This window comes from Grampus griseus (assembly GCF_964374135.1).
Source record: "Grampus griseus genome assembly, chromosome: 1".
In the NCBI taxonomy this organism is placed as follows: Eukaryota; Metazoa; Chordata; class Mammalia; order Artiodactyla; family Delphinidae; genus Grampus; species Grampus griseus.
In genome coordinates, this window is record NC_139017.1 from 82249584 (window position 1) to 82321672 (window position 72089).

General features: G+C 41.8%; 2 protein-coding genes across 3 annotated transcripts; one reads left to right on the forward strand and one right to left on the reverse strand.

The window, feature by feature from the left end:
• Positions 1-7781: 7781 nt before the first annotated feature.
• TSPAN2 (tetraspanin 2) lies at positions 7782-52069 on the forward strand. 2 transcript variants are annotated; one of them, XM_082666764.1, is made up of 8 exons: positions 7782-7909; positions 23636-23738; positions 32069-32166; positions 33680-33754; positions 35043-35141; positions 36614-36685; positions 38961-39044; positions 48566-52069. In XM_082666764.1, exons 1-8 carry the CDS (start codon positions 7841-7843, stop codon positions 48629-48631), a joined length of 666 nt encoding a protein of 221 aa, XP_082522890.1. In that variant the 5' UTR covers positions 7782-7840; the 3' UTR covers positions 48632-52069. The 2 variants fall into 2 exon arrangements, with proteins under 2 accessions (XP_082522890.1, XP_082522891.1); XM_082666765.1 differs by lacking the exon at positions 36614-36685.
• Positions 52070-59777: 7708 nt separating this feature from the next.
• TSHB (thyroid stimulating hormone subunit beta) lies at positions 59778-64861 on the reverse strand (the record flags this gene model as incomplete). Its single annotated transcript, XM_082661710.1, has 3 exons — positions 59778-60032; positions 60476-60638; positions 64803-64861. 3 exons carry the CDS (start codon positions 64859-64861, stop codon positions 59778-59780), a joined length of 477 nt encoding a protein of 158 aa, XP_082517836.1.
• Between the last annotated feature and the right edge of the window lie 7228 nt (positions 64862-72089).

Sequence of the window (72089 nt, forward strand, 5' to 3'; positions counted from 1 at the left end):
TAAGGAGTCTATTAGGAGACCCCACCCAAACCTCGTGCCCCCTCCCAAGGGCTACACCTTCAAGGTACGAGTAGATAGGAAAAAACCCCATCATGCAAAAGGCTATGTATTTATTTTGATCATGGTGAGTAGGGGGAAATCTCCCCAGGGAACTTGTAAAGCCAGCCTGTAAATACATTTGTTATCTGAATTAATACTCTGTGGTAGTGCCTTAAGATGATTTGCAGAAGTCAAAGTATACCCTCTCTGGGGGAACAAAACCTCAACTGAGGACTCAAAGAATCTCGACAATTTTCCAAGGAAAATGAGCAGCTTACAGTAAGAAAAGAAAGAAGAAAGAAATCACACAATACACAAGGAGGCGAGACACAAAATTCCAAGCAGCATATTCCACAGCCAGCAAAATCAGATGACAGTTCAAATATTGGGATTAGGAGATACAGAAGACAAAATCTTTCTACAGCTCCACGCTTACCTATTTTCTCCTGTCTCCAGATGTAAATCCCCACCAGCGCTCTGGCTCTCAGCCACCTTCTATTTCTTCCGAGACTCTGCCCTTGCTTTACTTCTTGTTCAACCTTTCTTTCTCCGTAGACACCTTCCTCAAGGACTAAGAACATGTCCAGATCTTTCCCATCAAGGAAGGAAGGAAAGAAAAAAGGAAAACTTGCTTCCCCTTCATCTTGCTCCATCCCTTTAGCTAAGCTTCCTGAAAGAGCAATCATAGTGAGCTCCCCACTCTGCTTTCACTCCTAAACTGCAGTCTGGCTCCAGCACAGCCGCCTCCGCTATTCTGAAATAGCTCTTACACCAGTTGTCAAGGCCCTAAATTACCATAATACCAATTCCAGTGAACTATAATCCACCTATTATTGCTGAGGTATTTGTACAGTGGCCATTGCCTCCTCAGAAGCTCTTTTCTCCCTCGGCCTCTGTGACATCACTTTCCTCTGAGTTTTCTCTTACCTCTCTGGTCATTTCTTCCCAGTCTACTTTGAGTCTACATCTCTGCCCACTTCCTAAATTGCTGTTGTTCTTAAGTTTCTGTTCTCAGCACTTTTCACATTCTCCCTGGCCTTATCATCCATCCTCGTGGCCTAAAACAGCCTTCTATCTCCGGGGCATGCATATAACGGCAATGTAAGAAATCTTTCCAGAGGGTACTCCCACGTGAATAGTTCTAAAAGAATCAATTTTCCAGATCCTCAATTTCCACGTGTATTCCTTCCTAGAATCAATCTGCCTGAGAATATGCCTGTGATCAAGGTGTCTTCCCTCACAAGCTACCTCTCACTCATCTGAAATCCTATTACAGTACATTTCTCCTGAGCTTATATAAAAATCTTTTGGCCAGCAACTTGAAAAATTCCTTAGGTACTGAGACCACTAACAATGACATTAATATAGTGAATGACTATAACATGGGTAGCAAATGCTCTTGTAAGTTAGAAGGGTTCCAACTATGCTTTAAATAAAATTGAAGAAACACTAAAGTTGTCAGCTGATTGATCATTAGAAATAGTTTTTGATTTAAATTTATTTATTTATTTATTTTTTGGCTGTGTTGGGTCTTCGTTTCTGTGCGAGGGCTTTCTCTAATTGTGGCAAGCAAGGGTCACTCTTCATCGCGGTGCGCGGGCCTCTCGCTATCGCGGCCTCTCTTGTTGTGGAGCACAGGCTCCAGACGCGCAGGCTCAGTAATTGTGGCTCATGGGCCCAGTTGCTCTGCAGAATATGGTATCTTCCCAGACCAGGGCTCGAACCCGTGTCCCCTGCATTGGCAGGCAGATTCTCAACCACTGCGCCACCAGGGAAGCCCCTAGAAATAGTTTCTGATGATAGATCAGTATGTGAATTGGGGCATACAATTCAGAAGGGGTTTAAAGAATTGATTAGCATTGCTATAACAACTCCTTCCATCCTCATCTACTTATTTGTCTAAACAAAGTTTCTTAGCATTAATATCAAAGCAATAAAAAATATTAAGGGAATTTATGCTGAGCCCTGTGTTGTTCTAGCAATAAGGAATATTCATTCATGGATACATGAACTAGTAGAAAAAAATCCCAACCCCACCAATCTCACTAACAGATGCATTTCCAGTAATATTTTATGTTTAATGATTGATTATTTATATTGTATTTGTTATTTTAATTAATTGTATACTAAGAATAATTTTAATGATAACTCAGCCTAGAAGAAATTAATTAACACTCAGAGCCTTATGGTCTCAGAAGGAAACATTAATTTCTTTTATTAAACATATAATAATATTTGTTTGAACAAGTATAAAAGAACATTCAAGAAAAATCTTTCACACATAAAAATGCATTGCTTTGGGATTACACTTCATGGAAAAAGTGAAATAAAATACAAGTTTAAGGAGAAGAAAGAAAGACATAAAGCTTTCACCATATTAAAGAGGAGCTTTTTCACGTACTTTTTAAAATAGATGATGCATATATACAAATGTTAAATCATTATGTTGTACATCCAAAATTAATATAATGTTGCATGTCAATTATACCTCAATTTAAAAAATTATTTTGGGGCTTCCCTGGTGGCACAGTGGTTGAGAGTCCACCTGACGATGCAGGGGACACGGGTTCGTGCCCCGGTCCGGGAGGATCCCACATGCCGTGGAGCGGCTGGGCCCATGAGCCATGGCTGCTGAGCCTGCACGTCCGGAGCCTGTGCTCCGCAACAGGAGAGGCCACAACAGTGAGAGGCCCGCATACCGCAAAAAAAAAAAATATTTTGAATTAAGTTTCTCATCAATGAGGAATGTTTAAAAATTGAAGATACCATCATCTACAAGTCTTGATCAAAAATTTCATGTTGTCATTTCAAATATCAAATCTGATTAAAAAAAATGGACGATGGTTGGTAGCCGATCACACTGGTATTTAGTTTCTATTGAATGCATTAAAATGAGGGATGTGACCATTTTCTTTTAAAATGTCAAAATTTGAAATACATCAGAAATGACATCTTTTGCATATACTCAAACTTATAATAAATAATTTTATATGTCAACCACGTGTGAGGGTAAATACTGTACAATTCCATTTATATAATATTGTGTAACAGGAAAAACTAATCTATAGTAAAAAAAAAAATCAAAACAGTAGTTTTCTTTAGGAGAGGTGGGGTCATGGATTGACTGGGAAAAGGTACAAGGGAACTTTTCAGTGGTGATAGTAATGTCCTATGCCTTAATACGGTTTGGAGTTAGAAAGGCAAAAGTATTTGTCAAAAATCATCAAAGGTATGCTTAAAATGTGAACATTTCATTCAGATAAATTTTATCTAAAAAAAGAAAGACTATAAGCAAATATTTGAACTCTAGTTACTGTTATTCATTCTGAAGAGTTTAGGGGTAAAATATATTGTCTAAAATTCATCTGGAAATGCATAAAAAATAAGATAGGCTGACAAATGGACAGATGAAGAGGTAAGTAATGTAACTAAAGTAAAAAAAAAATTTTTTAAGTTCAAACGTTTTTATTCAAACTATTTGTTGTAGTTCCAAAAAACTATGATTTTCACCATAAGGGCTACTTGAAGGCGGCTTTCTATATTCTTTGACGTAAACAGACATTTGCTAAACGGAGATGACAGTTGGTGTGAATTTTAAAATTTTAAATGCAGCTTATTTCTTAAATTAGAATAATATCTGCAATGATACAAACTGAAGATTGAATCTGATAAAGTATAATATTAAATCTGATTTGTTATGAGTAAAAATGCTGGTATATTACATTTTTGGGTGTACTATGCTACTAAAATGCCTTAAGGGTAATTTGAGGATGCAGATGGAATTATATGACTTTTAATAAACTGGAAATAAGTTACGTATGGGTGTGCTTGACTGACATATGCCTTACCGACAGTATGTCACAAAAATAGAAATATACAAAAATGTTATACATCACTAGATATTGATTCTTGTAAATCATGATAAAATTTCTGATTGGAATATTTTTTATAACATCTTTATTGGAGTATGATTGCTTTACAATGGTGTGTTAGTTTCTGCTTTATAACAAAGTGAATCAGCTATAGTAGAATCTAGGTGGTGAGTATATGGTGTTCACTGCTCAATTCTTTCAACTTTTTTGTATGCCTGAAAATATTCATAATAAAATATTGGGGGAAATGTGCAAGGGAGAACATATTTTTTCATAAGTCTTTTAGGGAACATGTGAGCAAAAGTTTGGAGACCACTGGTTTCTATTATCAACATTTGCTGATGAATCTTTAAGTTAAACTTACAGTCCAAACCTCTCCCCAGAATCTCAATCATATTTCCATTTGTCTCCTGGACACATTATCTGGATTTCCCATCACATTTAAAACTCAACAGATCTAAACATGAATTTATTGTCTTCACATGTCAGTTAAAATATCATCAGCTAAAAGTAACAGAATTTAAGTGTCAAACAAAATGAGGGTTATTTTTCCTACATAACAAGAAACCTGGAGATAGGTGCCTGCTGGTGTTGGTTCAGCAGTTCAATGATATCCTGGCTGGCAGGTCTGCAATTCTCTTGGTCTTTCCTCATAGTCACAAAATGTTCTACAGCTCTAGGCATCATGCCTGAGTTCAAGACAGGAAAAGAGGGAAGGAAGAAATGCCAGTGACAATTGAATCTTTTTTTTTTTAAATAAATAAATTTATTTATTTATTTATTATTTTTGGCTGCGTTGGGTCTTCATTGCTGCACACAGGCTTTCTCTAGTCGCGGCGAGCAGGGTCCACCCTTCATTGCAGTGTATGGGCTTCTCATTGTGGTGGTTTTTCTTGTTGTGGAGCACGGGCTCTAGGCTCACGGACTTTAGTGGCTGTGGCGCGTGGGCTCAGTAGTTGTAGCTCGCGGGTTCTAGAGCACAGGCTCAGTAGTTGTGGCACACAGGCTTAGTTGCTCTGCAGCATGTGGGATCTTCCTGGACGAGCGCTCAAACCTGTGTCCCCTGCATTGGCAGGCAGATTCTTAACCACTGCACCACCAGGGAAGTCCCACAACTGAACCATTTACGAAGACAATTTCAGGTTTTCCAGAAACCTCCCAACAGACTTCCACATAAATCCCATTAATCAGAACTGTGTCCTACTACCACCCCTACCTGCAAAGGATACCAGGAAGCAAGTACTTAACCTTCCTAGCCTCTAAATTGGACATAGGATTGGGTGACAGGTGAGCCCACCTACAGTATCTGTAACATTCTCCCCAAAACCTGCTCCATCGTCTATAAGCTCTATCTGTGTTAATGGTTCCATGATCTGCCTGGTTACTCACCCAAGTAAGAAACCCAGGAGTCATCATTCCCTCTGTTTCCCCTCCTATCCCTATATCCAATCTGTCTTGATCTTTCATCAAGCTTTTGAATACCTCTGAAATCTGAGCCTCCTTCCTAAACCCATTGCCACTGTCTTGGTTCAGGTTCTCATTTCTTACCTGAACTGCAATAGTAGTCTCTTAATTAGTCTCAAGCCTTAACTTCAAAGCATCCTCCATGCAGCCCCAATTTGACTAAAAATAGAAGTCTAACCATCTTATGCCCTGCTTTAGCTCCTGTCTCTGGCTTTGCATAATGTCTAGTTTAAAGGCTAACTTCCTTATTTAATTTAATGTAGTCTCCTACTTTCATATAATGATGTACTCTTGAACACGTGTTATCAGTTAGGATGTCCTAGTCCTGTCAAGGGTCAGCTCCCCTAAGACACAACTTTGTTGGAGGGTGGGTGGCTGGGGAAGTCTACACTCAAAATCTATATCTGTTACGTTAGGCAGGCAACCCTCTGTCTCTAATGCATGTGTGCTAAAATTGTAGTGTGAAAGAATAATAGATTTATAATAGGGGTTCTGTTCCCAGAGGGTCGAGAATGTATTTTGTCTTAGAGACATAAAATTCAACAATATATTTAAAGTATCATAGCATTGTTGTTCATTTAGTTCAGAGATTTACTGAACGCCTACCATGTACTGGACACTATTCTTTAGTTCTTTTCTTTTTGGATAGATCAGAGAGGACAATAAGTGTTTGACTGAAACTAAAGATGTGCCTCTTTCTGCATTCCTAATGACTTCCATCTCTGCCTCTATTTCACTATTTGGGGCTTATACTTATTACCAGAATCCACACATTCATTTTTCTGTCTTCTCTTCATTTTCATAAGTTAAAATTCATGAGATATTCAAACAAGTGTCCAAAGACACAGATGGTAAAGACGGCAACATGGTGGAAACTGACTGGTAGAGTACAACACAGTGATAGCTAACCCTTATATTGTACTTACTTACTCTGTGCCAGACACTGTTCTAGGTACTTTACAAATATTAACTCATTAACCTGCACAACTCCACGAGGTATGTACTAGTACCTCCATGTTGCAGATGAGGAAACTGAGGCCCCAGGACAGCTTGGCACTTTTGTGAGCTGACTGAAAGCTGTGCCCTAGCACCTTCTCCACTCACCTCCCTCTGCTCCACTTGGGCTGCTCCCCTTCTCACAGGCCCCCCAGGAGCCCCTGGCTTCTCCAGCCCTGTGCTTTGGCACCTGCGGCCCCGTCTGCTCTTCCCTTCTGCTCAGACTCGTTCAGGACTCGCTCAGGCCCACTGTCCTCAGCAAAGCCTTCCCTGCCCAGTGCCAAGAGGGCAGGCGGTGCTTACCAGAACCTTGCCCCACATCCTCACCTTGCTATAATTTGCTCATAGATCTGTCTCTACCACCAGAGCCAGTTGCAGCAGGCCTGGCTGTCTCCTCGTTGTCGAGTCCCTGAGGCTTGCTACTATCCCTGGCCTATAACGGGCACTTAAAGTTTTACTGAATTAATGCATAGGCTCCCTGGATTTTACACTTTCTTGTCGCCCCCGTACTGCCTGGCACCACATGTTGCAGACACTTAGTCATTCGGAGTGGGAGCCTGGTTTCCCCACCAGACCCCTAACTTAATAAAATAAAGCGAAACAAAACCTTCCCCCCTTTGCTCCCATTTCCACATCACAATAATCCCCGAGGATTTGGATTCCTTTCCAAGCTCTCCCATCAGTCGAATACAGCAGGACCCGGAGTGTCTGACTCCCCTCCAATGGCCAGGCCGAGCAGGATGGGTCGCAGTCTTCTGGGCGCAGGGAAGCCGCATCCCACGCCTTCTTCTCCCAGTTCTTGCCTATTAAGGTAAGAGTTGGAGTCGCGCGGAAGGGACCGAGGGAGGGTCCCCTAGAAGCTGCTTCCGCGGCCTGTGCGCTCGCAAGGCGCTGGGGAATCACAACCTGGGACCGGATGCCCCGGGCCGGGTGTCCCGCGACGGGTACTGCCAGCTTCTGGGCGGCTTTGGGTCCTACTTATCTCTTCTACCCGAGGCCATCTTCCTAGTTTCCATAGCCACCAGGGCCGTGTCCTTATTCTCAACCATCACCGCAGGCCTCAAATGAGTCTTTGCACAGAGCTCTGATTAAATGAGTCTCGGGTCTCCAGTGGACGCTCCTTCCTCGCAGATGCTCCGATAACCACCGCGAGAGGGGTGCCTGCGGGGCTCGTCGCCCGGCCTGGGGAGGGAAGGAGGCGGCCTCTCGTTCCGGAGGTGAGCGGGGTACCTGCTCCTTCTGGCCGCTCGACCCCCACCCAGCGGCGCTCCCACCCATCGCCAGCCTCTTGGCTCGGGGTCCTCCCCGGCCCTCTCTCACACTGTGCCGGCTCCAGCCCCGCCCCCCCGCCCCCCCGCCGGCCCCGCCCAAGGCCCCTCGCGCTCCGCCCCCTCCCCGCCGGCTCCCGGCGCTGCCGGAGCTCCGAGTCCGGGCCTGGGGACTCGGGATCCCGCCGCCGGGGCCGCAGCATGGGGCGCTTCGGCGGGGCCCTGCGGTGCATCAAGTACCTGCTGCTCGGCTTCAACCTGCTCTTCTGGGTGAGACCCGGAGCGGAAAGGGCCGGGCAGGGGAGGGGGCTGGGCGGGGACGCAGGGCAGGGGGCCCCGGGGAGCTGACCGCTGCGGCTTCCGAGCCGGGCTCCTGAAGGCAGGGTGTTCAAAAAGACGGAGGGAAGAAAAAGGCAGACAAAGCGGGCGGGGTGGGGAGGGGGGGAGGGAGGGAAAGATGGAGGGGGAGAGAACCGACAGAGAGAGAGATTGAGCAATGAGAAATGGTGAAAAGGGGGGAGACCCCGTGCGGCTCTTCCCTTTGAGGAACCTCTCTGCCTCGGTTTTCATCTGGAGTCTGGTAACACCAGGTGCGGGGCTACCAGCTTCTCTGCGCACACACCCCCTTCTCGCTCTGTCTTTCCGCTGGAGCAGGGGCCCGCCAGGGCGCCGGGACTGCCAGAGGTGGTGCCCCATCCGGAGTGTGCGGAGACATCACCTGGCTGTGGCGGGCTTGTGTAGGAAATTGGGGGTAGCAGTGGAAGTGGTATTGGTGGGGGTTCAGCCTTTTTCTGGGCATTAGGGGAGGGTACCGCTGGATGGAAGGAGGCGGTGGTGCTCTTCTGTGAGGGAATGGGCGGAAGGGAGGGGCTTGCAAGGGGCAGCAGCACCTCCCCACAAACCCCAGCTCAAAGCCTTTGCTAAATCCTACTGCTCCCAGAGATGATCTCATTCAACTTTGCGTTGAATGAACAACATTCCCAGGATTAGTGGTTCACCGGCTGATAGGGCCATGACCCTTGTCTCCTGTATTACTGGGACAAGATTAGGGCTAGACCATCCCTAGATTCCTGGATATTCTGCCTCAGGCCCTGAAGGACTGGGAGACAAGGTCTGAAAATTGTCTTTGCACATTTCCTCTTGGGCTTCCTCAAGGGAATGTCAGTCACTATAACTGCTCAGACAGACCCTGAAGGAAAATACAGATCTTGCATTGGGTGAAGAAGTTCTTAGAGCTGGGAGGGAGCAGCAAGGGGGCTGGGTGCTTGAAAATAACTAGGATAGAGGAGGTTGCTGTTTGTCTTATCTGCTCTGGGGAGTTTGTTTTCCCGTGACTCCAACTAATTAATTATTGAAGGATGGTCTCTGCTTGTGTCTGCCAACCCATTAGCCCAGATGCCTGGGTGACTCCAGCAATTCCAAGCTCTCAGAGGTCAAGTTGCCATCCTCAGCATCCTGCAGCAGGGGAAGGTGTGAAGGAGGTACCCCATAGACAGCCCTGAATTTTAAAAATACACATGGCTTTTGTACGCTTGGGCATTTACATCCAGCATACTATCGGGAAGGGCATTTCTAAAGGCCCTTTATGTTGTGCTTTTGAATAGCCTGGCTTAATTTCAAAAGCTGTTAATTATAAATGTCATGCTTTAGTGACACTCTTCACTCTCACTGCTTACAAATTCAAAAGAGGTTTTATCGAAGTCTGAGAAGGAATTCTTAGGCTGGGTACAGTGCTTATTTAGTGCCTGATGCTGTGCCAGCCTTTCCAAGATAATAGGCAACATTTATTGAGCATTTTCAGTGTGTCAGGGACAGTGCTATGCACACTGCATTCATTATTAACTTAATCCTCACAACAATCCTGAGGTGCATACTGTTATTATCCCCATTCTTACAAATAAGGAAAAACTGAGGCTCAAATAGGTCCACTTGCCCAAGGTCACACAGCTAATGAGTGGCAGAGGTGGGACTCAGACTCAGCCTTCATGCTCCTAAGCACTGTGGTACATGTAGTTAACCAGTGGTTCTCAAAGTGTGAGTCCTGGGCCAGTAGCATCAGCACCTCCTGGGAACTTGCCAGAGACGCACATTCTCAGCCCCATCACAGGCCTGCTGAATCAGAAATTCTGGAGGAGGGACCCAGCAATCTATTTAAACAAGTCCAGGAAATGCTTATGCTTGCTCAAGTTTGAGAACCACTCTGTTAAAGAATCAATGCACAAGAACTGTAAAAATAACTTATATATGTAAATATAAATAAATATACATAATTTATATTGACAAAAGTATATATATATATAATTTATAAATTAAAAATACTGTTCCCTAAGCTGCTAATCTAGTTGAGGAAATGACCAATGAATATAGAACAACAACAAACAAACAACAACAGCATATAATCAAGTGACAAATTTCACACCTCTGACTCTAAACACAGGAAGGAAGGGAAGTAGGAACAAAGCAATGTTAGAGTGCCTATCATGTATTAGCCGCTGGGGTTAGGCATGACCTTTTATATATCCGACCTAATTAAGGAGTTCCCAGCAATAGTGAGGAGTTGGGACAGTTGTCCCGAAGAAGGGGACGTTTAAGCTGAAGATTGAAGGACTGGTAGGATGGAGGAGGACAAGGGTGAGGGGGGTGACACACCACCCACGGGCAGAGGAACAGAGCAAGGGTGAGTGTGACCACCAGCTGACAAAAGGATCAGGCTCAAGTGCAGAGATCGCAAGCAGAGTGTGCTTGAGCAAATTATCTTTACTTCTAGCCCTGTTTTCTCAGCTGAACAATTGAGGTAAAAGAGTTGCTGAGAGGATTCAAAGGAAATATGTAAAGTATCTGACTTCACCTTCCTGTGAGCCCAGTATGTAGTAAGTGCTCAAATTTTTTTAATTATTACTTTTATTATTAAGTGCCTGGCACATAGAAAGCATTTAATAAAAGTTAGCGCTCTTTCCCCAGAGTCCCTTAGTATCGGGGAATAGTGTATATCTTTGCCAAGTAACTTACAGCTTGTCTTTGCTTTAGGATGACTACACACTGGCTTCTCAGTTTGTACTTGTGGATTTTCCCCACTAGGACTTAGAATACTCTGAGAGCAGGAATCTTTTTCTGTCTTGTTCATGGATATATCTCCAGCGCCTAATAGTACCCAGCTTATAGAAGGCACTCCATAAACATCTGTAGAAAGAATTGATGAATCTACAGGTTAGGGAACTGGATACAAATGGCCTTCCCGATTTGCAAAGGTAATCAATTGTCAACTTTATCTGGAGGACTGAGCCTGTCTCTTCCTGCTCATTCCCTGTCGGTTTGTTCTTTGTACAGATTGGGCCCAGGAGGAGAATATGGGGCCTTCCTCACTCTCATTCCATGGGGAATGGGGACCAGGGACCAGCAGCAGTCACAGACAGCTCTCCCATGTCTATAACTGTACAACCAAAGGGAAAGGGGCGACCTGAAACAGGCTCCTAATTATTTAGAGGAAAGCGATTGTTTGGGATAAATTGTCTAGATGTGTACCTTCACTGTAACTGAGGGAACCTGATTCCAGGAAAGCCCCACCCTAGTTTTTGAAGTTGTTTTTTTTCCTGGTTAGAGGGTTTGTGGGAAGTTTGGGGAAGGGGGAGAGGGCAGGGGACAGTTTTCCTGGAAGGACAGGCATTCGCCATGACTTCAGGCGTTCTATTTACACACTCTTAGATGCTTGCGTGCCTGTCCTTCTGAGGTCTGGGGTCCCCCTGGGTGACAACACTTCCTTTCCTGTCAGGAACTCACCAGAAGGCAGACGCAGAGGCTGGGTGGGGTATGTTTTGTGATCTGCAAATCGATTCGCAACCTCCTTCTGGCAGCTGGGTGAAGTTTCCCTAGGCTGTGCTCCTGGTTTTATAAACATTCAGCTAGAGCCTGCCAGAGCCAGCAGAGCACTCCCCGGCCCAGGGCTGCTGACTGTGCTCACCATTGAATTTTAACAAAACAAAAGTAAAGCCTGGCCCCAAGCCCCACTAAATTAATTTCTCTTTTCATGGCTGATGTCTAACATGAAACCCCTCCCAATATCTGTCATGTCTAAATTCGGACATTACAGTCAGATAGCATGGCATGGTCCCATGCCTTTCACTGCGATCACCTTTTTTTTTTTTCCCCTCCGTTGCATAGTGATATAAATAAAACACCACAATCTACCAAGCCACGTGTGTTGGTTTAAAGAAGAAAGAAAAAAACCTGGGCTCTGTTTATTCCTCGGTTTGTTGTTGTGTACTCGGCGTTTTCCCACCGCTGTGCTGTGTGAGCTGCTCAGGGTCGCCGACCAACAGGAAGCAGGACCGTTCATTGTTGAAAGTCAGATGCCATATATGTATGGCTTGTTTGAAGTTGCTCTCCTTTCCTTCTCACTGTTATTAATGCAGCTCTGGAGTTTCACTTGGTGATGCCTAACAGGTGCTTTTAGGAAAGACCGTGTCTCGTGGGCTTACGAGATGTCTGACTTGTCTACTCCTCTTTCCCAAATTCATTTCAAACTGTAGCTCCAGAGCTACCACCTGTCAGAAAGACTTGTTTAAAAAAATACCCGAAGAAAGTATTCTATGGGTCCACCCGAAAGCTAGACCACCCCAGAAGGCAGATAGGAATTTCCTTGGCCCTGTCGTTGGATAGTCTCCATTTCTGATTCCTGTCAAGGTGGGGAGAGAGCGGCAGCCTCCCCTATTTTGGACCAGAGGGGCCCAGTGGTGCTGGGAGGGGCAGGACTCTATGATAGGAGCCAGCCTGCAGAAGCCAGAGCTATGGTTCCAGGAGTCTGGTAGACCTCGGCCAGGTCTAGGCAGCATGGCAATTCACATCCACGAATTCAAAGCCTGGAAGGTGGATACTGGCATCTCACTTCCTGGGTTTATTCCTGGCCATAGTATTTACTAAACAGGGGTGCTTCGTTAGTAAGCTGTTTAACCTCTTTGAGCCTCCATTTTCTCATCTATATAATGGACATAATCAAGTATCAACATCAGTGTATGACTTTGGTGCAGATAAAAGAGTAAATATATGTAAAGTATTAAGTATGGTACATGAGATAGTAAATATTCAGTAACATAGATATATATTACTGGTAGTCATATTTAAACAGTAGAAAACAAGTGGGAAAGTGGAATCTAGAATCCAAGAGATTCATAAAGGTAAGGAGAAGTAGGAAACAGGTGTCCTAAGTCCAACCAACCAAGCAAAGTGGCAAGAGTCTTGTAGCTTATCAAAGGCCTGAAGTCTTTCCTCTGCAATTAGTCACTCAGCAAGTACGTGCTTACCACCAGCTATGTGCCCAGCACCCTACCAAATGCTGGGCATTCAGAAATGGTTAAGACACAGTCCTTGATCTTGAGGCACTCAGAAGACCTTTATTTGGTGCTCCTTTGTGCCTTTGAGTATAGTTTACTGACTCTTTAATGTCTTTGCTCCTCGGGGCAGGGAGTGTGCTGTGCTGGTATCCTTCTTCTTCCATCTCTCAGCACCTAGAATAGCTTCGGCGGTCACTGGCACAGCTCTGGCTAACAGACCCTAGCGCTGGAGCCGTTTGTTTGTTCCCCGCCCTGCTTCTGTGCTACCAAGGGAAGGCCAGGGGGTAGAAATAGGAAAACCTTTGGTGATCAGTGCCTCTCAAACTTGAACATGAATACAAATCTTGTTCAAATATATATTCTGATTTGGTAGGTCTGCATTTCTAAGAAGCCCCCAGATGCTGTTCATGCTGCTGGTCCAGGGAACACACTTTGAGAAGCACCGGTTTAGATGTGGCCTCAAGAGGTCAAAGATCCACTGGTGGCTCTCATTTCTGAATGGGGCAGGGAGTGCCCTTCCTTTAGGCCTGCTCACCTGGCTTCCTTGTGGCAGTTCTCTTAATTCCATTTACCACTTTACCGTTATTCTTCTAAGAATTTTCTTTTACACTGAGACTTGTTGGTTTCTACAATTACCAGGAGGTCACCTGTCCATTGCCCATTATGTTTCACTGTGTTATTCCAGAATATGTAGTATCTTTGGGTCTCCAATCATGTGTGACAAAAGAGAACATAACTTCCATTCCCCACCTTAACACTGACAGTTAATATCACAACAGGGCTGTTCTCCTAAAGCAAGTGACACTCTACTAACCATCATGTCATGCTTGCAAAGGAATTAAGGAGAAGGAATTGAGAAAGAAGCCCATAAGATGGGGCGACCAGATGGGCTGAGAGCACATGATACAGACGAATAGGGGTTACCTTGGCTTGCTTTTTTCATCCTCTTTGGGTTTAATTAGGGACAAAAATAACATTCATATGATGCTTTGGTTTAAAAATGCTCTTACATACATTATCCCATTTGATCATGAATCACAACAATCCCATGAAGTAATGTAATCCCCGTTTTACAGATGTGAAAGCCGAAAGGCAAGCACAGTATGTCTGGGGTCCAAGAGTTCGGGAGGAGCAAAGCCAAGATTCACACCCTGGTCTTCTGATTTTAAACCCTGTGTTCTTTTCACTGTACACATTTATGAGGGCACATGGAATATAAGGTATAATAAATGCTACTGGCTTAGAAAACGTGAAGTTTATGGCTGGGGAGATTATATCCAGTGTTGGATTGTCTTGATGCATTCCAGAAATGCAGGTGCAAAGAGGTGCATAACGCTCTGGCATGTGGGAGAAAGAAGAGAAAGGCTGAGAACACCCCTGATTGGTTTAAGGCAGAGGAAAAGCAAGATGGGAATTGAGAAAGGGTATGTATCAAGAGACAGTGTTTAAAATTAGTTTCAGGAGCGAGAACTTGAAGAAGAATATTAAGCATTATATAAATGGAAGGTACGTGCTGGCTGCTTCCCCATGCACATTTTGTATATTAGTTTCCTTAATCCTTACAATGACCTTCTGAAATAGCAGCTATTGTCACCCCTAGTTTATATATAAGGAAACAGAGGTACAGAGAGTTTAAGAGCCTTGTCCGAGGCCTCAGAGCTGGCCAGTGGCAGAGTTGGGTTCCTGTGCGTGGCCCCAGAAACTGTCCTCTTAACCACTCCAAGTCTACAGACTGACAAGAAGAGAAGATTGAAGCTGTGATGAGCATGTGAATTCCAGACCTGCACTCTCCAATATGGTGGCTGTGCTACTAACCACATGTGGCTTTTCACACTTAAATTAATCTATATTAAAAGGAATTTAATATTCACCTTCTAAGTTGCACTAGCCACATCTCAAGTGCTCAGTGACCATGGGTGGCTAGTGGCTGCAGTATTGGACAGCACAGACAGAGAACATTTATATTTACATCACTGGAGAAAGTTCTTTTGGATAGCTCTAGCCTAAATATAGTTATTCTTTCTCTCATAAGTCATCTTTTCCTGTTTTTCTCTTATTGGGTCTTATAAAAACTAAAACCAAAGAGAGAGGGGGAACATACTTTCTGGAAAGCAGGACCGACATACCTAGTATAGAGGTTTAGAAACTCAAGGGAATCCCAGCTGTCATGGAAAGAGTGTAGTGCTAAAATAAAAATTAGTAGAGGAAGGCAGCCGAGGACTAAATCATTAGAATCATGGCCATGGTGTTTCCTATCTTGAGTAGGATTAAGTTTTCAGTTTGAATATAACATTAGTGAGTCTACCACCATAATAACAATAAGTGCTGGGCAATCACAGTTCTAAATGGTTCTAAGTATGTAAGGTGAACTCATGTAATCTCTTAAGGAGGCACTATTATTACCCCCACGTTGCAGCTGAGGAAGCTGAAGGTTAGTGAGGTTAAGGGACTTGCCTGAGATCACAGGACTACTAAGTGGCAGAGCCTGATTCAAACCCGGGCTGCCTAGAACCCCCTGATTTTATCTGCTACAACTCCTCGACAACACAGCGTATAATGTGGATTGTTTTTGTTACTATCCTGTCCCAGAGCATCATTATTCAGTCTGAATACTCAGAAGAGGTAAAATGTTCTACAAGAGCAGTTGCGGAATGTTCCAAGGTGTGTGCCAAGCCCTGTCCTCCCCATTGTAATGGTGAAAGAGTCAGCTTATAAACTGGGGCAAAGGAATTAGGCAGGGACAACAGAGCCCCCCAGTGGGGCAGGGATGGGGCCTGGAAGCTGCTGCCACGCATCCAGGAAGCCCACATGGTCTCCCTGTGCTCCCTGTACCCGTCTAGTCCCCTGTAAGTGGCCCAGTGCTGCCTGCCTCTCTGACCCCAAATGATTTCTGGTCAAATTGCTGTTAAGAAAAATTCACTCTAGAATACAAGACTTTCAGGATTCCATTCAAGCTAACTTTTGAATAAACAAAGTGTTTTGGCTTGTTCCAATCTAACCTGAGTTTTACCTGAAGCATTTTTTTCTCCCATTGTCTGTCTGTAACAACTAAAACCAGGTGAAGATCATTATTATTGATTGATATTCAAAAATCCTGTTTATCTGCTCAAGAGTAGTTCTCTCAAACTACCTTGAAAAATATTAGGCTGTAAAATAAATATTGTTTAATGTTCCATCTTTGCTTATGTAAAAGTGCAATATAGTTGAGATGTCATAGACGTCAGGGTAGCCCTCAAAGTCCTGTTTACTCAGAGGGCAAGCCTGGGATAAGAGCCAGCTGGATGCTGCCAGGAGGGAGTTCAGAGATCACAGAAAAGACCATTATTGTCCTCCTGGAGCTCGTCCCCCCGGTCAGGTAAGACAGACACTGGCTTTAAATCACTTTGATAACTTGGTGGATTGGATTTTACTTTAGTTGTATTTGATCTTCATTTGATAGAGCCGTCTGCTCAGTGGAATCATTAGCCAGTAGCCTGTGGCATTTGTTTTTACTGTATGAAGAAAACTATACAGCCATCATCTTTCTCCTAATCCTTACTGATCTCTCCTCTCCTTTTCCCTGTATCTCTTTAGAAGAAGGCATTGTGTACAACCACTGAATAAATACATACACTTTCCATATCTATATTTATCTGCTTTATCATTCAGAGCAAGCTTTTCATCCTGGCTCAGTTTCCTTCCCCGACCTTAGTATCCCCCCAGCACTTTTGTACTACCCCCCCCCCACCCCCCAGCAATGTCAATTGATCCACACAAGTTAACTCTAACAACCTAAACAAACAGCAGAAGGTATAATTAGGACAAATATGTAGCCCAATTATCTTTCTGGAGATGCATAGAACACTCCTGCTCTATCGTGGTTTGAATTGCAGAACCCATCCATTAGTGCAGAGAATTAAGCATTGATTTTTAAAATATATCCTTACCTGAAGGAAGTCTTTCAGGAATTTCTTAGCATAAGCTTGTTCTTATGAAATTGTTGTGAGGAAAATAATAGGGGAAATCAGAAACACTGGCAACTAACCAGTGCGTTTCCAGACTGACACCCATGCATTTCCAACCTAGCAGCCGTCTCATCATATGCTGCCGTAGTCCTGCCTCCCAATTCCACCTCACCGGGTCCTGATGTTGAGGCAAGGGTAGCAAGCTTCCTCAGAGGTGGTTTCACCTGGATGTCATATGGCGTTTGGCTCTTGGATTTCTTCTGACAAAATCCTTGATTTTGAGGAAGTGCCATCTCAATCCTTGCCTTGCTTTCACTGCATAATTGGATGAAAATCTTGGGAGCTGGCTTACCTCTTTGAGAAAATTAGTATCATCTTCTAGAGCAAATGTGCTTCCGACTTTTGCCTGCTAAAAGGATGAAACTCCCACTACCCTTATGGTATCATAATGTGATTTGCAATCAGATCAAGAATTGTGAATGTTCATTACCTGATTCCATCTGGGGTGAGAATTGCCACCAAGAGCAAGTATTAGCTTAAAAGCTTTTAATCACATTTCTAGGATTGAAGTGTCATTTCCCTCTGAGTGACGTCATCCCAAAGAATAGAATTGCAAAAGAGTTGGGTATGTATGTACATGGTATTCACCCTGGAGGGGCAGGAATACAGAATTCATTTTGTTTATTTTTTCATTCAAGTGCATTGTGTGTGTGTGTGTGTGTGTGTGTGTGTGTGTGTGTGTGTGTTGCCATGATTACATTAAGTATTCATATGTCCTGCCTATAAAAGGCATGTATAGATTTATTCTTTGTGTCCATGCCTGATGCATGGCACACATCCCTGCAGGCTTGGAAAACACAGAACTGATACTACCTTCTCTTGTTTTGTTTTGTTTTTCTGTGGGAAAATGTTTTGCTGAGTATATTCAACAGTGTATTCACACAGTGCCATCTGAGATGTCTGCACAGTGTTTCCCAGGTGCAGATGAATTTGAAATCAGTACTTTGGGAAGTATTCCCTTGGAGGGCTGTGAAGGAGTTTGTTCACAATTGCTTCTATCAGCCTGTCTTAGGTCAAGTCGCCATAAAAAAAAAAAAAAAAAAAACTATAGATTGGGTGGCTTAAACAACAGGAATTTATTTCTCACAGTCCTGGAGCCTGGAAAGTCAAGATCAAGGTATCAGCTAATTCAGTTCCTGGTGAAAGCTTTCTTCCTGGCTTGCAGACAGCTGCCTTCTCCCCGTGTCCTACGTGGCAGAAAGCACTCTCTGGTGTCTCTTATGAGGGAATCCCATCTTGGGAGCCCCACCCTCATGACCTCATCTAATCCTAATCACCTCCCAAAGGCCCCACCTTGAAATGCCATCACATTGAGGGTTAGGGCTTCAACGCATGAATTGTGGCAGGGAGCACAATTCAGTCAACAGCACAGCCTAAACTGTACCTTTGTGAAGGCCCTCCATGCATTCATTTAACAGATGTCTGTTGGGAGGTGGCTGTGCAAGGCAGAGGGGTAGGTGCTTGGGACACAGCAATATAAACCCTGTCCCTTCCCTCACATAGCTCAGGACTTAATTTTTCTTTTTTAATTACAGAAATATTTAAACAGAAGTGGTTGTATGAGACATGGAGGAAGACACACACCTGGGCTAGGCTAGGCTTCGCAGAGGAAGTGACATGAGAGCTGACAGCTGTGAGTGGGTGTGAGCCAGGTGGAGGGGAGCAGAGGAGAACTTTGTAAGCTAAGGAAATAGCAAGAGCAGGGTCCCCAAGTGGGAGAAGGAACTGAAACTGTGTGGCTAGAGCTTCTGAGGATAATTAACTGGGTCTCCTATCTAGGGAAAAGCACATGAGCTGCCTGAGAACATCCCTAAGTGATACTTTTTACCCAGAAAGGGAGCTTTCTGGTGGGTTTAGTCATCAGACAGCAGAGTAGCATGTATTCGCTCTTTGTGATCAGGGTGGGCTACCTTCTGCTGGAGGCAAGGGGTGGAGGTGGGGGGAGCTGAGAAGAATGAAGGACCCAGGCCTGGGGAGTGATGTTCACATTTTTGTATCTCAGCACTACCCTCCCTCCAATTTGGTGCCTTCCTAAGAACCATGTTTGTGATTCATGAAAAAAAAAATTTTTAAGTAAAAGAATATGTCCTCAAGATAGAACATTTGATCAGCAATCCCAGGAGAGTGGAAATAAATACAGCACAATATAATTGAAATCCAATAACAAGCTTTGCTTCATGTTAAATGACTTGTTTTCTGGCAGATAAACATTAATTAAAGGAAACTTTTTGTTCATCCACTTTGCTTTAAAAGTTTTCCAGTTGGGTCTGTAGTCCTCTTTTCTGCTGCTTTAGTTTTAGAACACATACAGGCTTTTCCATGGACATATGCTTACAATTTGCAACTTTGTCCTGCAGACTCTCTGGAATATGGTTAGCTACTGAAATGACTAGTCCATGAAAATGCATAATGTAATTGTACCAGGTAATCCCTGATCTAATGTCATCGTCTATTCCTTACATTTCTATCTTCTTTTTCTATTTTACTTCTCTCTTCTTTTTAACTAGTGTACACACTTTTGCCCTCAAAATCCTGTTGCATCACATTCTCTGAGTGCTTAATGCACAATTGGTGCATGGAAGACAAATGGTGATGCAAAGAATGATGACATCTGGGGTCTTCTCAGGGGCTGGTTCTCTGACCTGCATTGTTAGAGTCCCTCTTGGGCCACAGAGGTGGGATCAGTTTCTCCACTAGCCCCTGAGATCCTTTGGAGAAGGAACTGGATCTTCCTTATCTATGAATCCTTGCCTCCTGGCTCACGACAGATGCTCAGCAAATGTTTATTAAATGATTAGCATCAAAGCCCTACTCATGCTGTTGTATGAAAAAGTCCATCCCTGGAAAAACAGTATTTCTAATGGTAATTGTTCCAAAGGCATGGGGATTGGTACTAGTCGCGGATGCGGAGTAGCCCTCGGCAAAGTTCTTTGGTTGGTAGAGCGGATCCATCATGGTCCTCGCCGATCACCGCGTCCAGCCCCTAACATCCCCCCTCTGGCCTTCAACCACTCAGGTCGTTACCTTTGGCTTCTCATCGTGTCTGGCATCAGGCAGCACTCGTGCTGCTCATTGCCCCCATCAGAATGAGGGCTCCCGCCTCCCCTCTCCTCAAGGCCCTGCCATGGACTTTCCACAATGGTAGCAAGCTTAGTACAAGCTGTGAGCCGTGTGCCCTAACTCCTGTTTCAAGCCCCAGACTCTGACCTTCCCCAGATTCCTCTCTCTACCCAGCACAGGGTTCCACGAAAGGCAACGCAGCCCTTACCCACACTGTTCCCTCTGCCTGGCATTCACTCCTCCCTCCAGTCCCTCCCTGCTCCGACACTTCTAGCTCATTCTTCAAGCTGTAAGTCAAAATAGAACACCTTCTGCTGCACGCTGGTCATCACGCTTTGCTCTAATCCCTGGGCAATGAAGCAGGTCCGTGGAGCACACTTCCTGTGTCCTGTGGCATTTATTAGTTTACGGGATTATCTTCCATGTCAGACTTTTCATGTCTTTTTCATCGTTGCTTCCCTAATGCTTAACACGGTACCCAGTCAGGACCATAGTTACCTCCTCCGTGAAAGACAGGGAGGAAGGAGAGCAGATGAGGACGGGCAGAGGCACGAGAAGGAAAGCAACGTGAAGGGGCAGCCTCTCCATCCTTATTTGTTCTCATGTTGGCTGCAGTGTTGAGGTGCAACCAGAGGTACAGTGTTGTATCTGAATGCAAAGGAGGGGCTGAGAATGGGGGCATGGGGTGGGGTTGTGGGGTTGGTCTAGTAGGGTTAAAATTTAGCACTAGAGGCTGCTCAGTGAGACTTCTCTTCCCGGGTATGGGACGCACAGAGCAATGGGCCTTACTGACACCAGACTTGCTCACTTTGCCCCTGACTGGACTGGACTTGGTGTGAATTTTTTTTTTTTTTTTTTTTTTTTTTTTTGCGGTACGCGGGCCTCTCACTGTTGTGGCCTCTCCCATTGCGGAGCACAGGCTCCGGACGCGCAGGCTCAGCGGCCATGGCTCACGGGCCCATCCGCTCCGCGGCACGTGGGATCTTCCCGGACCGGCGTACGAACCCGTGTCCCCTGCATCGGCGGGCGGACTCTCAACCACTGCACCACCAGGGAAGCCCGGTGTGAATTTTTTTCAAGCAATTTCAGGTGTGTGATAGAGCAACCAAGGTCCAGTGAACACAGAGTATTTCAAGAGTCTTGGAAGAACAGCGAGTTACAAAGGACCAAAGGGCTTCATTGTCTCTGTTGATGCCACTTTCCAAATCGGGGATGGCTGTCATCAGGCGCAGCCTCGGGCTTGACCTGACCCCGCCCACAGTTTTCCTGATCCGGCGGCATGCTGGGAGGATTCCCTCCGCAGTGACGACATTCAGCCACACCACAGTTTCCTTGACCCAGGAGGAAAGCCTGGGTTTGGGGTTGGGGGGGTGTGGACGAGCAGGCGCCGAGTTTTTCTCATTTTGCCCCTTGGCTTTAAATTGCAGCCTCTCTTTTAATTTTCCATTATGCATCAAACACATCGGTGCCAAAAATGGACAAATGTATTCCGTCTGGGAGGATGATCCCAGACAGCTATAAATTAGAGCTTGTGGTCAGAGGTGCCAAAAATGTGGCCTCGTGATAGGATGTCCCTGGGACCAGTCACCTCCTCCACAGTCTGCTCGGTGATTACAGGCCTTGGCCTGACGCCTCCATCAACAGATTTTCGCTTCGTACTTGGAAACTCTTTCCACCGAGTTGCTGCAGAGGCGGCGTAGGCAGGGCTGCCTGTGAGGCTTTGCTGGGAACATCTGTCCCAGGGAGCCCCTAGCACTCCAAGGATGGGGCTTTCCCAAGGGCATCAGAAAACAGCAGTGACCTCACAATGACCTCTTCCCTGCACCAGAAACAGCAATGACCTCAAAGCCAATTTCCTCCCAAACTAAAGCACAGCCCAAGAAAACTCTCCCCATTTTTTTCTGGACTGATCAGTTAAACTACCATATCACACTTTTAAACTTACAAGAGTAATACCTGCTTCACGCACAAACCTTAGAAAGTATCGTGAAAAGAGAAAAGTCACCTGTAATTTTACCTGTCAAAGAAAAGTATTGTTAATGTTTTGACATGACTTCTCGGAATATTTTTCCACGCCTTGCTACCCTTTTAAAAAATGCAAAAACCTTTGAAAGCTGGTTGCACCCAGTTCCTTTAGCTGTTCCTCACCTTATCTAATTAGTGCTTTCGTCTAAGTACTGAAAACTTTTAGTTGTTCCACATTAGAGAGTCCAGCTGGTAGACCTCTGCCCCTCCAGTTCCTCCTGCAGCAGTCATGCTGCTCTGCTTAAGAAGCTGGCCATGGAGGGAATGGGCCTTGGGAAGATGGAGAGTGAAGAAAGATAAAGTCCTCATATATATTCAGACAGATAGCCCCGGCCCTTTACAAATAGCCCACAGACAGAAGGATCTTGTATAAACAGGGCTCTGGTCTGACCCTGACTTTGACATCATTTTTCCTTATTAAACCTCTACTTCTCTGACTTGTGTGCTTCTCTCCCTTTTGCTGGCATCTGTGTCTACTCTTCCCTGCTGGGGCGGGGGCAGCCTCTAAACTGTTGGTCTGGGGATGGGTTAGGGGAGCCCAACACTAACTGGATGGGTTGGCAGAACCACGGGGCTCTTTCTACATCTCTGCTCACTTGTGGTGCCTTGAGTCCAGAAGGTGCCAGTGGCCATCTGTTGATTGACACAATGAAATTCGAGATGGGTGTTTGTGGAGAGAGAGGAGCCTGCTGGCGGGCCTTTGTGACAGTCCTGGGAAGGAAAGGCTTCCAGCTCAGGTGCGGAGCCTCACAAAAGTCCTCCGAGTGGCGGAGAGGAAGCGGGCCATGACTCTACCAGCCGCCAGCCTGCCCAGCCGCTGCCTGCGCCGGCCACTCAGCCTCTCCCTGAGCCACGCAGCACACAGACCAGGCTTTTTCAGAAAATTACTTTTTCCTTTCTTGCTTTCCATGGAAACCCAAAATAGCAACCAAAACAACAAAAAAAAAGAAACAAAACAACCCCAGCCAGTTTCCCTCACTGCCTGCAAAACCATCCCCAGGCAGTGCGGCACAGTGACAGTGGCAGCCGGGGGGTTAGGACGGCTTCTAGACGCCTCTGAAACGGCTTTCTAACTGGGCACTGCACACTCAGGAGGTGTGGGCAGGTTCTGAGGTTGGCGTGTTTTCTTCCCATTTAAAAAAGTGGGTTTCCCCCAGTCTTGGAGTTCACCTTGTCTCGGTGACCTCTCACTGTGGTGCTGGTGAGGAAATCCCAAGTGCCCAGCAGGGGACAACAGGGCAGGAACCAAATACCTTCCCGGGGGACTGTTGTGGGAATACCCCTTCTGAGACGCCTCCTGGGCTGTGCTGTGTATGCCCCATAACCGCGGGGCAGCCTGGCAGAATGGGAGAAACTCCGGGCTTGCAATCAGGAAACCCCAGTTTTAATATTGCATCAGGGACCTGGGGTGGGCTGGGGGCTTTGAGCACATCATTCCACTCCTATTATAAGAAACGTGAAGGGGAGACGGGCTGGTTTCTTAGGGACCCCCCTCCAACCCTCAGATTCTGGGCCTCAGGCCTCCCAGGTCCTGCACACACTTTCCCCTCCCTTGTAAATGCGGGCTGTTTGCCTTTCAGCTGGCAGGGTCGGCAGTCATTGCTTTTGGACTGTGGTTTCGGTTTGGAGGCACCATGAAGGATTTCTCGTCGGAGGACAGTTCCCCAGAGTACTTCTACATGGGTGAGTGACTTCAGCTCTCCTCCGCCTTAGCTGGGGCTGCCCCGGCTTCGAGTGGAGCCTGCACCTGGACTTCTGGGACGGGGGATGGAGGGAGAGAAAGGAGGCACACCTGAGCCCCAGATGCCCACCTGGCCCTGGGGTAGGGATGTGTGGTCCAAGCGGAGAGGAGAGGGCCCTACCACCCCTACCCTGCCCACCCCACACGTGGTTCATCCCTCTGCTTCTAAAACCAAGGAAGACCAGGTGGGACTGAACTGTTGTGTTTCTTTCAGCCACTTCAAGAAAAGAAGCCCAGCGTGTAACCACAATTCATTTCCAAAGAATTGGAAAAGCCCCTTTGCCCCCCTGAGTGAAGTGGGCACACCACAAAGTCAGTTATTCACTCATCCATCTGGGGTGACGGGGGACCCCTGCCCAGTCAGGGTCTGGTTCTGTGTATTTGTGATCTTGTATTTTGAATTGTCTAGGAGAGACACATAATTCAAAATGAAGAGAGACATCTCAAGATGTGGAGGGGTCAATCTCAGTCCCTCCATGACTAGGGACTGCAGAGGGGAGAGAGAAGGGGGAGAGGAGGGGGGTGGAGAGAGGAGGGAGGGGCGGAGGGAGGGCTGCCACGGAGAGAGGCCTCAGTGTGGGAGGGGTAGTAGCCGTCTCCCTCCAACTGTGGGAAAGGGGTGAGGAGTTGGAGGCTGACGTAGCCTCCAATTCCGAGACCATGTGATAAGTAGGGGATGAGAAACTAGTGTGTAACCAAGTGCTGACTTAGTGGTATTTGCAGTTGGTGCATCAGGGGTCATTCTAAACTGGTGAGGCAAGAAGGATTTGAGTTAGGTTTGAAAGACCAACCGTAATCGATAGAGAAAAGGAAGAATAGGGACTGCAGAGGTTTGGGGCACACAGTGTGTCTACAGGATAGTGATTAGCAAGCCGAGGCTGGGCAGAGGACTCTTACCAGAATGTAAAGGATATGGGCATGGTAGGAATTAAGATTAGAAAAGTTGGGGAGGGACAGAGGACAAGTATAGGGGGCCTTGAATGTCAGGGCTAGTTAATTTAATAAACAATAGAAGGATGATTTAGGGTTTGGGGGAGGGTACGACCTACACTGCATTTTAAAGAGATTATTGTGGAATGAGAGGGGAGGACAGAAAAAGACAGTGCTAGATTATTGATATAGTCAGGCCTGAAGAAATAAGGGCATAACCCATGGTGGTTGCAGTAGGAATTGTGAAGAAAGGGACAGAAAGACAAGAAACTTTATTAAGCATTATTAAATATTATTATTAAACATCGTTAAACTCAGGGACAGAAGGAATCAAAACAAAAAAGATATCAATGATAGACAGAGTCAAGCCTAGAAGTCACAACTCATGGTTTTCAGATGGAAACCTGAGGTAAGGGAACCTGCTCGGTTAGAGAGAGGGGTGGGTATGTGGAAGGAAAGATGGAAGCCAGTCTGGGGGGCAGCCTCTGTCTGTGTTGCTCCAGAGACAAAGCACTGATAGCAATTTCACAGGTGCAGATTTGGGGCCAACATAAGAAAAGCTTTCTAATGCCTTGATAGATCAAAGAAGCTGAGCAGACTTCTACAGGTCAAAGTGATCCCTCTGATACCTTGGTATTGAACCCAAAATCAGAATGGAGCCTTTACCAATACAGGAGATTCCTGCATTAAATAGGAGAACAAACTAGTTCTATACAGACGTTCCTGATCCTATTTCCTAATGTAAACTAAAGCAACATGAACAGCCCAAGATGCAAGAAATGTCATATATTTATGGACATATCGGTCAGGACGCTTTTAATTGCAAATCACAGAAACGACTCAAACTGTCTAGAGCAAAACAGAAATTTCTTGACTCACGTAACTGAAAAGTCAGGATTAGTTCTCATCACAGGGACACAAGTGATGTGATTGGAATGCAGTCTGTAGCCACCTCTTAGCTCCGCTTTCCTGTGTCCCCAGTTTGGGGCAGGTTCCCCCTAGACGTGATAAAACGTCCACCCACAGCTCCAGGCGCCATCTCCCAGGTAACCTCAGCAACAGTACACGCTTCTTTCATTCCAACTGATCCAACCGAAGTCCTGGGTCGCACTGTCACTGGCAATCTTGGGTCCAGTGCCCGTTCCCACACCAGTCATCGCGGCCAGCTGCTCGGGACGGGCTCGTTGGCTGAAGCCTGGGCTTCACACCTGCCTTGGCGCTGAGGCGAGTCAGCCCTCTCAGACCACAAGGACTGAGAGTGGAGGAGGTTCTTTGTCTAATAGAAAAGAAAAGGAAGTGAACTCTGGGTGGGGAAAACAACAGCCCTCACAGCGGGGCCTGAATCCTTCCTGCTTGTTCTTGGCACCTGGGGCGCGGCGTGGGTCTGCCCACCCTTGGTTCTCCCTCCCCTCTCTAAGTCACCCTTGAGTGTCTGGTGGTGAGAATACTCGCGGTCAGTGCTTGAAGTCCAGAGAAGTGGATTCTCATAGAGTCTTAGCGCTAAACCGAATAAGGAAACTGAGGACCAGGGGTTGAAGCAGAGGAGGAGGGGTGCTGACAGTCAGCCGTGGTTTTCCAGCCCTTCAGGGTGGGGCTCAGCCCGCACCCCAGGTCTGCCAATGCCCAGGCCTGTGCTGTCTCTCTGGAGAGTGCCAACAAGAAAAAGTCCTTGTGAGGTCAGGAACCTTTTCTCCACTTGAAATACTTCTTATAATATAAATAGGAAGAGCAATATACATGTTTACAGAAATGGATGTTTCTTTCCTCAATAAATAATTTTCCAAATAGGAAAGACACCAGTTCCCTAGCAATAAAACAAGAAGAAAAGTACACCAGGATTCCATTTTATGGACTTGCATAGCAAGCAGTGTGAGGTAACAGGACTTTAAAGAAGAAGCAGGCCCAGTTTTTGGAAACTCTCACTTCATGTCACAGGGTACTGTGCACTGCTCTGTGTATTTTTCCTTTTCAGAATAGGTTCCAGAGCAATCAGCCCATTACACTCTTATCACCCCATTGTTAAAGAGCCCTGCAGAGTAGGCTTGGCCCATTGAAGCACTCTTAAAGAAATACCACCTCTCCCTGAGAGGGACCTCAGGAAGGCACGTGGTCTAGCTCCCTGCTTCTGGGCACATGACTGCCGCCTCTAGGGGGATGCTTTCCTCTCTGGGACCCTTGGGTCTTTCTCCTTGGTGATGGAGAGAAGGTCCCTTCTTATAATAAAGATCTGGAGGTGACTTCACAGCCAGAGGCCAGTGTGGAGAGGATCCAGCTGTGAGGGGAGCTGGAAATGAGGCCAGGGAGCCAGGGTAGTCAGACTGACTGCACCTGCTGCCTCTTCTCAAGGACTTCTGAGCTCAGGTCGAGACCTGGAGGCTGACCCAGGCTGTCGTGTCCACTGGTTGCTATCGTGGAGAAAGGAGAGCCTGGCAAGAGTGGAGCTGGCAGCAAGAAAGGCTGGGTGACTTGGTGTTTCCCAGACCCTTTCCACATTAGTCTCCTTCAGTGAACTCTTGGGAAAAGGCCCCAGTGTCTTCCAAGTTCCACCAATGTGCCCCTCTGCTTTCCTGTTACAACTTGTCGCTGGGGCTGCCCCTTAGGGGTACAGGCAGCACAGGGGTCTTCTTTCCAGGAGGCAGAGTGAGGAGCGATCCCCTCGGCCCTCAGAAAGCTGGAGCACATGAAGTCATGTCTGTGAGCAGAGGACCGAGGGCGTCATCGGGTTTCTCCATGAAGGGGAAGGGGCTGCCCACACAGACGGCAGCCACTCGCTCTCCGGGATCGCAGGCTGTCTGTGGCTGTCCCTCCCTGTGAATGCAGAGCCGCAGAGCCTGGCTTTGATGGCGGCTGGATGTTCTGTGTAAGGAAAGCATTCCAGCGCTGAGTGCTGAGGGGCTGGCTTGACTCTTTAAAAACTCTGACTCACTCTGCTAATATTTTTTTACTTCTCAATTTTTAGTTGTACCTGAGATTCCTAGTAATTGCAGAACAGACACGTGCCATAGCTTACATTGTTGAGACAATTTCTCCAAAGCATTTTTACAAGAACTTAATAGATAATTATTGCCATATTACACATAACAAAACTGAGGAATAAGAGGACTTACCTAAAGGCGCGGCTGGCAGACCTGGATTTCTAGCTCCCACCAATGTGCTTTGAAGGGAAAACCCAGAAATCATCAATGATAGATCCCTCGGGCACTTTTCTCAAGGAAGAAGGAAAAGAACCCTCCTGCCATTTGTAAATTGCAAAATTCACAGATTTCTAGCTAAGAAAATCACGCTTCTTCTGAGCTCCTTCTGAAAATGCAGCATAAGAGTGAGGGTGTGCACTTTGGAATAGAACCCCGGGTTCAGTTCCAGTTTCCCCCCTCACTAGTCATGCAATCTTCCATAAATTAGTTCTCCGTGTCTCAGATTCCTAATCTGTGAAATATGAATACCATTTCTACATACCTCATAGGGTTGACGTATGAGATGATTTAACCTATGAACGTGGCTTGAGCGCAGTACCTGTTGTGTCATGAGCCCTCAATAAACGTCAGCTGTCAGCCTGCGGGAGGCACAATGATGTGGGAGAGTAAGAGAGGGGAAGATAAAAGAGTCGTTTAGATGCCATATAGTCAGGGCGAGACACCAGCTGGTAGCACTGAGGCTTCCAGGTGGCAGGTTCCTGAGATAATGCCTGCCTAGGGCAAAGGACAGTTGCTGCATAGAGCAGCTGAGGCACTGGGAATGGTGGTGGTTACTCAGTGTTGAATGACTCCATGACTAATGTATGTTCAGCTCCTAGAACAGCACTCAATAACTAACAGCTGCACAGTACCTAGTCCTTACCTTCCCCGTAAACTAAGTCCCATCCAATATTCTAAATACATATATAATTATGTGTGTCCAGGGCAAGCTGGGAGAGAGGGAAAGTTGCACAGAGGCAGAGAAAAATATTTTCAGATGAAAAATGGTCATTAGGAGGGTATGTGAAATCACCTGCAGCTAAAAGCCACCGAAATTGATGAGCGTGTCACTCCCCAGTCCTTAAAAGGGGAGCCATTTAAAAATGAGTTGATGCAGACAACCCTTTAGGATGCCACCGTCTCCTTTCTGCGTTAACTGAAATGATGCTTCTAGCTTCAAAAGAAGGATCGGAAACCAGAGACAAGTGATGGAATTGTCAGGAAATTGGTGGTAGCATGTCACCTGGAGATCACTGGCGTTGCAAGGCCCAGCTACTAATGCTAAAAATGCAATATCAAAGTGTTTTCTCTTTTTCAGCTCAAGGGAAATAGGACTCAGAAAGCATAGGGGATTGAGAAATAGGTCATACACTTGTCACAAAGCTGCCGCGGGAGCGAGAGGGCTCTACAGAAACCATCTTGGAAGTAAAATGTGATTGCCAATTAATGTATTCATTCAACAACTATGTTTTGAGGGCCAGATCAAAAAAAAAAAAACGATAAGGTATGCTTGGAAGCTACAAGTGGCCTTGTGGTGTGCAGAGTATTACAACCAGATTTGGAACTGAAATCAGCAGGCCCAAGAAATTTGCCACGTGTAGAATTTCTTCTGATTTTCCCATCAGCTCCAACCAGCAGTGTTCATTTGGCATTGAACTGAGTCCTGTGGCCACACATGCACACGGAGCTTTGCTGGGGAGAGGCCTCAGGAATCGGAGCCCCTGGGGCAGTTTCAGGGTGTTTGCTGTGAGCTCTGGAATTCTGATAGCCTAAGAATGAAATATTGTACAAATAAGTGAATTTTCTTGGGGAGCTCTTATTTCAGAAGGAAAAGGGGCTGAGTTAGCTTGTTTGCAGTGGGGAGCAGGTCTGTCCTCCTCAGAGCCCGGTGCCGCTGTCCACTGTACCCCAGCCTCCGCAGGATCACCCCTCTCTCCTAGAGTCCACACTCTCAGAAGGCTTTCCCCGCGGTGTACAGCCGCGCCCTCATCTACCTGACTTGGGAGAGCCCAGCCCTCTGGTGGCTTCCTGGATGCTTGTTGGAATGTATCCCCAGCGTGTATCTCTAAGCAAAGAGGGGCAACCGTAGACAGCCAGTCCAGAACTTCAGATTAAGTGTGCTCTCTCTCTATCCTCTCACCCAACAAACACTAACCGAGAATTCTGTCTTGTTCCTAGCATAGTCTATGTAGGGTGAATACGGTTTGTTTAAGGACCTAACATCTATAGAGAGAGACATAGATGAGAACCCACAGAGGTACGACATGGAAAAGAGTAGGCTGGGTCACATCATAGTGAATTCCTATGTGGCTGGAGTGTAGGATGGATAATGTCCCCAGTGGGTCCAGTCTCCAGTGACTCGAAGCAGAATCTGTAGACTGTATCATGTAGCAGTGAAGAGGCAATGAACATTGTAAGTAGGAAATCGGTACAGTAAGGTGGCCCACCCAGGAGACATTCCATGAGGGAACTGCTCCAGTGGGGTGGGAATCGGGGCTCGAGGCTTTGCGTGTCCAGCCTGGAGCCCTCTTGCCACTCTTACCCCCATTAGTAAAATAGAAATGTGTATAATACTTGCCTTACTTAGTGGCACTGTTTTGAGGAGCCAAAGAGATGATGGAAATAAAAGAGCTTTGAAAAATAAAGAAAAATTTTAAAACAATAAGGTATTTCGGCAGTGGGACCAACAATAGTATTATTTTTAATACAGTATCATTTCTCTCATTACCACATCCATTCCCCATGAAATTATTTTTTTTAGAGAAAAGGAAAAGGGAGGAAGTGGCTGAGCCTGCCTATTGGGAAATAAATAAATACCCATCTCAGTACCTCGGAAGAGCAGGGCTTCCCGGACCCTGAAAAGGGCCCTGAGAACAGCCTGGGTGGTGCAGGGAGCAGAGCAGCCCAGCCTGCCGCCTAGTCTGTCGGGGAACAGAGAGGGCTGCCCACAAACAACTGTCAGCACCCAGAGGGGCCCCTGGAGACACCCTGCAGGCCAACCTCAGCATTTCCCCACAGAGGTGGGACGCCAGCTCCCCGCCCTCTCATGGATGGGAGTGGTTCCCAGCTGACTCATATGAATGAAATGCAGAAAATAAAGTTGAGGTGATTGGCATTATTCTAAGCAAGTCGAGTGCCAGGCCCCATATTTTGTTCTAACTTATCTCAGGATCAGAAAAGGAAGTAAAAAACTGGCTTGCTTTTATTTCTCTCAGAACAAGACATTTCTGCCCTTCTCTTTCTCTGTGGAACAGCTGTTCCTGTGGCTTGACTTCAGAACTAAGTGAAACGACCACCCAAGTTAAGGCCGCTGTTATTGTTGGAAAGGCAGGATGGGATAATGGTGTTGAGCTAGCTTTAGGGGCAGATGGGTGTTTTTATCCCAGCTCTATGATCTTGGGCAAGTCACTTAACCTTTGGGGGCCCAGTTCCTCTGTCTAAAAAAATGGAGATAATAATGGTACCTGCTTCATGAAGATTAAATTAATAAATCTGTGCTAGGCGCTTAGAATAGTGCCTGGAGAAAATAAACCCTTAAAATAAATGTAGCTAATATTACATTAATAATAACATTATTTGGTGCATATTACCTTATCACCTCCCCTCACTGGCTATTTTCTTGTAACACTTACCACCTTGCGTGCCTCCAGTGTATATGGTACTGTCTTCTAGAGTTTATCATTCACACAAAACCATATTGTCTCATCGCTGTGCCCTCCGCCCCTCTCCTTGACTAAAAGCTCCCCTCTTCCGTTCCACCGACTCCCTGCTTCTCCATCTGAGCCTGGGCAGATCAACGGCCCCCCTCCCCTTTGTCCCCTTTGTCTGGGACAAAGTGTCCCAGACACTTTGTCCTCAGGGCCTCTCATGAGATGGGGACAGCCACTAATTCCAGAGTGCCACGAGGGCCACGGGCTCCTAGGACGGTCGGGGTTCACGTCCCAGCTCCGGCACGGGCTCCTCATCGCCCCTGGACCCACTGTCGCCAATCTCTGTGCATGGTATTAACGCCCACTTTACAGGGGTGGCGGAGATCTGACAGGTGAAGTGCGTGGCACGTAGGAGGCGCTCGCGGATGACTAAGCGTAAGCTGTGGGACAAAGGCGATTTCCGAGCCTCGCTGGTTGTGTGAGCCTGGGCGGCTCCCTTCACCTCTGTAAGCATGGGCTTTCTTTGTTCCCTGGGGATTACAGCAGCCCCCTACCCCTCATGAAGCTCTCAGCAGGAAGCCTTCCACAAGGGTTCCCTTTATCATATGAACAACTGAAGGCCCTGCGGGGCCAGATAGATGCCTGGGGCAGTGGTGGCAGAGGCTGGGCTGGCAGCACTGGTGCCGGGGAGAGGGCCGATCTGGAGTCGTCAGCCTCTTCTCTGGCCTCTTCCCCCAGGGCTCTACGTGCTGGCTGGAGCGGGGGCCCTGATGATGGCCGTGGGCTTCCTCGGCTGCTGTGGAGCCACGCGGGAGTCCCAGTGCGTTCTCGGATCTGTAAGTGGGGCGAGGTGGGGAGGGGCTTGGCCTGAAGGGAGCTGGACGTTCTCTTTGTCCCTACCTCTGTGGAAAATGTGAAAAAAAAAAACAAAAAATAGGTCATTAGTGTGAAGACGTTTTGGGAGAAAAAGTGCCTCATAATATTTCACAGTGAGTGAGGCAGCTACAAGATTCCCATAGTCAGGGAAGCACTGTTATCGATAAGAAAAGTACTGCTGTTTGAGATCGGTAATTTAAACAAACATACCTCTTGTGGTTTATTTTAAGGCTATTTAGTTTAGTAGCCTCTGGTTTTAAAAAAAAAAATGAAATAATTTCCGTTAACTGCTATACATCCAGTGCCAGTGTGACCTAAGAAAGAAGGGGAGCAGGAAGAAAGTTTTTGTGTTTCTCCATGAGGAGAAATGGCAGTTTTATTAGGCGGCCTCTCCTTACTCATTGCAACCTTTGGTGTTTGAACTGTGGCTGCTTCTCCTGATCTCTCTCTTTTTTTTAAATAAATTTATTGATTGATTGATTGACTTGGGGGTGTGTTGGGTCTTTGTTTCTGCGCACGGGCTTTCTCTAGTTGCGGCGAGCGGGGACCACTCTTCATCACGGTGCGCGGACCTCTCACTATCGTGGCCTCTCTTGTTGCGGAGCACAGGCTCCAGATGCGCAGGCTCAGTAGTTGTGGTGCACGGGCCCAGTTGCTCAGCGGCATGTGGGATCTTCCCAGACCAGGGCTCGAACCCGTGACCCCTGCGTTGGCAAGCAGACTGTCAACCACTGCGCCACCAGGGAAGCCCTTCTCCTGATCTCTTGCCATGTAAGATTTCTAACTCATTCCCTCAGTTCTCTATTCTTTCTCTTTCCCCTGTTGCTGAGCATCTCAGGTCTTGTTTATCACTGAACTTAGTTTAATCAGAGCAGACCCCGAGATTGGAACAGAAATCTGTCCAGAAGGACACCCTTCACCTCCACTTCCACCTCCTCTCGGAAGCCATCCAGACCACGCAGTCTCAAGTCACCCCCTCCCCAAACCCAGTCCCACCAGCCACTCTCTATCTTCTGGTCTTATTTTATATCTTTATAGAATCTCTTTTGTTCATCAAGTAGTCACTGAACATATGGGTGCCGGGTGCTGTTCTAGGTTGTGGGATTTCTATATCACTCTCTGAAATTAACTTACTCTTTTATTGCTTACTCATTTATCATATCCTCCTTTCTCTACTATAAGGTCCCTGAGAGCAGAGGCACTGAGATCTTATCTTATTCACCACTGTATACCCAGTATCAAGGACAGTACCTGGCACAGAGCAAATGCTCAATAAACAATTGCTGAATGAATTAATGAGTGAATGAATGTGTGAACAAACTACGGATGAACTAAGGGGCCAAATGCTTCCTGCTAGATCTCTTCAAACTAATAACCTTGCCTAGTGCTTTTCAAAAGGAACTAGAGTCAAAGAGGTTAAGTAAACTGAAAAGGTATTGAATTAATGAAGTTAGTATTTTCTCTCCTCTACAGTTTTTTACCTGCCTATTGGTGATATTTGCTGCTGAAATAACCACTGGAGTATTTGCTTTTATAGGCAAGGATGTAGTAAGTAAATATTACTTATAATTGTTTTTTAACGATGGTTAAAGTGTTCTCTTTACGGCAAAGGTCATGAGAATATTGGTACCCACAGTGATATTCCAAAGCCAAATAACCCCCACAATAATCGTATATGCAGAACTTTTTAACCTAGGAGTGTGGTGTGGACTTTAGCATATGTGTGTATGTGTGTGCGTGCATATAGGTGCACACGTATTTCTGGGGAGATAGTTCCTAGCTTTCATTAGATATATAGAGGGGCCTATGTTTTTTGTAACAGAAGGATCTCTAATTTAAGATGATCCTGTTTGGAATGTGGGAGGAGTTAGATTGCAGGCATGAGAAAGAAGGATGGGGAAGAACACGCATTCTCATCCCATGTTAGCCTGTCCTTTGTCCTTAGGGTTTGGCCTGGGCAGAGGCCAGGTCATCCTCAAAGACTATAGGCAGCCTCCTGCGTGCCAGTGAAGCCAGTTTAAGATTTTTGCTCAAACTATAGGTGAGCAGAATAGGTTGTCAGGAGAATCCACAGAGGAAGGGGTCTTTTTAAGTGTAAACATGCAGTGGGGAAGAGAGGAGTGAAATGGAAAAGGAGGAAGGATGGAATCTTAAGTTTACTGGATTTTACATAAATTCATGTGCTATCAATATTGTGTTTATGAACTTATTTTAGATTTTAAAAACGGTAAACATGTAGAATAAGTAACGTCACCTCCTCTGGAATTTGTCTAAAGTAGCTGGTTATATTTGTAGGTTAGAGGAATTGGATCTTACGACTTCTTGAGAGCTTATGGATTTGGGGATCACATGCAGTTATACTAGAAAAAACATTCTCTACGTTTTCTATGATATTTGAATGCTGGAACAGTTTTCCTTGGTCGTGAACATCTTTTAAACCATGTCGTGAAAAGACTTGAGTACTTGTACCCAATGGAGTCCCAAGAATGCTTAGGTTTCTACCCTGGCTGTGCACCAGAATCACCTGGCTGGGGCCCAGGAATCTGGGGTTCAGCTGTTGCTGATGTCCATTCAAGGTTGAGAACCTCCACTCTAAGAAATCTTTCTAGTCTATGAAAATTATTCTTGGTTAATCTATCCTTCCATCTTCAGAAGCATATTAGAAACTCCAGAATCTATAATCTGTTCCATATAGGCAAAATTACCCTTAAATCCAGATAAACATATGGAAACGCCATATTTTTGAAGGGTAGGGAAGAGGGGCTTTATTCTTGATGAAAGGGGAACGTTTGAAACTTCTCACTCACGTCCTCTTGTTTTCCTGGTAATTTTTCAGGCTATACGACATGTTCAGACCATGTATGAAGAAGCTTATAACGATTACCTTAGAGACAGGGAAAAGGGAAATGGGACTCTCATCACCTTCCACTCAACAGTAAGTGACTTTACTTCTTCCTTAAAATGGAATCTTCTAAAGATTATACATGAGCCAGGTTCTCTCTAATCACCTAGATTAAAAATAAATTGAGTGAAGCCAGGCAACTGCACTATATGTCTGCCTTCGTGGGAGCCACGGTTTGCATTATGTGTAGAACCTAGAAGAGAAAGAGGCCTAACACAGAGTCGACAGAAGGAAGTCAGGACATGCACCCAAAGGGACAGAAGCGCACACACAAATAAGAACATCGAGAAAGCCGCCCAAGTAAATATCAGGTTCTCTCAAGAGTGGCCTTGTGGGGCTTCCCTGGTGGCGCAGTGGTTGAGAGTCCGCCTGCCGATGCAGGGGACATGGGTTCGTGCCCCGGTCCGGGAAGATCCCACATGCCGCAGAGTGGCTGGGCCCGTGAGCCATGGCCGCTGAGCCTGCGCGTCCGGAGCCTGTGCTCCGCAATGGGAGAGGCCACAACAGTGAGAGGCCCGCGTACTGCAAGAAACAAAAACAAAAACAAAAAAAAACAAAAACAAGAGTGGCCTTATGATGTAACAGAAACAGCTGTGACCTTCAAGACAGAAAAGCTTGTCTCTAGCTGCAGCTGTGCCATGGAACAGCTTTGTGACCTGAAGCAAGTTCCTTGCCTTCCTGATCCTCACTCAGCGCCCTCAGTTGTAAAATGAAGGGGCACATGAGACAGGCACGCTGCTTTTCTCCCGGGACATCCTGTGAGAACGTGCTGTCAGTGCAGTGTTCTCAGCTACAGGCAGTTCATCAAGGAAGGCTCCCCGGGGGAGATGGGCCAGGCCAGTGTCGTCCTGATTTCTCAACCCCTGTCATATGGAGAAGTAGCTATGAACTCCTGGCCAGGTGTTTTAAGGTAGCCCAGTTCTTGTCTGTCACAGGTCTGTCCTGGAAGGTGCCAACCATTTATCCTGTTCAGCTGCAGCTGCCCCAGGGACATCAGACAGCACACAGGTTCCTTTGTCTTTGAAGGGCAGCCATAAGGCAGGACACCTGTTGGCTGGCCAGTATTCAAGCCCCAGTCTTTTAGCCCCTGAGGTTTACTGTGGCCACTTCTCCTGTCCGTCCCAGGCTCTCCTCAGTTAATGAGCCTTTCCTGAAGCTCATAAAACTTTAGCTATTCAGCAAGGCTGAAAGGAAGAATCTAAAGACCTAACTCCTGTCTAAAAACAACAGTTTACACAGGCACTGTCAGCTAGCTTCTTGCCTTGTTTGCATTGCCTTCTATCACCTCCTGTCATAAAACTTGGACAGATTTGGTGAAGTCCTTTCTTGCTTTGCTAGCACGACTATGTGACTCTTCATACTGTCTCCAGAACGGCCACTAGTTGTAGTGTCAGGCCTCAGAGCTGTTTTGCAGCCTCAGCACGCCCAGTCCTTAGCAGTGATACCCGGACTTGTAGCGTCAGCTTCTCCCTCCTTGTGCTAAAAGCTCTTTTCGGACTCTCTAGTTTCAGTGCTGTGGAAAAGAAAGCTCTGAACAGGTCCAGCCGACCTGTCCAAAGGAGCTCCTAGGACACAAGGTAAGCTTCTCTACCAGGTTCCTATCCTGCCTGTGGTGTTAAGATGGTTCTTGCCCTTGGGGTGGAGGGGTGATTCTGGGAGGCCCTCTGCCAGTGGCTTCTAGCCTCAGCTTTATTCTAGGCAGAATAAGTGAAGCAATGATGAGTCCCAGGCTCCTGGTACCCTGGGGAATAATGGTGTGCTGACTTGCCAGTAATGATGCAAATGCAGTGGCATTAATTAAGCTCACCAGGGCCAGAGGTATGCACCCTAAGGACGTTGCCCCGTACCCTTCCAGGGGTGTCATCGCACTGATAAATGCTTCCTTTATTAAGTGCTGCGTGGCAGGCACGATGCCAGGTTCTGGAAACTCTAAGGTGAAAAACACATGGTCCCTGCCTCAGTGGCCTCATAGACTAGTCAAGGGAGCTGATGCTTGACAGAGCACAGTATCTGTACAGAATACAGTGGAGTCAGGAAAGCTTGCAGAGGATGGATCCTTGAGCCAAGTTTTGACAAAGGAAGGTCATTCCAGGCCCAGAAAGCAGCAAGAACAGAAGCATGAAATTCCAGGACTGAAGGAGAATCGGGAGTCCAGAGGGAATGGTGAGGGACATTTTTGAAAAGGCAGGCAATGGCATGGTTTTATACCTGGAAGTTTGGAGAAGCCGTTGCTTTTAGCAGAGGATTAACATAATCCGTTTTGCATTGTTGAAAGAGCACTCAGGCTGCTGGGTATAACTGGTAGAACAGAAGGCTGGAGACCAATGGAGGGAGGCCGCTTAGGTGGCACTTATGTTTTTCCTGGTGAGAGAGGATGAGGAACTAGAGCAAGTCACGTACCGTGGGGAGGGAGAGGAGGCGACAGATACAGAGACGTCCAGGGGTAGAGTCAACAGGCACAGGTGACTGACTGGGTGTGAGTGGGGAGTGAAAGGGAGGAAGCTAAGACTTCAGATGTCTGCTTGGCTACAGAGAAGGAGAGGCTGAGTGTGTAGGAAGGAAAGGAGATAAGTGACAGCACAGGCTTCCTGAGGAGATGAGAGAATAAGATCCAGAGCCAGTAAAGGGGTTGACTTTCAGCAGAGCAGGGCACTTCTTTGGCTTTAATGAGAAGGAAGTAAGAAGCAGTGTGCCTTTCTCATCTGCATGCTCACTGCCTACAGCAGCACCTGCCACCGGATGAATGGAGTGTGTAAGTTTATAGGTGCAGGTGAGGAAGGTTGGAAGAATTTCTACAGCTTGACTCCAATAAGTAAGGGAGCCACTATCTAGAGCAGTGGTTCTCAACTTTTACCAGAATGTATTGTAATTATTTTTGTGAGTCTGTGTCCTTCTCTAAACTGTGAGCTCCCTGAGGGCAAAAGTAACCATGTCTTATTTTCTCCATATCCACCATGCCATTCTGGTGACTAATGCAAGGCAGATGCTCAAGAAATATTTGTTGAATAAATGAATGATGAATGAATGAAGTATGACAGGAGATGTGAGGATAGCAGTAAGAGTTTCATATAGCTTAGGTGGGTATCAGAGAGAGCTGACCATTGACAAGTAAAAGGACCTGGGCAGCCTAAGGACAAAATTGGGTTGAGAGAATACCTCTGTATTTAAGAGGACCAAATAGAAGTTGGAGAAACTAATTGCAATTACAAGTGATCTGTTCTGCCCCCTGTCCAATATTCCTCCATCCGTGAAGGTTCTTTGGACCTACACTGCACAGGTCTCTATGGGACACAGATGAAAGAATAGGGCCACCCAACCCGGCCGCCATAGAAGAGAACAGTCCTCCAACCCCCAACACTTGGCTTTCCTTTGTTAAATTTGAATCTATACAGACTTTATAGCTTCTTACTAGGTGATGCCTACCTTGTATAGTAAATTGGACTAAGTATGTAGAAAGTCTTTTAAACTATAAATGACAATCCAAAAGCAAGGGACTGTTATTTTGGAGATATTTTACTTTTTTTTATTTGCTGAAAGTAAGAAGAGGCCCCAAAGTTTTAATGCCTCAGGTCCCAGAATAGCTTCATCCAGCCAGGTTTCGGGGCTTTGAAGCAGCCATTGGCCTAAATAGGAAAATTCCACAAAAAGGAGAGTATTGTCATTTTTCCCCCCAAAACACTTTTGCTTTAAATTTATCAGAGTGATATCTGGGAGGAACGGTTTAAATAGGAACAGAAGCTGACATGGGTTAACTCTCACAGGATGCTCTGTAGAGAAGGAAAGGATTGGATCAGGGTGATGATTCACACATACCACCAGCTGTTATTCCTGACTTCTTCTTTTCCAAAACAGAATTGCATTGATGAAATTGAGCGCATAATCAGTGTTAAGCTCCAGCTCATCGGAATTGTCGGTATTGGAATCGCAGCCCTCACGGTAAGAAAGTTCCAGAACATACCTTCTTTGACACCTAAGAAGCCTTGAACCTTTGTATCTTGTTTCTCTTCAAGTGTGATATGGCAGTATCTTAGGAGAGATTTTTCGTAAAAGACAAAGATGTTTTTGACAGAATATCTAAGAACAAAGCTAATTAGATACATCAATACTTAGTTCTCTCAAATATGAAACAAATTTCAATGTTAAGCTAATTATGACTTTGAGTTTATCATTGCAATAACTTCCCATTTTAAGGTCACCAAGCTTAAACTAGATGAGTGATTTTTAATTCTGGGTCTCTTCCTTTGTTAGATATTTAAGACAACATAGATTAAACTCTCTCACCTATGATTTGCAGAGGTAGCGCAGTGTAGTGATTAACAGTGCAAACTCTGGCATCACACTGTCTGGATACAACTGCTAACTCCACTACTTACAAACCCTGGGGTCACTGGAAAGTTTCTTAATTTCTCTATGTCTCAATTCCCTCATCTGCAAAATGGGGATTTTAATATATCAACCTCAGAAAATTGTTGTGACAATTAAGTGGAATAATACATATAAAGTATTATTAGGAATTAATTCATATAAAGGGTCTGGAACATAGCACTCAATAAATGCTAGCTCTACATAGAATCTGAGTGTTCCCAAACCCTGGATCCAGGCGAACTATATATGGAAGTGTGAAGCATAGTGCATCCTTGCACCTGTAGGTAGCTCAGTACTTCTAAAGTACAAAAGAAGAGTGTGCAAGAGTTCATAGGGGCAGAAGGCTATGGTAAGTGTAGCAAGAGATGACACTGGAGAGGGTTATGAGGGTCCACATAATTGTGTTCTTTGTGTGACTTTTTGATAGGTTGGGCTTTAGCCTTAAGGTAGAGGGGAGCCACCCAGGTTTGGAAGGACCTGTAGTGCAGTGTGGAGGTAAAGTTGGAGGGAAGTAAGATTGGAGTCAGGTAAGCCCATAAAGAGGTGATTCCCATTGTCTAAGGGCTGAGTGATAATAGCTAATGCTAAGATAATACTTACCCTCTGGCCCTCCTATGTAGATTAATTCATGGCCTAAGCTGAGGCAGGGGCAATGGAATTGTGAGGCAATCAATGAATTGGCAGTTCTCAGGGGACACACAATCATCTTCCCTCCTTTCTGTATTTAGAGCACAGAAGGCTGGGGCAGTGGGTGAAAATACTATGCTGAGGACCTCCCAATCCAGGGTCTTCTCTCAGGGCCTCCCCACCCGCCCTGAGGCTAGCCTGATGGCCAGTCTGCGGCTTCCCAAGGACAATTCTGAGGCAGATGATTTGAAAATGTTCTGCATTAACGGAGGTATCAAATAGACGCTCCCAACAATTCTAGAGTCTCAAGGAATGAGCATTCTAGAAGTGGTCACCCTGACTCATGACAGTGGCAGGATGAGTTTCTTTCTGAGGGGATCCCTTTAGGTACAACGAGGTCTAAGCAGGGGTTGCATCCAACCTTACAACCACGGAAAAGGGGAAGGCCCTGTGTTGGCCATCTTGCCTCAGAAGAAATGCCCAGAGTTTCTTCTTTAATTCTTTTCTTCATAAGGTAAGAGTTTCACAATGTAATCAGTTAACAAAATGTCCATTAGGTGTCTCCCCTGCCACACACTGGTACTGAGTTCTGTCAGCCAGAAGCTTGGAGCCCTGATCCCAGCTATTCCCTTAAGTCTGCCCCTTCCCCTCCAATAACTGATAACACATGCCTTTTTAAATTCAGCATTTACAGATCCTAGTCTAATGTAGGATAGGATTGAGGAGAGAATCAGAGAGATATGGTACTGATTTCTTTGAACAAACATTGAGAGTATTCTATGAACAACGCACCTACAGATAGCATATCATAGGCTCTGCAAAATTAATAGGAGAAGTGATTGAGGACAAGAAGGATTTTTTGGCGTCCTTCTATTCAAACCGTTTAAGCAGCTATTAATTTTGCTAAATATTTGTCTTTTCAAAGAAGCATCCAAGTGGTAGAAGATGTCAGTAGTACCATAGTACAAACACCACAATTTATGCTTTGGTAAAACTATTGAGTTAAATAATAAAGCATCATGTACACTTAAAAATGAACTGGGAATGAAGGGATGCTCCACTTTTTAATATGTGGTCACTGTTGCAAAAATTCAAAGTTTTGCCAGCAATAGAAAACTATTTAGACTGCAAGTGTATTTAAACAACAAGTGGTTACAAACGCATTTTCCAAAATAAAAATATAAATGAGAGAGATTGGTTCAAGATGGTGGAGTAGAAGGACGTGCACTCACTCCCTCTTGCAAGAAAACTGGAATCACAACTAACTGCTGAACAGTCATCAACAGGAAGACACTGGAACTCACCAAAAAAGATACCCCACATCCAAAGACAATGGAGAAGCCACAGTGAGATGGTAGGAGGGGCGCAATCACAGTAAAATCAAATCCCATAACTGCTGGGTGGGTGACTCACAAACTGGAGAATACTTATACCACAGAAGTCCACCCACTGGAGTGAAGGTTCTGAGCCCCACGTCAGGCTTCCCAACCTGGTGGTCTGGCAATGGGAGAAGGAATTCCTAGAGAATCAGACTTTGAATCCTAGCAGGATTTCATTGCAGGACTTTGATAGGACTGGGGTAAACAGAGACTCCACTCTTGGAGGGCACACACAAAGTAGTGTGCACATCAGGACCCAGGGGAAGGAGCAGTGACCCCATAGGAGACTGAACCAGACCTACCTGCTAGTGTTGGAGGGTCTCCTGCAGAGGCAGGGGGTGGCTGTGGCTCACTGTGAGGACAAGGAGACTGGCAGCAGAAGTTCTGGGAAGTACTCCTTGGCATGAGGCCTCCCAGAGTCTGCCATTAGCCCCACCAAAGAGCCAGGTAGGCTCCAGTATTGGGTCGCCTCAGGCCAAACAACCAACAGGGAGGGAACCCAGCCCCACCCATCAGCAGACAAGCAGATTAAAGTTTTACTGAGCTCTGCCCACCAGAGCAACACCAAGCTCTACCTACCACCAGTCCCTCCAATCAGGAAACTTGCACAAGCCTCTTAGATAGCCTCAACCACCAGAGGGCAGACAGCAGAAGCAAGAAGAACTACAATCCTGCAGCCTGTGGAACAAAAACCACATTCACAAAACATACACAAGATGAAAAGGCAGAGGGCTATGTACCAGATGAAGGAACAAGATAAAACCCCAGAAAAACAACAAATGAAGTGGAGATAGGCAACCTTCCAGAAAAAGAATTCAGAATAATGATAGTGAAGATGATGCAGAACCTCAGAAAAAGAATGGAGGCAAAGATCGAGAAGATGCAAGAAATGTTTAACAAAGACCTAGAAGAATTAAAGAACAAACACCTAGAAGGATTAAAGAACAAACAAACAGATGAACAATACAATAACTGAAATGAAAACTGCACTTGAAGGAATCAATAGCAGAATAATTGAGGCAGAAGAACAGATAAGTGACCTGGAAGACGGAATGGTGGAACTCACTGCTGCAGAACAGATAAAGAAAAAAGAATGAAAAGAAATGAAGACAGCCTAAGAGACCTCTGGGACAACATTAAACACAACAACATTCGCATTATAGGGGTCCCAGGAGGAGAAGAGAGAGAGAAAGGACCTGAGAAAATATTTGAAGAGATTATAGTCGAAAAATTCCCTAACATGGGAAAGGAAATAGCCACCCAAGTCCAGGAAGTGCAGAGAGTCCCAGGCAGGATAAACCTGAGGAGAAACATGCCAAGACACATAGCACTCAAACTGATAAAAATTAAAGACAAAGAAAAATTATTGAAAGCAACAAGGGAAAAATGACAAATAACATACAAGGGAACTCCCATAAGGTTAACAGCTGATTTCTTAGCAGAAACTCTACAAGCCAGAAGGGAGTGGCATGACATATTTAAAGTAATGAAGAGGAAGAACCTACAACCAAGATTACTCTACCTGGCAAGAATCTCATTCAAATTCAACGGAGAAATCAAAAGCTTTACAGACAAGCAAAAGCTAAGAGAATTCAGCACCACCAAACCAGCTCTACAACAAATGCTAAAGGAACTTCTCTAAGTGGGAAACACAGGAGAAGAAAAGGACCTAAAAAACAAACCCATAACAATTAAGAAAATGGTAATAGGAACATACATATAGATAATTACCTTAAATGTAAATGGATTAAATGCTCCAACCAAAAGACACAGGCTCACTGTGGATACAAAAACAAGACCCATATATATGCTGTCTACAAGAGACCCACTTCAGACCTAGGGATACATACAGACTGAAAGTGAGGAGATGGAAAAAGATATTCCATGCAAATGGGAACCAAAAGAACGCTGGAGTAACAATACTCATATCAGATGAAATAGACTTTAAAATAAAGAATGTTACAAGAGACAAAGAAGAACACTACATAATGATCAAGGGATCAATCCGAGAAGAAGATATAGCTGTAATAAATATATATGCACCCAACATAGGAGCACCTCAATACATAAGGCAACTGCTGACAGCTATAAAGGAGGAAATCAACAGTAACATGATAATAGTGGGGGACTTTAACACCTCACTTACACCAGTGGACAGATCATCCAGACAGAAAATTAATAAGGAAACAGAAGCTTTAAATGAAACAATAGACCAGATAGATTTCATTGATATTTATAGGACATTCCATCCAAAAACAGCAGCACATAGAACATTCTCCAGGACTGATCACATCTTGGGTCACAAATCAAGCCTTGGTAAATTTAAGAAAATTGAAATCATGTCAAGCATATTTTCTGACCACAACACTATGAGATTAGAAATCAATTACGGGGAAAAAAATGTAAAAAACACAAACACATGGAGGCTAAACATTACATTACTAAATAACCAAGATATGACTGAAGAAATCAACGAGGAAATAAAAAAATACGTAGAGACAAATGACAAGGAAAACACGACCATTCAAAACCTATGGGATGCAGCAAAAGCAGTTCTAAGAGGGAAGTTTATAGCATTACAAGCCTACCTCAAGACACAAGAAAAATCTCAAATAAACAATCTAACCTTACACCTAAAGGAACTAGAGAAAGAAGAACAAACAAAACCCAAAGTTAGTAGAAGGAAAGAAATCATAAAGCTCAGAGCAGAAATAAATGAAAAAGAAATGAAGAAAAAAATAGCAAAGATCAGTAAAACTAAAAGCTGGTTCTTTGAGAAGATAAACAAAATTGATAAACCATTAGCCAGAGTCATCAAGAAAAAGAGGGAGAGGCTCAAATCAATAAAATTAGAAATGAAAAAGGAGAAGTTACAACAGACACCGCCAAAGTACAAAGCATCCTAAGAGACTACTACAAGCAACTCTATGCCAATAAAATGGACAACCTGGAAGAAATGGACAAATTCTTAGAAAGGTGTAACCTTCCAAGACTGAACCAGGAAGAAATAGAAAATATGAACAGACTAATCACAAGTAATGAAATTGAAACTGTGATTAAAAATCTTCCAACAAACAAAAGTCCAGGACAAGATGGCTTCACAGGTGAATTCTATCAAATATTTTGAGAAGAGCTAATACCCATGCTTCTCAAATCCTTCCAAAAAATTGCAGAGGAAGGAACACTCCCAAACTCATTCTATGAGGCCACCATCACCTTGATACCAAAACCAGACAAAGATACTACAAAAAAAGAAAATTCCAGACCCATACCACTGATGAATATAGATGCAAAAATCCTCAATAAAATACTAGCAAACAGAATCAAACAACACATTAAAAGGATCATATACCATGATCAAGTGGGATTTATCCCAGGGATGCAAGGATTCTTCAATATATGCAAATCAATCAATGTGATACACCATCTATTAACAAACTGAAGAATAAAAACAATATGATCATCTCAATAGATGCAGAAAAAGCTTTTGACAAAATTCAACACGGATTTATGATAAAAACTCTCCAGAAAGTGGGCATAGAGGGACGTACCTCAACATAATAAAGGCCATATACAACAAACCTATAGCAAACATCATTCTCAATGGTGAAAAACTGAAAGCATGTCCTCTAAGATCAGGAAAAAAACAAGGATGTCCACTCTCACCACTATTATTCAACATAGTTTTGGAAGTCCTAGCCATGGCAATCAGAGAAGAAAAAGAAATAAAAGGAATTCAAATTGGAAAAGAAGAAGTAAAACTGTCACTGTTTGCAGATGGCACGATACTATACACAGAGAATCTTGAAGGTGCCACCAGAAAATTACTAGAGCTCATCAATGAATTTGGTAAAGTTACAGGATACAAAATTAATGCACAGATATCTCTTGCATTTCTATACACTAATGATGAAAAATCAGAAAGAAATTAAGGAAACACTCCCATTTACCATTGCAACAAAAAGAATAAAATACCTAGGAATAAACCTACCTAGGGAGACAAAAGTCCTGTATGCAGAAGACTATAAGACACTGATGAAAGAAATTAAAGATGATACCAACAGATGGAGAGATATACCATGTTCTTTGATTGGAAAAATCAATATTGTGAAAATGACTATACTACCCAAAGCAATCTACAGATTCAGTTCAATCTCTATCAAACAGAAATATAGATCAATGGAACAGGATAGAAAGCCCAGAGATAAACCCACGCACCTATGGACAACTAATCTATGACAAAGAAGGCAAGGATATACAATGGAGAAAAGACAGTCTCTTCAATAAGTGGTGCTGGGGAAACTGGACAGCTACATGTAAAAGAATGAAATTAGAACACTCCCTAACACCATACACAAAAATAAACTCAAAATGGATTAGAGACCTAAATGTAAGACTGGACACTATCAAACTCTTAGAGGACAACATAGGAAGAACACTGACATAAATCACAGCAAGATCTTTTTTTATCCACCTCTGAGAGTAATGGAAATAAAAACAAAAATAAACAAATGGGACCTAATGAAACTTAAAAGCTTTTGCACAGCAAAGGAAACCATAAACAAGACCAAAAGACAACCCTCAGAATGGGAGAAAATATTTGCAAATGAAGCAACCGACAAAGGATTAATCTCCAAAATTTACAAGCAGCTCATGCAGCTCAATAACAAAAAAACAAACAACCCAATCCAAAAATGGGCAGAAGACCTAAATAGACATTTCTCCAAAGAAGATATACAGACTGCCAACAAACACATGAAAGAATGCTCAACATCACTAATCATTAGAGAAATGCAAATCAAAACTACAATGAGATATCATCTCACACCAGTCAGAATGGCCATCATCAAAAAATCTAGAAACAATAAATGCTGGAGAGGGTGTGGAGAAAAGGGAACACTCTTGCACTGCTGGTGGGAATGTGAATTGGTTCAGCCACCATGGAGAACAGTATGGAGGTTCCTTAAAAAACTACAAATAGAACTACCATATGACCCAGCAATCCCACTACTGGGCATATACCCTGAGAAAACCAAAATTCAAAAAGAGTCATGTACCAAAATGTTCATTGCAGCTCTATTTACAATAGCCCGGAGATGGAAACAACCTAAGTGCCCATCATCGGATGAATGGATACAGAAGATGTGGCACATATATACAATGGAATATTACTCAGCCATAAAAAGAAACAAAATTGAGCTATTTGTAATGAGGTGGATAGACCTAGAGTCTGTCATACAGAGTGAAGTAAGTCAGAAAGAAAAAGACAAATACCGTATGCTAACACATATATATGGAATTTAAGGAAAAAATGTCATGAAGAACCTAGGGGTAAGGCAGGAATAAAGATGCAGACCTCCTAGAGAACAGACTTGAGGTTATGGGGAGGGGGAAGGGTGAGCTGTGACAGGGCGAGAGAGAGTCATGGACATATACACACTAACAAACGTAGTAAGGTCGATAGCTAGTGGGAAGCAGCCGCATGGCACAGGGATATTGGCTCGGTGCTTTGTGACAGCCTGGAGGGGTGGGATAGGGAGGGTGGGAGGGAGGGAGATGCAAGAAGGAAGACATATGGGAACATATGTTTATGTATGACTGATTCACTTTGTTATAAAGCAGAAACTAACACACCATTGTAAAGCAATTATACCCCAATAAAGATGTTAAAAAAAAAAAAAAGAAATTTTCACAGTGAAAAAAAAAATAAACAGATGGGACCTAATGAAACTTAAAAGCTTTTGCACAGCAAAGGAAACTACAAACAAGATTAAAAGACAACCCTCAGAATGGGAGAAAATATTTGCAAACGAATCAATGGACAAAGGATTAATCTCCAAAATATATAAACAGCTCATGCAGCTCAATATTGAAAAAACAAACAACCCAATCCAAAAATGGGCAGAAGACCTAAATAGACATTTCTCCAAAGAAGACATACAGATGGCCAAGAAGCACATGAAAAGCTACTCAACATCACTAATTATTAGAGAAATGCAAATCAAAACTACAATGAGGTATCACCTCACACCAGTTAGAATGGGCATCATCAGAAAATCTACAAACAACAAATGCTGGAGAGGGTGCAGAGAGAAGGGAACCCTCTTGCACTGTTGGTGGGAATGTAAATTGATGCAGCCACTATGGAGAACAATATGGAGTTTCCTTAAAAAACTAAAAATAAAATTAGCATATGACCCAGTGATCCCACTACTGGGCATATACCCAGAGAAAACTTAATTCAAAAAGACATGTGCACCCCAATGTTCATTGCAGCACTATTTACAATAGCCAGAACATGGAAGCAACCTAAATGCCCATTGACAGACGAATGGATAAAGAAGATGTGGTACATATATACAATAGAATATTACTCAGCCATAAAAAGGAATGAAATTGGGTCATTTGTAGAGACATGGATAGTTCTAGAGACTGTCATACAGAGTGAAGTGAGTCAGAAAGAGAAAAACAAATACCGTATACTAACGCATATATGTGGAACCTAGAAAAATGGTACAGATGAACCGGTTTGCAGGGCAGAAATTGAGACACAGATGTAGAGAACAAATGTATGCACACCAAGGGGGGAAAGTGGCGGGGTGGTGGGGTGGTGGTGTGATGAATTGGGAGATTGGGTTTGACATGTATACACTGATGTGTATAAAATGGACGACTAATAAGAACCTGCTGTATAAAAAAAAATAAAATTCAGAATTTCAAAAATATATATATATAAATTAGATCTGGGATTAACCTGAAATATAAAATTCTAAAACCAGTAGTGTATTAGTCTTTTATAATTATTAAGAACTGCCCTATAAGCTAGAAATAGGGTTATTTTCTTAAACCAGAGTCTTGCTATTTTTTAACAATAATAAAATAGGAATGTATTTTAAGCAGTTAACGGAAGTCTTTAACCAGTAGCCATAATTAAGTAGCACATATAAAAGTGCCACTTATATTCAGTAATTATTGCTTATAATTATTTGTCAACATGAGTTAAACATGCAAGCAGTTTGCTGGCCTTTTTTTAAAATCAATTTTCATCGTTTGAAAGTCATTAATAAGTGGTTCCTTCTGTTTCAGATCTTTGGCATGATATTCAGCATGGTCCTTTGCTGTGCGATACGAAATTCACGAGATGTCATATGAAGCTACTTCTACATGAAAGTTGTAATCTAGAGCATACAAATGTCACAGGAGCTGTCTCCTGGCTCATTTTTAATATTCAAAGGACATTAGGATCTAAAATAATTTGCTGTTAATTGTACATTTGCACATGTATGTATGTTTGGCTCATTACTGGTTTACCCCTTGAGTGAATGCCTATGTATGTTGACTGAAGCATATTCATGTGTGATCTGCATGTTTCTGGTATATGCATAATGAAATCTGTTTGCTGGGAATTCCTGATTCTTGTTATGTGAGAGAAACACATATTTAACTCTCAGAAAAAGATCAAAAAGCTTTGATAAACTTTAAAAACTTGGTTATTTAGGAAAAAAATATGATAGTGGGTCAGTTTCTCAGACTCTAGCCATAGGAAGTTAGATATAGAGAATTCAGGGATTTCTAGTTTGTGGAAGCAATAAGCTACAGGAATTGAGAGATCATGGTGCAGTGTTAAAAGTAACTGTGTTTGGGTTAGGTGTAAGGGTTTCCTGGGATTTTTCTTATATACATACTCTCCCCAGAATTCAGGACTAAACACATCTGTAAAACTAAATATAGCTTGGAAAATCTAATTTGACTAAGTCATACTTTCCTAGTATTTAAAAAACAAAACAAAACAAAGAAAACCTTGCTCTGGAAAGAGGTGTCACACAGACAATCACATGCCCTATAAAAGTGAGTGTTTTTAGGACTAGAAAGAAAATCTTTTAACAACTTTTTAAGGAAATATTTTTGTCCTTATATAAAGACATTTAAATATTGCTTTATGACTTTCCTTTTCTGACTCTTCCCTGAACTACTGTAACCCCCCACATACACAAAAGGGCTTTTATCTCCAACTTTTCTGTATTTCTTCAGATGTAAGCATAGAAAGACTAAAGCAAGAGATCTGGCAGTTGCAAATTGTGGGAAAGAGAATTTTTACTGGCACTGTATCTTTGAAATACCTCATAACTTGAGTTTACATATTTTCCTAATTTTTTGGTATTTTTCTTATTTATTCACCTAGAGAATTCTTCTTTATAGATTAAGAACTACAGTTTTTGCCACTTAAAATATACTATATCATGAGCATCCTTAGCCAAACCAAAATAAAGAAAAACATCCTCTCCTAGTTTTGTGCACACAAGAGAGACAAGCTAAGGAAACAAAAATACACACACAACAGAAATATGTTCCTTCTGCGCAGGTCCCCTATAAAAATAAAATGTTTGTGTTCTTTATGGTCTTGACGCTTCATTGTAATCCCAAATTTACAATCTAAATTGACATATACGTCCATTTTTAAATAGCAACGTGGTACATTTAGTAAATCATGGATTTTTAAAAATTACATTTTAAAAGGCCACACAAAAATGAAAGTATGGGGGACTTTTGGAAACCCCCAAGTAAGTTTGTACTCATGTGAGAACACAAGTCTTTGGGTCTACACTAAAGGAGAGTGTGCACTCCGAGAAAGTTCTACAAAACATTTTGCTGAGAACGTGTAACCATTTGAAATAATCTCACTCCCATAGGGAACCACATTTCTCCTGCCATACTTGCTATTGCTACTAACTGTGGAGGAAGATTTCTAGAAAAAAAGTCAGACTGGAAGCAAGCCAAAAATTTAATTGTGCATGGCTACTTTGCTGTGTCTGTAGCTAACAGAAAGACTATTTTAAGAAACTCAATAGATGTTTCTACCCTGGTAGTTGAGAAGTAGAGCTTTTTAAGTAAAGAACAAAAAGCCACCATCTCTCCTGGTGGCTTATTTCACCTGTCTGCCTGAAGACAGGAAACAGGCTTAAGGGCATACTTAGGTTTCTTCCAGCTCAGAATCTTCTGGGATTCAACAAAAGTGAGTTTCATTCTATATCTGAATTAACCTTAAAGAAGTGTAGCTAAAAGTGGAAGAGTAGAGATTTGTTCCATATGTGATTAAAGTGTGACTTTTGGGAGTAATTTTTCTAAAGTATGTGCCATGAGTAAAATTAGAGAATTTCATCTCTGAGTGAGGGAAGAATTACATACATATATATCTTGAATCTACATATGCATCTTGAATATATATCTCTTGAATATATATACATGTATAACTTGAACATATGTATACGTGTGTGTGTATATATATGTATATATGCACACATACATGTATACATATATGTGTACAAATATATACACACACGTATAAAGTTTTGATTATATCTGTTTACCTGAACTAATTTGAGATCAGGCCCAAAGATTTTCTTAAATGTATGGTGCCAAGGCACAGAATTAAAACTTCTTGATGAAATATTTTAAGTTATTTCAAATTAAATTTTCTATGTACCAGAATTTCTTGTTTGATTTATCTTAAAATCCTGTTATATCTTTATACACACTCATTCAACTTATCCAAATGCCTGTCAATCAACCCAAATAATATGGTGAAAAAGGAAAGAGTAGTAACCTTTCTATAGTGTTACTAATAGGAGCTGGGCTTAAAAACAACACACTAACAAAGTTATTGCATATAGTTATGTTTCAATTAATATTGTTTCACCCGAATTACACCTCTTTCCCCCAGAGTAGCTCCTTTGTCATCCATAGTACAACCTGTAAAATTACACACTGATACAGAGGCCAGTGTAACCGCCCGTGCAGTCACCAATGACAGGTGCTCTCCTTTCCCCTGTGAGCAGTGCCAGTAGGTTTGGTGTGGTGAGAATGAGGCTCCTGGAAAGATGGCAATGAAGGAGATAGCATATTTTCCCTTCTGAAGTAAGTTTATCAGAGATTAAAAAGAAGAGACCCCCTCTGTGTCATGGGTAAAATGTGGTTTCCATGGCCCCAAGGGCAGCCCTTGAGTATTTAGGAGGTGCACCCCAGCTTTCCCAGTTCACCGCTCCCATGTAACTACCAGCCCCTGTGATTTCAGCAGCCCCATTTTCCCCACCCCTAGGAGGGAGCACTAATGAACCCTTGAAGCTAGTCACTTAACTACATCATCTTAGTTTGGCCTCATCAAAATCAAATTTGTGTTAAGGTATACTTTAAGACAGACAAATGGTTTCTATTTTCTTTCAACATGACTTTTTTTTTTTCTATAAAATGTAAGGTACTGTATGTAGGTGTCGTTTGAAAGGTAAAAAGACTACAATGCAAAATGTTGTTGTTAATCATTTTGTTGGTTTTCTCATTTTAAAAACAACCACTAAATACATTTCAGGAATCCACTATTCAGATGGCTATCTCCTGGGGACATGGAATACATGAAGAATAGAAGTAATATGTCCTGAATGTTGCAAAGCAAAATCTATGATGATTTCACAAAGTTTTTAGCTAATATACCAGAAACACTCCAAAATTTTGGTGTTGTTTTTGTTTTTGTCCTGTGTAATTTATGATGGTTTTACTTATATTAAATAGAAGAAATTTAAATTAAATTAAAAGATATAACCAACAAAGTGCCTAGCATGCCTGGCACTGATGAATATTATTACCTATTGTTACAATTATTATGTTTATGAGTTTTTGTTAATTATAAATCAAACGTGTAATTGTGTATAACTAAAGATACTTCTGCATGATACCAAATACCTATTTGAACACATTCATTTGCTGAATTAATGAATAGTTTTTTTATATATTTCCCAATTCTATTTTAATTTAAAGACTACATATCAAGAGCCATAGCTACAGTTCCTATAGTTTTCCCTGGGCCTGCTCTGCCTTGTAAGATGCAACCCATTCTAATATTAGAATTGTTTTCTTACTTTGTTTTGGAACTACTATTTTGTACACTTGAAAAAACTCTTTATAAGAATGCTGATATGCTAAGATGAACAAGACAAGTCTCTGTCCCCAAGTAGGTTAGAGTGGAAAAAAGGCAAGTATAATTACCATGAGGTAAGTGCTATGATAATCATTAACCTGGAGTGGATCCATTCAGCCTTGGGAAGGATGGTCAGAGGAAAGAGGTTTCCTGAATTTTGAGGTCACCAAACTGAGTCCTGAAGAACCCATACAAATGAGTCAAGTAAAAAGAAATAGAGGTAGAAAAGAAAAAGGGATTACTGAGGAACAGTATGAAGAAGGCCCTGAAATAGAGAAAGCATGGAAACATTCAAAGAGGGAAGGTCAAGAACTGAGTTGATAAAGGGCCCTGTTAAACTGTACTAAGAAGTTTTAGGTTTGTACAGAGGTCGTTGGGAAATTTTTAAACAAAATCAAATTAATTTGATTAGTTGATTTTAATCAAATTAATTTTTACAAAATCAAATTTCATTCTTTTAAAGATTACTTAGCTTTAGTATAAACAGTGATTGAAGGGCAAAGGCCAGAGTCATGAGGATTTCTAACTAATGAAATGCAAATTCTACCAAGAAGTAGTAGACAGATGCAAGAGAAATTGAGGGAAAGAGGAGCCTAGAGCCATGCCTAGGTTTCTTGGCAGCTGGAAGATAGTGGTGTACAGGAGGAAAAGCAGATTGTACTGAGGATGCAAGTTGGAGATGACTACAGGACATCCAAGAGGATATATAAACAGGCACTGGATACATGACTCTGAAGCTCAGGAAAGAAGTCTAGACTAGAACTGTAGTTGAGGAATCTGCAACATAAAAGTAGTAATGCCCAGATTTGAACAATATAAGCCACCTCTCATATTTAAGATCTCAGTGATAAAGTTTAAAAAATTATAATCTCCTACTCTAGGAAGATAAAAGCCCCAAACAATTCTTTATTCCCCATGCATTTCTTAATCTCAGACTGGAGTGTCTCTTAGCTACCTGCATTCCTTCAATAGCTGCCATCTAAACTGTCTTTTAATGCAAATGAGTGTAATTCCTTAGGACAACCAAGGTTGAATGAATACAAATTGAAGTTTCTCATATGCTCTACATTGAACAGTGTCCACAAGGTCAACAGGACACATAAGATTATCACAACACTAGCCCTTCCTTCACAAAGTTTGTAACCTTCACCCCTACAGCACCAAGCAAAATTACATTCCCAGAAGGAAGTATAGTCCAGAACTATATTACTGTTGCCTGCTAAACACCATAGCATAGATTTTGAGTCATCTTAGAGAAAAAGGGTATAAAGGCACGACAGGAGAAAATGTTGACTTCACCAAGCAAAATTACATTCCCAGAAGGAAGTATAGTCCAGAACTATATTACTGTTGCCTGCTAAACACCATAGCATAGATTTTGCGTCATCTTAGAGAAAAAGGGTATAAAGGCATGACAGGAGAAAATGTTGACTTCAGCCTCATTAGGACTGGTTATAAATGCCATGAGTGTATTACATTGAGACTCCAGATATGTGACCTCCACTGGGCCCTCTAGGGAAGCAGAAAGGTCAGGGAAGATCAGGACTAAAAATTGTCCTGAATATTGGACTATTAGCAAGTCTTTGTTGACCTTATTGAAAACAGTTTCAAGGGAAGATAGGAGTGGAAGTCAAATTGTAATGGGTTAGGAAGAGAATGAGAAGTGAGGCAGTAAATATTTAGTGTAAGGGTCTTGCTCTGGTCTGATTGTTTCTCCCTAAAATTCATATGTTGAAATCCTAATGCCCATTGTGATAGTATTAGGAGGTGGGGCCTTTGGGAAGTGCCTAGGTCATGAGGGTGGAGCCCTCATGAATGGGATTAGTGTTCTTATAAAAAGAAACCCTACAGAGATCCCTTGCCCCTTCCACCAAGTGAGGACACAGTAAGAAGGAGCCAGCTCTGAAGCAGGAAGATCTCTCACCAGAACGTGACCATGCTGGCACCATGACCTTGAACTTCCCAGCCGGAAGAGCTGTGAGAAATAGATTTTTGTCATTTATAAGCTACCCAATCTGTGGTATTTTGCTATAGCAGCCCAAACAGACTAAGACAGGGCTATTTCACAAAGAACCTGGAATAAGAATTCAAGGAGAGGGGTAAATAAATATAAGGTTGCACAGGGTCGAGAGAGAGCTGTTTGCTTTTTTTTTTTTTTTGGATGAGAAACCATTCAAGGATGCTTTATACTGAAGCGAAGGAGTCCATAAAGCAGAAGTAAGAGAAGATAGAAGAGGAAACAGCAAGGTCCTGGAGGAAATGGAGGATGGGATGAGGAGCATCTTTTTAAACTAGTGGAAAAGATGCTGAATCAATCAGTAATTTTCAGTTGAAACAGTATCAGAAACCCAACTCTAGCTTAAGCAGAACAGGAAAGTTATGACTTCTTTAAGGGTTGAAGCTGGCTTCAGATTAGACCTACTGATATCAGAAGGTCTCCCTTTCCTCACTCTCTTGTTCTTCTCTGGGTTGGCTTTATTCTCAGGCTGGCTGTTTCTAGGAGATGCCAAGGATGGCTAGCAGTGGCTCTAGGTTCACATTCTAGCAGCTTAGAAACCCCAACAGGCCAAGCACTCCTCTTTGTCCAACAGTTACAGTTAAAGCCCTGAGACTGACTCCTACTGGAAGAGATTAGGTCATATGTCCACCCCTTAATCCATCAGGCTTGGTTGAGCTTAAGTAGCATGCTTACCTCCATCAGCTCCACTCAAACCATTTGACTTGGAAAAGGATGGGGGGAGAGCCCCCAAAGGAAAATCAAGGTGCAGCTACCAAAAGAAGGGACATAGATGTTAGCCAGGCAAAAATGGTAGGTGAAAGGAGGGTAATAGAAGTAGAGAAAGTGAGACAGAGTTGTGTTAAAAGATAAGTAAGAATTGGTCAAAAGAAATGAGAGAGTAAGGAAGAACCCAACACTGAACATTAGAACTAGAGTGGAAGATACCATGATATAAGAATTTTTATGGCACTTAAACTCAGACTTGCTGCTCAATAAACGGGGGATAGGTAATTTCTTATATAAAAAACAACTTTAAAAAAATTGAGGTATAATTGACATACATTATATTACTTTCAGGTGTACAAAATAATGATTCAATACTTGTAAATATTTCAAAATAATCACCACAATAAGTCCAGGTAACATCTGTCATCACACATAGTTACAGAATTTTTTTCTTCTGATGAGAACTTTTAAGATTTACTCTCTTAGCAACTTTCAACTATGCAACACGGTATTACTAACTACAGTCGCCATGCTGTACCTCGCCATGACTTATTTATTTTATATCTGGAAGTTTTTTCCTTTTGACTCCCTTCATCCATTTCACCTACCTCCCCACCCTTCACCTCCGGCAAGCACCTACCTATTATCTTTTTCTATGGGCTTTTTGGGGGTTTTCTTTCCACATATAAGTGAAATCAAACGGCAATGATTGGCAGTCTTTCTCCATCTGACTTTTTCACTTATAATACACTCGGCGTCCATCCATGTTGCCGAAAATGGCAAGATTTCCTTTTTGTCTGCTGAGCAGTAGTTCATTATATATATCTACCACATCATTAACCATTCATCCATCACTGGACACCTAGGTTGTTTCCAAATCTTGGCTATTGTAAATAGTGCTGCAATGAACTTAGGGGTGCATATATCTTTTCCAGTTAATATTTTCATTTTCTTCAGATAAATATCCAGATGTGGAATTGCTGGATCATATGGTAGCTCTATTTTCCATTTTTTTAAAGGAAACTCCATACAGTTTTCCACAATGGCTCCACCAATTTATAACCCCACCAACAGTGTACAAGATTCCTTTTTCTCCTTGTTATTTGTTGTCTTTTTGATAATAGCTATTCTAACAGGTGTGAGATGATATCTCATTGTGGTTTTTATTTGCATTTCCCTGATGATTAGTGATATTGTAAATCTTTTTGTGTACCTGTTGGCTGTCTGCATGTATTCTTTGGAAAAAATGTCTATTCAGGTCCTCTGCCCATTTTTTAAGTCAGGCTGTTCATTTTTTTTTTTTTCGATGTCAAGTTACATGAGTCTTTGTATATTTGGGATATTAACCCCTTATGGGATATATTGTTTTCAAATACCTTCTCCCATTTAGTAGGTTGCCTTTTTATTTTGTTGATAGTTTCCTTTGCTGTGCAGAAGCTTTTTAGTTTGATGTTTATTTATTTTTGCTTTTGTTTCCATTGTCTGAGGAAACAGATTGAAAAAAAATATTGCTAATACCAGTGTCAAAGAGCATACTGCCTACATTTTCTTCTAGGAGACTTATGGTTTCAGGTCTTACGTTTAAGTCTTTAATCCATTTTGAGGTGATTTTTGTATATGGTGTGAGAAAGCAGTCCAGTTTCATTCTTTTGCATGTAGACATCCAGTTTTCTCAACACCATTTATTGAAGAGACTGTCCTTTCCCCATTGTATAGTCTTGGCTCTTTTGTTTTATAGTAATTGACCATATATGCATGGTTTTATTCTGAGCTCTCTATCCTGTTCAATTGATTTAGTGCCTTTTTTTAATGCCAATACCATACTATTTTGATTACTATAGCTTTGTAATATAGTTTGAAATCAGGACGGATGATGCTCCAGATTTGTTCTTCTTTCTCAGGATTGCTTTGGTTATTTGAGGTCTTTTGTGGTTCTGTACAAATTTTAGAATTGTTTGTTCTAGTTCTGTAAAAAATGGCATTGGAATTTTGATAAAGATTGCTTTGAATCTGTAGATCACTTTGGGTAGTATGGACATTTATTTTAACAATATTAATTCTTCCAATCCATGAGCACAGACTATCTTCCCACTTATTTGTGTCTTCTTCATGTTCTTTCATTAGTTTCTTATAGTTTTCAGTGTACAGGTCTTTACCTCCTATCTTTTTTGATGTAATTGTAAATAGGATAGTTTTGTTAATGTCTCTGTTAGTTTTTTACTAGTATATATAATGCAACTGATTTCTGTACATGATTTTGTATCCTGCAATTAGTTCTCACAGTTTTTTGATGGAGTCTTTAGGGTTTTCTATATATAGTATCATGCAGTAGTGACCATTTTACATTTTCATTTCCAATTTGGATGTCTTTTATCTTTTTCTTGTCTACTTGCTCTGGCTAAGACTTCCAATATATTGGTAAGAGTGGATATTCTTGTCTTGTTCCTCTTCTTAGAGAAAACATTTTCATCGGTATGATGTTAGCTGTGGGCTTGCATATATGGCCTTTATTATGTTGAGGTACATTCCCTCTAAAAGAGAATTTCTATTACTAGCAGCATCCATTTAGTTATGAAAGAACTCTTTATATTTCAAAGTCAAATGAGAAACAAGAGGGACTCTTTTTAAAGAACTGAATCTCAAATTCCTCTGCCAAAAACTGACTTATTAAACTTCAGGTTGAATTAAAGACCAGTTCAGAAGATGTTCCAAAATTTCCATCTTTCTCTTCTCACACAAGCAATAATTCTTCACTTCCCCATCTCTAAGTTCTCTATTCATTCTCCCACTTCTAAACCCAAAGAATACTAATACATTCCAAAATAGCATTTCCATATACCCAAGTTTCTGGATCTAGCTGAGGTAAATTTTTGGTCATGCCAATTCCTAAGCTCTTTTCTAAGGATTCTTTGCCTTGGACAACTCCATTTTCAAAAGTAGTTTAAGATAATTTATATATGCATCTAATCCAAATAGACTGCCTTCAGTGGAAAGAAACAAGTAGTCTCTAATGCACTCACTCTAGGGCTCCATGCTGATACAGGCCACCACACCCATGTCCAGGCCTAGCCTCCTCCCCGAATGTTGAGGAAGCCCATTTAATGAATGTCTTCTGAGTTGGACTGTTTATAAGGGGCCTCACTGAACCCCATAGGCTTTCCACAGCTCAAGTCCTTGGAAAACATTTTTCAGATTCTGTGCAAGTCATGTGTGATTAGTGCCAGTTACGTTTGATTAATCAAAAATCTATATTTGATATACAGTTTTCAGAGGGAATGTTTTAATTCTACAGCTTTAAGTGTCCATATTGTCAAGTGATATGAGAACCCAAAACCCCAGATTAATATTTGGAGATCATGATAACATTGACTTCACATGTTAAGGTAAGAATAATGTGGATTCATGACTTTGCATATAAATGTACAACTATTCTGTCCCCATTGGCAGAGCATGGGTTTGGTACTAAACCATCTACACCACCTTAGCATCCCCCCTTGGACACTGTCAGCCTGCAGGCATTTACAACATGCCCAGATGAATGCAACCAATGACTAGGATATAACAAAGACAACTGGCCCTGCTGACAATTGATTTTCACCCAATGGCAGCAATTTGGATGGAAAGAAATGGAAAAATATAGGATAAGTCATCTTTTATGAGGTCAAGTCTGCAGGACACTAGGTCTGTCTCACTTCACGCAGCTATTGAAACGAAACTCAAATGAAAGAGTACCTAAGGAAGGAAGAGAAAAATAAACCACTCTCTAAGCACATTTACTGGAAAACAGTGTTTAACTATTGAAGGTTTAGGTTAGAATTTAGGATGATTCCTCTCTGTTAGATCCCTTAGCACTCTACCACTATTCCTAAAATCTTTCATAATCATACTAGTTTTTCATGACATCGAAAGCCAAAACAGCATAAGTTGCTGGAAAGTGTCTCAAATTACCTTAAAGACTACAAAGGATTTAGACTTCTACATGTAAAATGATCGTGGCCTCTTTTCTAGGCTTTTGGAGTATAACTTTCATAAGTCAGTAGGCCCACCAGAGTAATTAAATTAAATAGATTAAAATATACTGTTTACTGAGTTTTGGTGAAGTTTTATCTTGTGTATTTGAATGACAGGATAAAGTAGTATATTGCAAATTTCATATATTCCTTACTCTCTCTCTCTATTCCAGCCCCGTTTCAGCCTTTGGAAGTAGGTGTCTCCAGTACGCTGACACCGTTTGTTCCTTCAGCCATTGATCACATTACCCTGTAGCTTTCCCATATTCATTTTCTATGTCAAGACAAACCTCGTGGCCCTCTGTTAAGACAGCCTGATTAACGCTGTCTTTCATTAGTATTTCATGTTCCTGTTCTCCATTTTACCTGCACTCTGCCCTTTCATGTGGAAACCATCCTTCATATGAGCTGGAAATGCTCTTTCACTCACCTTTTCTTCTAAAGCCCTTAAGCTCGCTAATGCATGAATGGGTATGGGTATGGATGAAATAGTACTCAAATGTACACATGGTGTTGTGAAATATATCGATATTTTATTAGTTTTATTCCAGGTAAACACATTTAACCAAATTGCAAATTACATCACAATTGAAGTTAGATAGAAAATCCCACCACATAGGACTTCTGAGGTTTGGTACAGTAGTTTGTTTTGATGGCTTCATGTATACAATCACTATAGTCAGTATTACACTTGCCACACTTACAGCTTATAGCTACAGGGTAGGAGAAATAAGGAGTAACATGGCGTGGGCATCCTGGTATTTCTACAGTCTTGTACATGAAGTCTCTATATGTACAAACATCCTGGGACAGAGCATATTTGGGAAGAAACAGCTTGCCATTGAAGTCCTGAGGAAAGAATTAAAAAAGGAGCATACTGTGATAGGACTTTAGAAAGTATATAGATAATGGAAACAGATAAAAATCAATTCACTTATATTCCTTTGTCACAAACAGGACTGGAGGAGGATTCCTTAGTTCCATTCCCTGGTACTAACTCAACATATCCACACTAAATCCCATAGAGACAAAAGTGACACCCCCTCTTTTACCTTATATCATGAGAACAAGATAAGTTTTAAATAAATTTTGGAAGTAAAACTGTTATAAAATTATCTGTATCCACTGTGCTGAGTAGATACTGTAACCTGTGTACTCTACCTCTACAGAGCCAATAACTGTTAGATTTTGGAAATGAGGTTGTGTTTTATCTCATTTTCTCTCTGGATAGAAATGGACTGAGTCTAGGTTTATCTAATTTTCAGCTAAAAGAAGTGAAATGAACTACATACCCGTGTCATACAATATCCAGCACAGATGGTAGTGTTGATGGTTAGGCAGTAAGCACACTCTTTCCTTTCGACATGCATCATATACTCAGTTGGAATACAAAGAGCCATTGCTTGCCCACATGCAAGGCCAAAAAGCATGGACATCAGGAAGATAGCAGTCATGCTAAATCAAAGATAAAATTAAAGAATCTATTACATGTATCCTTTAGGACATTCAGAAGGGACATTCAGAAAGAGCTATAATGTGTGTGTATGTGTGTGTGTGTGTAAATATATGTATTTATTGAATGCCTTCTTTGTCCTAGGCCCTATATTAGGTGTTTTTACATAGTTAATACTCTCAGTAACCTTTCTTTATGTATTTAGATGTGGCTATGATCCACATACCCCATAGTGACAGAGCTCACATAGTGAAAGTCCTGTTTGCAGGTGCCACTTAGCTCCACTGGGCAGTGAAATGGCAAGCCTGAAACACTATAACAGAAAAGTGGCAGGGACACATATGTCAACTAAGTACAAAATAATTCATTCAATGGAAACAATCAAAATACCTGCCTTTATCATTATAAGAAGTGAGTTAACAGGCTTCAGTAAGGGCTTTCCCAGAAATGTGCTTTTCTAAAAACTTTGATTCAATAACTTAAAAGGCCAACAAACTGGTCATAATAAGAAAAGGCAAAGAAATCAAGGAAGTGCATAATCAAACTTCAGTACCAGCTCAATGCAAACAGTCTTGCATATGATTCTACCCAATGCCTGTCAAGAAAGACAAGGCTAAAGGTCAGCTAAATCTACCACTGGTGTTAAGGGGCTAACCCAGAAATCTAAAAACCCCTCTTCTCAACCCTTAGGATATCCTTTAAGGTTGAAAGAATTAGAGTTGGAAAAATAAAATTATTTTACACAGAAATTGTATGGAATTCATTATCTTAAAAAGATTGTGGAGGCAAAAAATACAGATTGACACAATGAGAGTAATACAATCAAGGATGACAGGTCCACTGTAAGTTAGCCAGGAAAGTAAAATAAGTTTTGGGTGAACGGAAGACAACAGAGGATCCACTGTGCCTCAGGCAGAATACGTATCTCTATAGAGCCTGTCTGATGAAGAGTGTGTTCACTATCAACTGGACTTTGTAATGAGTTGGATAATGTTATGACTTATAATTATTTAAGTTTTGCTACTGAGAGAGGGTAATCAAGTTTCAGACTTTTGGATGTAAGTTGATCACTTCAAAGATTGTACAGTTAGCTAGGCATATTTGGATTTTTTTCCTTCTCAAGTATCATTGTCAGAAAAGAAAATACATATCTTAATGGAGTAGTATTACCTTTGAACACAAACTTGTTTTATTATTCTATTAAATAAATTATAATTCATTAAATGTTGTTATTAAATCATGAAAAATGTATCAAGATTTTTCTCAATTTTTTCCTCAAATCTATCAATTATATCCCAAGAGCATCTTTAAGCTACATACACTGAAACTTTCATTAACTGAAATCTCATAGACTCTGCCTCAGTTAACAAGAATTTTTGTCTTTAATCAGCTTGTAAGAAAAAAATGAAACCACATTCAACAAGCTACCAGGTATTTATTTTAAATGTCAACTTCCAGAGATTAGTGGCCATTCCTACCAGTCTCCTGTTTGGAGAATGAGAATTGCCGATAAATTAGACAAACATATATTGAGCATTTAAAGTAGGCACTGACAGACACAAAATGGATAAGCTATGGTCTTTGACCTCAAGGGCTGACAGTCTAGTGTAGGAGATAACTATGAACACTAATAATAAGAATACATATTGTTTAACTGATAACACCAACTGTTGGTGATGATTTTGAGCAACTAGAACTTTCATATGTTGCTGGTGGGATGGTAAAATGGTACATACAAATAGTTTGAAAATCAGTTTATTTCTTATAAAATTAAACATACACTTAACTGATCACCCAGCAATTCTACTCCTAGATAGCCACTCAAGATAAATAAGAACAAATGTTAACAAAAAATAGGTAGTATTTTAAGTGCTCTGAATGACTTGAAATTATCACTCTGACACCCACAATAATCAAAGATTTTTTTTCCTATATAGACAAGGAAGTGAACTAACCCATTAAGAAGTGTTTTCTGGTGAATACTTTCAAATAAAATTTGCATATTTAAGCATTCCTTGGAGGCTTTTTGGTATTTCAATCATGGAGCAAAGTTATAAGAATTCCTTGCTCATGGAGTCTGGTTTTCTCAGTGCTTCACAAACGTGAGCTCCCTCTATGGTATAGAGCTGGTTCTATTATTTTAGAGCCACAGACTTAGAGGATCCTCTGCAGGATCTTAAAAATATTGACTGAGGGACTTCCCTGGTAGTCCAGGGGTTAAGACTTCACCTTCCAATGCAGTGGGTGCGGGTTCGATCCCTGGTCGGGGAGCTAAGATCCCACATGCCTTGCGGCCAACAGATATAAAACAGAAGAAATATTGTAACAAATTCAATAAAGACTTTAAAAATTGTCCACATCAAAAAAAAAATAGACTGAGTAAATGATATAAAATATTCACCTGTCATGATCATATGGTTCTTGCCCATCTAGCCAGCCAGCTACTGAATTTTTGCCATAGGAAATAATTAACTTCACATATTTTAACTTTTAGCTCTATGTTCTATATAAAATAGATATGTGCTGACCTAGTGGTGAGAATATTGGTCCTGGAGTTAAGGAACAGAATTCTATTTCAAGATCTCCCATGGATCTATGAGAAATCGACTAAAATAGTGAATCTATCTGGGCCTAATTTCCCCATCTGCAAAACAGAAAAAGACAAGTACACCTGATCCTTTTTAAAACTGTAGAAGAAAAAACAGTTTTGGAACTTTTACCCATTGTTGTCATATTCATTATGGACACTTTAGATTGTCTGAAGTTCCTCTTATAAATGTAAAACTCCAAATTAACAAAAAGAAAAATTAAAAGTGCTGAATCAGCAGCAGCAGTAGCTATATAACTTAGTAAAGAAAGTAAGAATTATTCTTTCTCCTTTATTGCAAATAGTAAAACTTCACCCAAAGAATCCTTCTGGGGCTCAATTTCTTCAGCTGTAAAAGAAAAGGCTTAGAACCACAAGATGATCAGGAAGGACTTTTCAGCACAAATAGACTATGATCCTATGTGATAAATTAGTGTCCGGTCCCTGGTCTAAGAGATAGTGACCTAGAATTATGCTTCTAGGTTTTATTGCAATTGTGTGTAACTGAGAAATTAAGAAATTTGTACCTTCATTTTTCCATATACTCCTTCCTAAAATCATAATAAGTATAAAACAATACATGTGAAGCACTTGGAATGCTACAGAAAACTATGTAACTATATAATACTGAGTATATAAATCAGTGTTAGTTAATACCTCCCTAGATGATCTGCCACAGTTTCTCCTTTATTGTCACCTGGATTCTCATCCTCTGTAACTTAATTGCCTCTTTTAAAATCATTCATAAATGATTTATTGAGCACCTAAACAGAGGTGTGATTTTAGGCCCTAAATAATGAGAGATGCCCTTTTCAGTGCCATGACCACTATGTCTACACTTTCAACATTTGTACTTATTCCAAGATTATCCTCTTTCCTTTGCCCCTTACCCAGCCTTTTCTCTCATCTTTTTGTTCTCACTACCTTCATTCTTAAGCACATTTCTCTCTAATCTGCTAATTGCCTTCACCAATCTTTTCTCCCCAAATCCCTTACTGTGCTATGAAAAGAATCAATTGTCCACCCTGTGAACTCCAGGAAGTTCACTAAAGCAATACAGTTTTCTAGAGAGCAAAATGTACTATAAGTCAGGTGTGTGCTTTGGAAACTATCCAAGGGGGGTTAGCTATAACTAAAACAATAAAGAGTAAATTACCTCTGCAGGTACCCAAAACTGAAGTTATTCCCAACTTTTCTCAGAAGTACATTATCATCAAAGATAACCATTAGTAATTGACAGGATTTAATACACAGATTATTTAACTGATTAAAACATTTAAATCAAATGTAAATAGTAAGGGAAGGCCATGAATATCAATCAGCCTTCATTAGGAAATTGACCAATTTTTCCTCTTCTTTCAAGTCAGTAGAATATTTTCTTATCCTTACATATGTAGTTCATTCATCTTCACCTATCACTGAACAATTTTGGAGCAATAACTAGAATTTCTAGAGCCTATCAAAGCAAATTGTCACTCAGCATTTGCCATTTTGAAATAAATGCTAAAATGATGAAAATGAAAATAATTTAGAATAACAACATTTCATTTCACAATGCCTTCTCAGTGTAGACACCTACCTTACTTTGCATTGGGGAGCTGATGCTGTAATGACCCAGACTAGAAGCTCTTGGTTCATTTTATACCCTTCAGGATAATTCCTCTCTGATCTTCTTGTTTATATAATCACGTTTGAATTACCGCTTCCTTATCTAAAAACCATCTATTGAAAATTCATACTGAACCCCAAATAAAATGTGTTTAGACAAACAATTTCACAACATCTTCCTCTGGAAACTCTGACATTATTGCAGCACGAATTTCCTTTTCTCCTATTTCAAAATAAAATTACCCTTGTAAATATATCCTTTATTAATATTTATTAATAAAGGAGAAAAACACAGAAGGATAAAAAACAAATTCAAAACAAAAAACCCTTAAACAGGGCTTCCCTGGTGGCGCAGTGGTTGAGAGTCCGCCTGCCGATGCAGGGGACACGGGTTCGTGCCCCGGTCCAGGAAGATCCCACATGCCACAGAGCGGCTGGGCCTGTGAGCCATGGCCGCTGAGCCTGCGCGTCCGGAGCCTGTGCTCTGCAACGGGAGAGGCCAAAACAGTCAGAGGCCCGCGTAGCACACACAAAAAAAAAAAAAACAAAAAAAAACCCTTAAACATCATCTAAGTAAGTCTTGGGAATGAAAATTTTTGGGGGGCTTGAGTGCCCCAAATTTTACCTAAATGTTCATTTAGAGATATATATAATTATTGCTCATCTATAAAGCAAAGGTAAGTTCTTTATGGTAATCCAGGACAATTGGCATACATCTTGCTGATTAAACCCTCCCCAAAATTAGTTCAAAATATCGTATTTGTTTTTTCTTTGGATTTAAAAAATAATAAGTAAAATTTACATGTGGGAAACAATATCATTTAAGTAAATGGCCAAATATTTTGAGATGTCAAAATGATTGAGTGCAAATCCTGGCTCTGCCATTTACTAGTTATATGACTTTAGCATGCTTGAGCTCTCTTTACTTCCGTTTCTTTACCTATTTAAAGATAATATCAGTTTCTTAAGAACTGCTTTTGCTGCATCCCATAGGTTTTGGGTTGTTGTGCTTTCATTGTCTTTTGTTTCTAGGTATTTTTTGATTTCTTCTTTGATTTCTTCAATGACCTCTTGGTTATTTAGTAGCATATTGTTTAGCCTCCATGTGTTTGTGTTTTTTACGTTTTTTTCCCTGTGATTGATTTCTAATCTCATAGCGTTGTGGTCAGAAAACATGCTTGATACGATTTCAATTTTCTTAAATTTTCTGAGGCTTGATTTGTGACCCAAGATGTGATCTATCCTGAAGAACATTCCATGTGCACTTGAGAAGAAAATGCATTCTGCTGCTTTCAGATGGAATGTCCTATAAATATCAGTTAAGTCTATCTGGTCTAATGTGTCATTTAAGGCTTGTGTTTCCTTATTAATTTTCTGTCTGGATGATCTATCCATTGGTATAAGTAGAGGGTTAAAGTCTCCCACTATTACTGTGTTACTGTCAATTTCCCCTTTTATGGATGTTAGCATTTGCCTTAGGTATTGAGGTGCTCCTATGTTGGGTGTATAAATATTTACTATTGCCATCATCAAAAAATCTGCAAACTATAAATCCTGGAAAGGGTGTGGAGAAAAGGGAACCCTCTTGCACTGTTGGTGGGAATGTTAATTGATACAACCATTATGGAGAACAGTATGGAGGTTCCTTAAAAAACTAAAAATAGAACTACCATATGACCCAGCAATCTCACTACTAGGCATATGCCCAGAGAAAACCATAATTCAGAAAGACACATGGACCCCAATGTTCATTGCAGCACTATTTACAATAGCCAGGACATGGAAGCAACCTAAATATCCATCAACAGAGGAATGGATAAAGAAGATGTGGTACACATAAACAATGGAATATTACTCAGCAAGAAAAAGGAACAAAATTGGGTCATTTGTAGAGACATGGATGGACCTAGAGAGTGTCATACAGAGTGAAATAAGCCAAAAAGAGAAAAACAAATATCATATATTAATGCATATATGTGGAATCTAAAACAATGGTATTGATGATCTTATTTGCAAAGCAGAAATAGAGACACAGATGTAGAGAACAAACATATGGATACCAAGGGGGAAGGGGGTGTGGGATGAATTGGGAGATGGGGATTGACATATATACATTATTGATACTATGTATAAAATAGATAACTAATAAGAACCTACTGTATAGCACAGGGAACTCTACTTGATGCTCTGCGGTGACCTAAATGGGAAGGAAATCCAAAAAAAGTGGATATATGTATACGTATAGCTGATTTACTTTGCTGTACAGTAGAAACTAACACAACATTGTAAAGCAACTATACTCCAATAAAAAAAACTAGCTCACAAATTTTTTTAATTTTTTAGAATTTAAAAAGTGTTAATATTAGTGTTTATGTAAAGCACTTAACACAGTGTCTGGCGTATAATAAGTGCTCAATAAATGGGAGGAAATCTATAATAACTCAACTTTTTTATTTAAAAAATATTTAGTTACAGAACCTAGTACATAGTAGGCAATTATTACATTTGTTGAGTGCATAAATGGCTGAGGGAGTGCATGAATAAATAATTACTGATTTTTTGGTACCAACATACACTTTTCTCCATTCCATAGTTGTAACTCAATTTTACCCCTTTTAACCCATTTGCGTCACTGTAACAAAGGCAATATGCCAAAAGTTCAATGAGAATATCCCATTGCCCTCAGCAAAAAGTCTAAACTCCTTAGTATTATTTACCAAGTCCCTCACAATGTATTTTATCTCTCTAGTTTTATCTTTCACCATCTCCCACCTTCCCCCTACCTTCCCTACCTTTTCTCCACTTCCTATGTTTTTCAGCCACACTGTATGAGTTCCTCAGATTAGTCACATCCTTTCTTGCCTCCAAGTCTTTTCATATGTCATTCCTTCTATCTGAAACATTTGCCTGATCCTTCATTCCATGCCTCATCTTATCCAACTCCTGCTCATTCTTTTTTTTTTAATGGGTTGCTCCTTTTTTATTTAAGATTTATTACTTATTTATTTATTTTTGGCTGCATCGGGTCTTGGTTGTGGCACGCGGGATCTTCGTTGAGGCATGCGGGATTTTTCGCTACAGCGCGTGGGCTTTTTGTTGCAGCGTGCAGGCTTCTCTCTAGTTGTAGTGTGCAGGCTCCAGGGCACGTGAGCTCTGTAGTTGTGGCGCATGGGTTCCAGAGAGCATGGGCTCTGTAGTTTGTGGCACAGCAGGCTCTCTAGTTGAGATGCGCAAGCTCAGTAGTTGTGGCGCACGGGCTTAGTTGCCCCGTGGCATGTGGGATCTTAGCTCCCTGACCAGGGATCAAAGCTGCATCCCCTGCATTGTAAGGCAGATTCTTTACCACTGGACCACCAGGGAAGTCCCTCCTGCTCATTCTTTGCAAAGCCTTCTCTGTTTCCCCAACGTCTTTCTCATGGTTAGTGGTTTTAAGAGAATTAGAGGAAATATATAGAACATCTGGCACATGGTAGATGCTCAATAAATCATAGATATTATAGATTATTGACAATCCCATTAGTATTCACTTATCCTAGTCTATATTATTAATAAAAGTTATTGAAAAAAAAAGAGGCCTGGTATAGCTGAGTCTCCTTGGAGGGGAGATGGGAAGGTCAAGAAAGAATCTAGGATATATACCAGAAAAAGTCATTTTGGAGCCCTCAAATCTTGGGAATGTGAGCTACTGTGTAGTAAGGGAAGAACTATGAAAACAGGGAAAGGAACTTCCCTGGTGGCCCAGTGGTTAAAACTCCATGCTCCCAATGCAGGGGACCCGGGAATGATCCCTGGTCAGGGAACTAGATACCACATGCCACAACTAAAGATCCGCATGCCAGAACAAAGATTCCGCAGGCAGCAACGAAGATCTTGTGTGCTGCAACTAAGACCTAGCATAGCCAAATAAATAATTTTTTTTTAAAGAAAAGAAAACAGGGAAAGTGGAAACGAGGGTGTCAAACTTAACCTGCTTCATGTGATGCTATGTTAAGACAAGAGTATGGTAACTCTGGGAACATTAGATGTTTGTTTCTAATGGAAGTAGTATCTCTGTTGTATGAAGTAGATTCAGGAATTCAGTTTCTAGCAGATTTATACACACGTCTCTGGGAAATATACATACATATAATAGGTAACTGATAAACACTTGGCCTACTACTAGAAGAACTATGATAAATATCATACATTTGAGTAATAGTTTTCTTTTCAAAAAAACTCTCACATATGTGATCTCATGCTGTTAAAAGAATCCAGGCAGATTGAACTTGCACTTCTGGCCTAGATTTACTCTCCCACATAAAATAACTATAAATAGGACAAAATATATGAAACAAGGTACTACACACACATTGAATATTAGACAGCAAAGGAAAGTGACCCCAGAGAAATGGGATGCAAAACAAGCAAACTATAGCTTACTTCCTGGAGAAAGTTTCTGGCCTACTGGTGTAGGGACGGGTACCAAGGAAGAGGCCAGATGTGTCCCCAAAATGAGGAGATGGACCTGGGAGTTCTTGGAGCTCAAGGCACCTAGAGTACAAAAGAAGAGTACTGGAGAGGAGAGAACTGTGCAGAGAGAAAATTCTAGAGATGTGTAGAGGATCTCTTTGAGTATTCAGCTAAAAACTGATAAACTCATGCCTGATGAGGCTGAGAAAATAAATTTCTGAAATGTTTAAAAGGACAGTCCTGGGACTCACACAGATATAGGAATAGCACATGTTCCAACCAGCAACAGTGAAAACTCTCCTGATTCATGGGAAATTGAGTCATATACTTACAAAGATTTTGCCTCATTTGTGGGGAAAAATTAGCCCCAGACTAAATGTTATTCTGACCCTGCCTAGCAAAACTTAAAAGCAAGATCCCAAAGGATCAACTGTTTACCAATAACAGAACTGAGTCAAATAAGAAAGCTGAATAATATTTATAGAAATACAAAAATATCTGTGGAGAACAAATAGTAGTTACCAGTTGGGAGAGGGAAGGGAGGGAGGGGCAAGATAGGAGAAGGAGATTAAGAGGTACAAACTACTACAATAAAATAAATAAGTTACCAGGATATATTGTACAGCACAGGGAATATAGTCAATATTTAAGAACTTTAAATGGAGTATAATCTATTAAAATATTGAATCACTATGTTATATACCTGAAACTAATATAATATTGTAAATCAACTATACTTCAATTCAAAAAAAGAATACAACAATATCTGGTACCCAAAAAAGTATAATCTACAATATGTGGCATTCAATGAACAAATTACTAGACATGCAAAGAAGCAAGAAAATACAACTCATGATGAAGAAAAAATTAATCAATTGAAACTGACCCAGAAATGATATATATAATAGAATTAGTAGACAAAAGAGATCAGAACATGACATTACCAAATGAACACAATAATTTTCCAGTAACTGATGCCAAAGAAACGGAAATTTGTGAGTTACCTGAGAAAGAATTCAAAATGATTATTTTAAAGAAGCTCAGCAAGATTCAAGGGAACATAGACAGACAACTCAATGAACTCAGGAACACAATATATGAAAAAATAAGAACTTTAACAATGAGATAGAAATCATAAAAAATAAAGAACCAAACAGAAATCCTGGGGCTGAAGACTATGTAATCATATTGAACTCTCAGATATGAGTTAAAAGACAGGTCTGTTGAAAATAACCATAGCTACAATATTTTGTTAATGAATACATGGTATAAAAAGATGTAAATTGGGGCACCAACAACATAAAGTTGGGGGGCAAATAAATGTGTAGAACATTTATGCAAATTAAGTTGTTATCAGCTTAAAAATAGACATAAATATGAGATGTTTATATAAGCCTCACAGTAATCACAAAGGAAAACCTATAATTGATACACAAATGAGAAATAGAAAAGAATCAAAGCATACAACTACAAAAAGTCAGCAATTCACAAAGATGGCAAGAGAGGAAGAAAGAAAAAAAGAACTACAAAACAGTCAGAAAACAATTAACAAAATGATAATAGTAAATTCTTAAATATCAATAATTACTCTAAATGTAAATGGTTTAAATTCTCCAAAAGACACATAGAGTGGCTGAATGGATTAAAAGAAAAGTCTCAATAATATGCCTATAAGAGACTCACTTAAGCTTTAAGGATACTCATAGGCCAAAACTGAAGGATGGAATAAGATATCCCATGCAAATGGAAACCAAAAGAGAGCAGGGACAGCAATATTTATACCATACAAAATAGACTTTAAATCAAAAGCTGTAACAAGAGACAAAGAAGGCCATTAAATAATGATAAAGGGGTCAATTCATCAAGAGGCTATAACAATTATAAATACATATGTATTCAATATTGGAGCACTTAAATATATTAAACAATGATTAACAGATGTGAAGGCAGAAATAAACAGCAATGCAATAACAATAGGGGACTTAAATACCCCACTTTCAATAATGGATAGATTACCCAGACAGAAAATCAACACAAAAATAGTAGACTTGAAATATGCTTTAGGCCACACAGACCTAACAGACATATATGCAACATTAATTCCAATGGCAGCAGAATGTACATTCTTCTTAGGCACACATGGAACATTCTCTAGGATAGATCATATGTTAGGTCACAAAACAAGTCTTAACAAATTTAAGAAGACTGAAATTATATCTAGCAACTTTTCTGACAACAATAGTATGAAAATACAAATCAATAATAGGAAAACTGGGCTTCCCTGGTGGCGCAGTGGTTGAGAGTCCTCCTGCTGATGCAGGGGACGCGGTTTCATGCCCCGGTCCGGGAAGATCCCACGTGCTGCGGAGCGGCTGGGCCCGTGAGCCATGGCCGCTGAGCCTGCGCGTCCAGAGCCTGTGCTCCACAACGGGAGAGGCCACAACAGTGAGAGGTCTGCATACCACAAAATAAATAAATAAATAAATAAATAAAAATAATAGGAAAACTGGAAAATTTACAAATATGTGGAAATTAAAACAATATACTCCTGAACTACCAATGAGTCAAAGAAGAAATGAGAAAATGTCTTGAAACAAATGAAAATAGAAACACAATCTACTAAAACTTATGGGGTGTAGTAAAACCAGTTCTAAGAGGAAAGTTTAGAGTTACAAATGACTACATTAAGAAAAAAGAAAGATATCATAGACAACCTACAATTATGCCTCAAGGAATTATAAAAAGAAGAATAAACTAAGCCCAAAGTTAGCAGAAGGAAGAAAATAATAAAGATTAGAGCAGAAATAAA

What these genes read in the sequence shown, in the direction of transcription:
- TSPAN2 (XM_082666764.1), top strand. Translation starts at nt 7,841, where the DNA reads ATGGGGCGCTTCGGCGGGGCCCTGCGGTGCATCAAGTACCTGCTGCTC. An exon ending in CCCAGAGTACTTCTACATGG is followed by an intron (nt 23,739 to 32,068) that starts GTGAGTGACTTC and finishes CTCTTCCCCCAG; the next exon opens with GGCTCTACGTGCTGGCTGGA. An exon ending in CTTTTATAGGCAAGGATGTA is followed by an intron (nt 33,755 to 35,042) that starts GTAAGTAAATAT and finishes GTAATTTTTCAG; the next exon opens with GCTATACGACATGTTCAGAC.